The 71,427-nt window shown below is 45.1% G+C and overlaps 3 protein-coding genes across 5 annotated transcripts; 1 reads left to right on the forward strand and 2 right to left on the reverse strand.

Annotated features, from left to right (window-relative positions):
- The first annotated feature begins 29,581 nt into the window (after window positions 1–29,581).
- Window positions 29,582–35,062, forward strand: LOC109738972 (NADP-dependent malic enzyme, chloroplastic). The gene is made up of 20 exons (XM_020298061.4): window positions 29,582–29,907; window positions 30,035–30,309; window positions 31,253–31,373; window positions 31,457–31,531; window positions 31,718–31,869; window positions 31,957–32,062; window positions 32,132–32,197; window positions 32,308–32,403; window positions 32,498–32,569; window positions 32,658–32,741; window positions 32,865–32,963; window positions 33,056–33,103; window positions 33,198–33,251; window positions 33,342–33,440; window positions 33,564–33,653; window positions 33,750–33,827; window positions 34,062–34,136; window positions 34,246–34,336; window positions 34,452–34,580; window positions 34,659–35,062. Exons 1-20 carry the CDS (start codon window positions 29,860–29,862, stop codon window positions 34,745–34,747), a joined length of 1,947 nt encoding a protein of 648 aa, XP_020153650.1. The 5' UTR covers window positions 29,582–29,859; the 3' UTR covers window positions 34,748–35,062.
- Window positions 35,063–38,457: 3,395 nt separating this feature from the next.
- LOC109738971 (uncharacterized) lies at window positions 38,458–42,943 on the reverse strand. 2 transcript variants are annotated; one of them, XR_012204304.1, is made up of 4 exons: window positions 42,152–42,943; window positions 40,204–41,404; window positions 38,597–38,920; window positions 38,458–38,507 (listed from the first exon to the last, which is right to left on the reverse strand). XR_012204304.1 is itself a non-coding variant. In XM_020298060.4 (3 exons), exons 1-3 carry the CDS (start codon window positions 42,185–42,187, stop codon window positions 38,883–38,885), a joined length of 1,275 nt encoding a protein of 424 aa, XP_020153649.1. In that variant the 5' UTR covers window positions 42,188–42,499; the 3' UTR covers window positions 38,458–38,882. The 2 variants fall into 2 exon arrangements, 1 of the variants encoding a protein (XP_020153649.1); XM_020298060.4 differs by having other exon boundaries at window positions 38,458–38,920; window positions 42,152–42,499.
- Window positions 42,944–43,082: 139 nt separating this feature from the next.
- LOC109738970 (kihadalactone A synthase LFS) lies at window positions 43,083–47,482 on the reverse strand. 2 transcript variants are annotated; one of them, XM_020298058.4, is made up of 11 exons: window positions 47,057–47,482; window positions 45,430–45,625; window positions 45,200–45,298; window positions 44,927–44,978; window positions 44,516–44,652; window positions 44,335–44,435; window positions 44,195–44,253; window positions 44,022–44,078; window positions 43,806–43,851; window positions 43,521–43,600; window positions 43,083–43,411 (listed from the first exon to the last, which is right to left on the reverse strand). In XM_020298058.4, the coding sequence occupies exons 1-11, from the start codon at window positions 47,141–47,143 to the stop codon at window positions 43,321–43,323; spliced, it is 1,005 nt and encodes a 334-aa protein (XP_020153647.1). In that variant the 5' UTR covers window positions 47,144–47,482; the 3' UTR covers window positions 43,083–43,320. The 2 variants fall into 2 exon arrangements, with proteins under 2 accessions (XP_020153647.1, XP_020153648.1); XM_020298059.4 differs by having other exon boundaries at window positions 44,531–44,652; window positions 47,057–47,450.
- Window positions 47,483–71,427: the final 23,945 nt, after the last annotated feature.

Consider the following 71,427-nt stretch of genomic DNA (forward strand, 5'->3'; position numbering starts at 1 on the left):
AAAAAGGAGTATATGTTTTCTGCATACAAGGCTTGAAGACAGCATCCAAAAAAGACGAGAAAGAGACAAGAAAAAAGAAAGGAGCAAATAATTCAATTTCTGGCTTGAAGCTTTTTACCATCAGTGGCCAGGACCGCAAAATCGGTTTCATAAGCGGGCCACAACTATGATTCCTTGATGTGCATTGCCATTTTAAGCTACTCCACAAGGGAATGATTAAATGGATGATGGTGCACCTGTGTGAATTAACCCGCGGGTCAAGTCCAGCCAAGCTCATCGTGGACGTGAGCAATGGCATCATGGCAACCACAAACCTTGATCCAGCTCATAAATGTCGATGGGTTGTGGCTGGAGAGGCACACCTATAAAGATGGCCAACCATAGGATGTAGACATATCAGTTCAATGCAGTCTGCATTGGCAAGAGCTTTCAAGTTTATCCTTTGATCCTCTGGAAATTGTGATCTTGAATTCTCGCGTTTCACCTCGAAATAGTGCTATCCACTTGTCAACCTACGGGTTGTTTTCTTCAAGTGCTGAATCGTCAGAGTACATTCGAAAATTATGTTGTCCATTTCTTTATTCGTCGAGAAAGTCAAGTGGATCTGCAAAGGGATTAGCATAGACATTTTCCTCTGAAATTATACCTCGCACAAGGATTAGCATAGACTTGAGCAAGATGACTTGATCGTATGTCAAGACGTGTGGCCTTGTTTCTCATCGAGTATGGGTAGTTTTGTACTTCCTCCGTCAAACTTGTTTAATTTTAACTAACCCTAGAGAAAAAAATATTAGCATCCACTCCCGCAGTCTGAGTATAAGTGTACTTCTACCGTTTGTCGTAAGTCAAACTTTTAAAAGTTTGACCAATTTTATAGAAAAGAGTAGTAATATATATGGCATAAAATTAGTATATGATGAAAGTACATTTAAAAACAGATCTAGTGATACTAATTTAGTATCATAAATGCTGCTACTTTTACATATAAAGTTGGTCAAAATTTTAAAACTTTGACTTAGGACAAAACCTAGAAGTTCACTTATTCGCGGACGGAGGGAGTAGATACTAAATTAGTCTCACAAGATTCTTTATAACATGAGTTTATATTTTTACCCCCATGATTTACCAAAAAAAATGATCCACCCTTTTGACAAATTTTACCGAATTTAAGAAAATCATCAATTTATATCCCTATTGATTGATTTTGTGACATATTTAGGCATGCCACGTAGATGTTATTTTTGTTTTTTGTTTGATTTTCTTTACTGGATAAAGCGAACCAAATCAGTCTGCGCAAGTTTTTTTTTCTTTAGGTTATTGTCTGGGTTTTGTTACTACAGAAAACAGAACAGAAAACAGTTTTACCCGTCCGTTTGTCCACACATCCATCCCCATGGGCGCAGCGGAGCAGAATCCTCAGCATCAACCGACGGTGGGGGTAGGCGAAAAGGACGTTGGTGTTCACGTACAACATGCTGAAGCGGGGCTTCTCGAACCACGACCTACTGCAGGACCTAGCACGCACGTTGGTAGCAAGTAACAAAAGTGTGTGAAAACGGTGTCTCAATGCTTAGAAGCAAGGCCCATGGTTCGTACTTTCACTAGTGCAATCTCTCAACATCATTAACATAATTGAATCACATGATAATTTTTCAAAGTGCAGCAAAGGATCACTCCAAAGTCTCTATCCCTATCGGACATAGTAGGATGAAATCTCGTAGGCAGTAAACCACCTCAAAGTTGTGTTTTCCAGTCAATCTATTGAACAACCCTCAAAGTGTCATGAATAGTTCTAGAGATCGTACTACGACAATACCATATAATACATATCGTTCAATTCTTTTGTCACCTAGATTACCTCAGTGTCACCACGGGTATCCACGAATTAGACATGCATCAAGTGATCTCAAATCCAAAATATTCAATCCAACATAAATAAACCTCCAAGATCAAGACTCAATTGACCACGAAAATAGGAGAGGATGGTGAACATTGATACGTCTCCAACGTATCTATAATTTTTTATTGTTCCATGTTATTATATATTATGTTTTGGATGTTTAATGGGCTTTATTATACACTTTCATATTATTTTTGGGAATAACCTATTAACCGGAGGCCCAACCCAAATTGCTGTTTTTTTGCCTATTTCAGTGTTTCGAAGGAAAATGATCAAACGGAGTCCAAACGGAATGAAACCTTCGGGAACGTGATTTTCGGAACAAATGTGATCCAGAGGACTTGGAGTGGACGTCAAGCAATCAACGAGGAGGCCACGAGGCAGGGGGCGCGCCTACCCCCCTAGGCGCTCCTTCCACCCTCGTGGGCCCCTCGTAGCTCCACCGACCTACTTCTTCCTCCTATATATACCCACGTACCCTGGAAACATCAGATACTGAGCCAAAACCCTATTTCCACCGCCGCAACCTTCTGTACCCGTGAGATCCCATCTTGGGGCCTTTTCCGGCGCTCCGCCGGAGGGGGCATTGACCACGGAGGGCTTCTACATCAACACCATAGCCTCTCCGATGATGTGTGAGTAGTTTACCTCAGACCTTCGGGTCCATAGTTATTAGCTAGATGGCTTCTTCTCTCTTTTTGGATCTCAATACAAAGTTCTCCTCGATTCTCTTGGAGATCTATTCGATATAATCTTCTTTTGCGGTGTGTTTGTCGAGATCCGATGAATTGTGGGTTTATAATCAAGATTATCTATGAACAATATTTGAATCTCCTCTGAATTCTTTTATGTATGATTGGTTATCTTTGCAAGTCTCTTCGAATTATCAGTTTTGTTTGGCCTACTAGATTGATCTTTCTTGCAATGGGAGAAGTGCTTAGCTTTGGGTTCAATCTTGCGGTGCTCGATCCCAGTGACAGTAGGGGAAACGACGCGTATTGTATTGTTGCCATCGAGGATAAAAAGATGGGGTTTATATCATATTGCATGAGTTTATCCCTCTACATCATGTCATCTTGCTTAAAGCATTACTCTGTTCTTATGGACTTAATACTCTAGATGCATGCTGGATAGCGGTCAATGTGTGGAGTAATAGTAGTAGATGCAGGCAGGAGTCGGTCTACTTGTCACGGATGTGATGCCTATATACGTGATCATACCTAGATATTCTCATAACTATGCTTGATTCTATCAATTGCTCGACAGTAATTTGTTCACCCTCTGTAATACTTATGCTATCTTGAGAGAAGCCACTAGTGAAACCTATGGCCTCGGGTCTATTTTCCATCATATTAATCTCCTGCCAACAAGTTATTTCTAGCGCCGTTTATTTTGCTTTCTTTACTTTTAGTCTTTATCATAAAAATATCAAAAAATATTATCTTATCATCTCTATCAGATCTCACTTTTGCAAGTGGCCGTGAAGGGATTGACAACCCCTTTATCGCGTTGGTTGCAAGGTTCTTATTTGTTTGTGTAGGTGCGTGGGACTTGAGCGTGGTCTCCTACTGGATTGATACCTTGGTTCTCAAAAACTGAGGGAAATACTTACGCTACTTTACTGCATCACCCTTTCCTCTTCAAGGGAAAACCAACGCAGTGCTCAAGAGATAGTAAGAAGGATTTCTGGCGCCGTTGCCGGAGAGTCTACGCAGAAGTGAAGACATACCAAGTACCCATCACAAACTCTTATCCCTCGCATTACATTATTTGCCATTTGCCTCTCGTTTTCGTCTCCCCCACTTCACCCTCGTCGTTTTATTCGCCCTCTTCCCGTTTGCCTTCCTTTTGCCATGGCCGAATCAAAAAGGGCCAGGGGTTCACTCCCTGGTTTTAGTACCTTGGATAATCCCTCTGTCCTCTCTAAGCTCATAAAACAATGATGCTATAGAAAAACCTACCGGGGTCATCAATGAGATTCTGAATAATTTTGATGAAGATGATTCCGGAATATTTCGTTATTTACTTGATGAGTCTTTGAAATACGCTTGGGATAGGGTACTAAGAATCCGAGCTAGCTATGTACCCCAATCTCAAATTGAAATATACTTAAAAAGCTTTTATGTTGCCTTACCTTCGTCGTTTAAGCATGTCTTAGACTCTATTTTTGAAGAAGGTTTTCTTGAAGGGGATGCCATAGATACCTATGAAAAGATGAAAACCATATTTGGATACCCCATGAATGGGAAGGTCGATTCTACCTCTCTTTTTCTCTCTTATCAAAACGAAACTATCAAAGAGATGAAGTCTAGCTTAGATGCAAATTTTCGTAACGTGCTTAATCTTTATTCTACCACTAATGGCCATGTGCTTTATCAAAATAGAAAGATCAATGCTATAGATAATAAGTTTTCTCTTTTCTTTCCTGAAACCAAAGATGATAATACTTAGATCTATCTTCGCTTTTATGCCTAGCTAGGGGCGTTAAACGATAGCGCTTGTTGGGAGGCAACCCAATTTTATTTTAGTTTTTTGCTTTTTGCTCATGTTTAGGAATAAATCTTGGATCTAGCCTCTGGTTAGATTTTTTTTATGTTTTAATTAGTGTTTGTGCCAAGTTAAACCTATAGGATCTTCTTGGATGATAGTTATTTGATCTTGCTGAAAATTCCAGAAACTTTCTGTTCACGAAAACAATTGTTAAAAATCACCAGAACGTGATACAATATTGATTCCAATTGCAGTACATCAATAAACAAATTGTCTAGGTCGTCCTATTTTGGTAGATTTTTCTGAGTTCCAGAAGTTTGCGTTAGATACAGATTACTACAGACTGTTCTGTTTTTGACAGATTCTGTTTTTCGTGTGTTGTTTGCTTATTTTGATGAATCTATGGCTAGTAAAAGAGTTTATAAACCATAGAGAAGTTGGAATAAATTAGGTTTAACACCAATATAAATAAAGAATGAGTTCATTACAGTACCTTGAAGTGGTGTTTTGTTTTCTTTCGCTAACGGAGCTCACGAGATTTTCTGTTAAGTTTTGTGTTGTGAAGTTTTCAAGTTTTGGGTAAAGATTTGATGGATTATGGAACAAGGATTGGCAAGAGCCTAAGCTTGGGAATGCCCAAGGCACCCCAAGTTAAAATTCAAGGACAACCAAAAGCCTAAGCTTGGGGATGCCCCGGAAGGCATCCCCTCTTTCGTCTACGTCTATCGATAACTTTACTTGGGGCTATATTTTTATTCACCACATGATATGTGTTTTGCTTGGAGCGTCTTGTATGATTTGAGTCTTTGCTTTTTAGTTTACCACAATCATCCTTGCTGTACACACCTTTTGAGAGAGACACACATGATTCGGAATTTATTAGAATACTCTATGTGCTTCATATATATATTTTGAGCTATATAGTTTTTAGTCTAGTGCTTCATTTATATCTTTTAGAGCACAGTGGTGGTTTTTTTAATATAAATTATTGTTCTCTCATGCTTCACTTATATTATTTTGAGAGTCCTACAAAACAGCATGGTAATTTGCTTAAATTGTGAAATTAGTCCTAATCTGATAGGCATCCAATATTAGTAAAAACTTTCTTATAAGTGCGTAGAATACTAAGAGAAGTTTGATACTTGATGATTGTTTTGAGATATGGAGGTAGTAATATTAAAGTTGTGCTACTTGAGTAATTGTAAATTTGAGAAATTCTTGTGTTGAAGTTTGCAAGTCCCGTAGCATGCACGTATGGTAAACGTTGTGTAACAAATTTGAAACATGAGGTGTTCTTTGATTGTCCTCCTTATGATTGTCCCGTAGCATCTTACACGGTCATGATAGCAAGACATGTCAGAGGGTAGCCTGTCAGTTAGGTTGGCAACAACGTTGGTACCAAGGGCGAGGGACAAAGAGAACCATTTTCCTGCTCGTTGAACGAGGCGGACCAATAGGCAAAGTTCTCGTCCATCGGTGGTTACCGGAATATCATCGACAATAGTAACAGGGTCTTACTGACAGAATTGTACACCGAGGTGTTTACATAAGCAGGAGAATATTACTGCTTAGATCATATAGATCACCAGAAAGGTTAAACCAAACAATGGAAAGGAAAATATGATTATCAGATTAAACAGAAGAATGGAAAGGAAAATGTGTTTAAACACATATTTCAATGGTAAATCCTTCCCAAGGACAAGCAGAGCATGATATCTGTGACAATATATAATGTAGAGAACCCTTTAGGTAAGGGGAGAGAAACTTCATGACATTACCCATACAGCGGTGTTTGGATAATTGAGCAAGAAACATTTAGCATTGGGCTTCAAATGTTCTTGTTGAAAACCGGAGTACCACAGACATGCTTCGAGATAGCATTGACATGGTCTTCAAGCAAAGGTTGAACTTGGATATACAGAGGATTCATCAGGAACAACTTATAGAATAAGTCTTACAATTTCCTCATGGAAGAATGGTTAACCTTGCTAAGATGGAAACTATAACAATAGGTCCTCCGGCCAGGTGTGCTAGGCATGTCATCACCTTACCGGGCCATATAAAGACCAATGTTGTGACTCTTGGAAAATGTTCCAGCCATCATATCTGACCGAGATTCAGATCTGATTGGTGTCAGGATACCTCAGACTTAGGATGCCTGAGAAGAAAAGGTGCGGCACAATTTGACGAGATAACATTGTAAGATTCTCGGGAAATGAACTATGGAAGCGAGTTTCGAAACAAGAATCCCTCAGTAAACCAACGAGAGGATGAGGAGGTGGCTGATGAAATCAGCGACAATTCATCGAGATTAACAAAAGATGGATTTCCACAACTATGTGAACAAGGAGATAACATTTGTCAGATCAAATGGTATAATGATGTATGCTCGAGGAAAACATACACAATTAAACATTGGTTGAAAGGGGCACCCGAAATATGGGCTGGGTTGCACGACCAACGTCGGAATGGAAATTTAGCAACCAGCACACTACATTGGAATTATTGTCCATTAACTCTGAAGTAACAAGGTTGCTAGAGATATTAAATTCTCATAACAGAGTTCACTCAACACGGGGACCAAGAGAAGAATGATGATGGTGAGAAGCATCACTGTATCAAGGATTTCTTAAGAGGTGGTGAAACTCTCACGACATTCTTGACATAAAAGATGGTAATACTCCAGTGTAAAGAAGAACAATTGCTGGATTGCAAGGAACTCAAGGTATAACACAAAACAAGAACAAGTTTGTGTTGGAGGAAAGGTAGTAGAGTGGTTGATGATAATACTAATCATCGAGGGCAAGGATGGTCTTTCTCATCATGAATTCCATTGATATCCTGGAAGAGCTCGGAATGCTGATGATGATCACGACACATTTGTCGAGAGAATTCATGAAGATGTAATCGATTGGCGATGACATCAAGTCAAGGGAATGATGAAGCAAAAGGTTATTGGAACCAGGGGTACGACACAAACTCGAAATCAAGTTTGTTGTTCAAGGCTAAATGATATGGCAAGGAAAATCGACGTAAGATTAGCTCACTGTCGAAATTTGTGCGCTGGGAAGGACCAGGTAGCACAGTTAAAATCGGCACGATAATGACATAGCTGAGCAGGCTAGGGATGACGTGATCGAGTACGAACTCGTAAGCAAAGGATATTACTAAGAGTTGTTTAATCGTGATGCGGACTCGATTCAGTTATCGATGTCCTTGAGTGTTTAATAACTCGGAGCCCGTGAAAAATTGGAATCAATGAGAATGTAATACTTGATGGAGAACTCATAAGAAGTTATGCAGTTCCGTGATAATCTCGAGATACCAGGGGGGTAATACTCGACGACAGATTAAAATAGAGGTTGGATTGGGTATTGCTCTACAGAAGTCAAGTGCTTAAACTTGCACGAGAAATGGTGTTTAAAGGAGAACATGGTCGGAACCACGATTGCAAAAGGCCAGATCCCAGATATAAGTTGAACTTATACCAAGGTAATAATTGATTTAAGAGAAGCTTTTAATGATAAGATCTACATCGTGTCCATGGGCATGAACACAAAGTTCAAGGTCGACTCCCACTTCTGCAATGCATAACCTTTCATTCACTGCTCTATTAAAAATAATTTGAGTGCGAAGACCTACCTGGTGAATTACCAGAGGAGTATGAACCTTGGAAAACTTTCGGGTTCACACAGATTAAGGAAGGCATAGGTTCAACCCATCAGGGCATCTTAGGAACATATACCACAAACTTCGGAGTAAATATTACAAGCTCGAAAGAAGAGCATTGTTCAAAAGCAGATGATACAATTTACCAAAGGCATTATATACCCATGGAAAGGCTCACAAGGTTATTCAATAGGAAGGACACTGTCGGATAAAATCCAACAAAGGAACCGATGGTCCACAAGGGATCTGATGTGAGCATCGGTACTCAACCAGAGGAAGAAAAATGCAAGGAGATCTGATTATAGAAACAACTGACTAACTCAAAGTTCAAATGCAAAAGAATTATGATTTCCAAATCAGGGGGTCAGAAGCAACGCTCTGATCAAGGATGGATAAGTTGAGTAGGCTTAGGGGTACAATCGATGGCAATTTGATAGGTCGAGATCCAGCTCACGTTTAAAACGACGTCTGAGCCGGAAGGATGAATTCTAGGATATGATTGAGGATTGCGAGCATTCGCAACAAATTGAATCAACGGACTCAAAATGATAATGACAAGAGATGCCAATAAGATTACGAGACTTATGGGATTAACCATAATGCAAGCAAACAAGAATTTCAAGAGCAATAGGCTCCTGAGGATTTTTGGAAGATCGAATAGTATTTTGAAGACTATTGTGAAATACTTGAATCAACTGGGGATGAGCGGATACTCGGTAAGTGCGAGAATTATCCGTAGGGGCATTCAGGTGACAAAGAACAGTAAGGCAGTAAGCTCAAAGGATTCTTGTAACAACAGAGAGAATTACGGGGTATCTTGTAGTAACAGGATCAACCGGGAAACATTGTATGAATAGCGAGTATACGTGGTTATCCATAGGGGTTTACCGATGAAAGGCAATTGCAAAAGTGATGAACACAAGTTCTCGGGTTATCAGCGGAGAGTATCTTCAGGGTCTTCACGTGCAGCAGACGATCATCAGCAATAAGGGGCTCTCCGGGTGAAAGTGATAACGAGACCCTAATGTTAGATTTAGCAAAAATTCACTTACCCGAATAGAAGAGAGATCAGAGTCCCAGAGTATAGTCAAGGAGTAAAAGATCCTAATACCACCCAATGGCGACGTGGGCCCGTAAGCCACACAGCCATGTTAGTAAAAGTTTTTCAATGACTAGACTCGACTTCGGCCAAGGAGTTGGAAAGGGGATTCCTACAGGCAGCGGCTCTGGTACCAACTTGTGACGCCCCCGATTTGACCGTACACTAATCATGCACGCAAATGTGTACGATCAAGATCAGGGACTCACGGGAAGATATCACAACACAACTCTAAAACATAAATAAGTCATACCAGCATTATAATACAAGCCAGGGGCCTCGAGGGCTCGAATACAAGTGCTCGATCACAGACGAGTCAGCGGAAGCAACAATATCTGAGTACAGACATAAGTTAAACAAGTTTGCCTTAAGAAGGCTAGCACAAACTGGGATACAGATCGAACGAGGCGCAGGCCTCCTGCCTGGGATCCTCCTAACTACTCCTGGTCGTCGTCAGCGGCCTGCACGTAGTAGTAGGCACCTCCAGTGTCGTAGGAGTCGTCGTCGACGGTGGCGTCTGGCTCCTGGGCTCCAGCAACTGGTAGCGACAACCAGGTAGAAAGGAAAGGGGGAAAAGAGGGAGAAAGGCAACCGTGAGTACTCATCCAAAGTACTCGCAAGCAAGGAGCTACACTACATATGCATGGGTATATGTGTAAAGGGGCATATCAGTGGACTGAACTGCAGAATGCCAGAATAAGAGGGGGATAGCTAGTCCTGTCGAAGACTACGCTTCTGGCCATCTCCATCTTGCAGCATGTAGAAGAGAGTAGACTGAAGTCCTTCAAGTAGCATCGCATAGCATAATCCTACCCGGCGATCCCCTCCTCGTCGCCCTGTTAGAGAGCGATCACCGGGTTGTATCTGGCACTTGGAAGGGTGTATTTTATTCAGTATCCGGTTCTAGTTGTCATAAGGTCAAGGTACAACTCCGGGTCGTCCTTTTACCGAGGGACACGGCTATTCGAATAGATAAACTTCCCTGCAGGGGTGCACCACATAACCCAACACGCTCGATCCCATTTGGCCGGACACACTTTTCTGGGTCATGCCCGGCCTCGGAAGATCAACACGTCGCAGCCCCACCTAAGCACAACAGAGAGGTCAGCACGCCGGTCTAACTCCTATGCGCGCAGGGGTCTGGGCCCATCGCCCTATGCACACCTGCACGTTGCGAACGCGGCCGGAAGCAGACCTAGCCTAGTGGCGTTCCAGTCCAATCCGGCGCGCGCCACTCAGTCGCTGACGTCACGAAGGCTTCGGCTGATACCACGACGCCGGGATACCCATAACTACTCCCGCGTAGATGGTTAGTGCGTATAGACCAAATGGCCAGACTCAGATCAAATACCAAGAACTCGTTATGCGTGTTATGTCGAAGTAACCGCGGACGCCGTCCAGGGCCAGGCCCACCTCTCACCTAGGCGGTCTCAACCTGCCCTGTCGCTCCGCCACAAAGATCCACTTGCGGGTACTCCTACGAGCCGACCCGACTTTAGTCATCACATGTGTCATGTATATAGTATATAAGTATATACCCATGATCACCGCCCAAGTGATCACGGCTCGATAGTATAGCACAGCAGACGGACAAGGATGTAGGGCCACTGATGGAAAACTAGCATCCTATACTAAGCATGTAGGATTGTAGGTAAAGGTAACAACAGTAGAAGATAGGGCAGGCTATGCATCAATATAGGATTAACGAAAAGCAGTACATGCTACACTACTCTAATGCAAGCAGTATAGAGAAGAATAGGCGATATCTGGTGATCAAGGGGGACTTGCCTGGTTGCTCTGGCAAGTAGGAGGGGTCGTCAACTCCATAGTCGAACTGGGCAGCAGCAGTGTCGGTCTCGTAGTCTACCGGAGGGAAGAGGGGGAAGAAACAGTAAATACAATGCAAACATAAGCATGACGATGCGTGACATGACAATGAGCAGTGCGAGGTGTGTCCTAACGCGACAGTAGGTGGTACCGGCGAAGGGGGGGAACATCCGGGAAAGTATTCCCGATGTTTTGCTTTTTTCGGACAGACGGACCGGAGGGGGAAAGTTGCGAGTTCGATAGGTTAGGGATGTGTGGTGGACGAACGGGTTGCGTATCCGGATTCATCTCGTCGTTCTGAGCAATTTTCATGTACAAAGTATTTCCATCCGAGTTACGGATTAAAAGATATGATTTTCAAAAGAATTTATTAATTTCTGGAATTTAATTAATTATTTAATTTAATTCGAAATTTGGATTTATGACATCAGCATGATGTCATGCTGACGTCAGCAGTCAACGTTGACCGTTGACCTGGTCAACCTGACAGGTGGGTCCCATCTGTCAGGGGCTGTTAGCTAATTAACTACTGTTTAATTAAATTAACTAACTAATTAGATTAATTTAAACAGGATTAATTAACTTAATTAACTTATTTTTATTATTTGTTTTATTATTATTTTTCTTTTATTTATTTATTTATATATTATTATTTTAATTTTATTTTTTTAAATCATTTTTTTATATCGTTCTGGGCGTGGGGCCCCAAGGTCAGTGGCTCAGGGGGAGCCCTAGCGGGCGAACGGGCGCGGTTCTCGGGCGCGGTTGCAGGCGCCCATCGAGGGCGAGGCCGTGGCCTCGGCTGGGCATGCCCGCGTAGCAGGGGGGCCTCGGCCAAGGCCGCCGATGGAGCAGGGCGGTCGCCGGGAGCGGCCGCGGCCGGGTCCGCTGGGGGTGCCGGCGGGACTCTGTCGGCGAGGTGTCCTCGGCGACGAGGTGTCCTCGGCGAGGGGGCAGTGTGGTGGCGGAAACGGGAGGCGGCAGGAGCACGGCCACGGGCAGCCGCGGGCGCAGCCAGGGCATGCCCTGGGTGCGGCGAGCGTAGACGGGGCGCACGGGGAAGGTCGCGGTGAGCGAAACGCGGGGGCGGGGTGAGCACGGGCGTACGCAGACGGCGGCAGTCAGATCCGGCGACGGGGGCAGAGGGGAGAGGAGGAGCGGGAGGTGCTCACGGCTGCCGTAGGGGAGTGGCAGCGGGCGCGGGGAGGAGCACGGAGACGAGGCGACGCAGGGGAGGAGGCGACGCAGGGGAGGAGGCGACGCAGGGGAGGAGGCGACGAAGGCGTCCGGCGAGGTGGTCGTCGGTGACGAAGGCGGCGGGGCGCTGAGCAGCTTCGGGCGGCGGCTCGTTGTGCTGCGTCGGGGGCGAGGCGGGGCGGTCGAGGACGAGGCGGCGATGTCCAGGGCGACGGCGTCGGAGCAGGGCCGGCGTGGTGGCTCCAGCTTCGAGCGGTGGGGCGGCGGCGGGCGTCGAGGGCGCGGTCGCGGTCTGCGCGGCGAGGGGAGTCGTCGAGGGAGAGGGGACGGGGGCGCGAGGACGAGGGTGGGGGCCGGCGAGGCGGCACCGGGCGATGGCCACGGGGGCAGCCCCGACCCGATCTGGATCAGGTCGCGGGGGAGGGAGAGACGAGGGAGTGAGGGGGGAGCGGGTTGGTTCGGTTAGGGTTTCAGGGTGGAGTGGGGGTGGGCCGGCCCGTTCGGGCGGCTGGGGCCAGCTGGGCCACTTGGCCCAGCGCGGGGGGGGTGTTCTTTTCCTTTTTTTTATTGTCTTCTGTTTCTTTTTTGTTTTCTTTTCTTTTTTTATTTTCCTTTACTGTTTTATTTTATTTCTTTAATAGTTATAGTTTTATAACAAGTTAACGCCCACACCTAAATTGGAGTTGTAAAAAGTTTTTAGTGACTAAATAAACTAGTTTACTATTTGTTTATATTTAACAACACTTATATAATTGTCTTTGCTACTGTTTTATTCATCTCATAGTATTTAAACATTTTATAAAGGTGTGGTTTCTCCACCATAATTATCTGTGCAATATTTGGTTCACTCCGAACATTTATGTTTCAATGTTTGAAAACTTTTGTTGTTTGTCATATTTGGTATTGATTTTTGAATCGGTTTTGTACTAACGAAGGATTAGAAATAGTAACGGAGGTGACGTGGCATCATTAGTAGAGTTTTACTGTAGCTTGATTATCCGGGCGTCACAGGCATTTCCATAGCCATTCCGAGATATATTGCCATGCAACTTACCACCATTCCGTTTATCATGACACGCTTCATCATTGTCATATTGCTTTGCATGATCATGTAGTTGACATCGTATTTGTGGCAAAACCACCATGCATATTATTTCATACATGTCACTCTTGATTCATTGCCCATCCCGGTACACCGCCGGAGGCATTCATATAGAGTCATACTTTGTTCTAGTATCGAGTTGTAATCATTGAGTTGTAAATAAATAGAAGTGTGATGATCATCATTCATAGAGCATTGTCATAAAAAAAGAGAAATGCCAAAAAAAGAAAGGCCCAAAAAAAGAAAAGGAAAAAAAAGAAAAAGAAAATAAAAAGGGACAATGCTACTATCCTTTTTCCACACTTGTGCTTCAAAGTAGCACCATGATCTTTATGATAGAGAGTCTTTTGTTTTGTCACTTTCATATACTAGTGGGAATGTTTCGTTATAGAACTTGGCTTGTATATTCCAACAATGGGCTTCCTCAAATGCCCTAGGTCTTCGTGAGCAAGTAAGTTGGATGCACACCCACTTAGTTTCTTTTGTTGAGCTTTCATACATTTATAGCTCTAGTGCATCTGTTGCATGCCAATCCCTATTCCTTGCATTGACATCAATTGATGGGCATCTCCCTAGCTCGTTAATTAGCCGCGTCAATGTGAGACTTTCTCCTTTTTTTGTCTTCTCCACATAACCCCCATCATCATATTCTATTCCACCCATAGTGCTATATCCATGGCTCACGCTCATATATTGCGCGAAAATTAATTTTTTTTGAGATTACTAAAGTATGAAACAATTGCTTGGCTTGTCATCGGGGCTGTGCAAAATGAGAGCATTCTTGTGTGACGAAAATGGAGCATGACCAAACTATATGATTTTGTAGGGATGAACTTTCTTTGGCCATGTTATTTTGAGAAGACATAATTGCTTAGTTAGTATGCTTGAAATATTATTATTTTTACGTCAATATTAAACTTTTATCTTGAATCTTTCGGATATGAATATTCATGCCACAATTAAGAGAATTACATTGAAAATTATGCTAAGTAGCATTCCACATCAAAAATTCTGTTTTTATCATTTACCTACTCAAGGACGAGAAGGAATTAAGCTTGGGGATGCTTGATACGTCTCCAACGTATCTATAATTTTTGATTGTTCCACGCTATTATATATTCTGTTTTGGATGTTTAATGGGCTTTATTATACACTTTCATATTATTTTTGAGACTAACCTATTAACCGGAGGCCCAGCCCAAATTGCTGTTTTTTGCCTATTTCAGTGTTTCGAAGGAAAAGGATATCAAACGGAGTCCAAACGGAATGAAACCTTCGGGAACATGATTTTCGGAACAAACGTGATTTAGAGGACTTGGACTGGACGTCAAGCAATCAACGAGGAGGCCACGATGCAGGGGGACGCGCCTACCCCCCTGGGCGCGCCCTCCACCCTCATGGGCCCCTCGTAGCTCCACCGACCTACTTCTTCCTCCTATATATACCCACGTACCCTAGAAACATCAGATATGGAGCCAAAACCCTATTTCCACCGCTGCAACCTTTTGTACCCGTGAGTGAAGGAAATATGCCCTAGAGGCAATAATAAAGTCATTATTTATTTCCTTATTTCATGATAAATGTTTATTATTCATGCTAGAATTGTATTAACCGGAAACTTAGTACATGTGTGGATACATAGACAAACAGAGTGTCACTAGTATGCCTCTACTTGACTAGCTCGTTGAATCAAAGATGGTTAAGTTTCCTAGCCATAGACATGAGTTGTCATTTGATTAACGGGATCACATCATTAGAGAATGATGTGATTGACTTGACCCATTCCGTTAGCTTAGCACTTGATCGTTTAGTATGTTGCTATTGCTTTCTTCATGACTTATACATGTTCCTATGACTATGAGATTATGCAACTCCCGTTTACCGGAGGAACACTTTGTGTGCTACCAAACGTCACAACGTAACTGGGTGATTATAAAGGTGCTCTACAGGTGTCTCCGAAGGTACTTGTTGAGTTGGCGTATTTCGAGATTAGGATTTATCACTCCGATTGTCGGAGAGGTATCTCTGGGCCCTCTCGGTAATGCACATCACTATAGGCCTTGCAAGCAATGTGACTAATGAGTTAGTTGCGGGATGATGCATTACATAACGAGTAAAGAGACTTGCCGGTAACGAGATTGAACTAGGTATTGAGATACCAACGATCGAATCTCGGGCAAGTAACATACCGATGACAAAGGGAACAATGTATGTTGTTATGCAGTTTGACTGATAAAGATCTTCGTAGAATATGTGGGAGCCAATATGAGCATTTGATACGTCTCCAACGTATCTATAATTTTTTATTGATTCATGCTATATTATATTCTGTTTTGGATGATTATTGGGCTTTGTTATACACTTTTATATTATTTTTGGGACTAACTTATTAACCGGAGGCCCAACCCAAATTGTTGTTTTTTGCCTATTTCAGAGTTTCGCAGAAAAAGAATATCAAACGGAGTCCAAACGGAATGAAACCTTCGGGAACATGATTTTTGGAACAAACGTGATCCAGAGGACTTGGAGTCCACGTCAAGACATCAACCAGGAGAGCACGAGGCAGGGGGCACGCCCTCCACCCTCGTGGGGCCCATGTTGCTCCACCGACGTACTTCTTCCTCTTATATATACCTACGTACCCCCAAACCAACAGAAGCATCCACGAAAACCTAATTCCACTGCCGCAACCTTCTGTACCCGTGAGAGCCCATCTTGGGGCCTTTTCCGGCGTCCTGTCGAAGGGGGCATTGATCACGGAGGGCTTCTACATCAACACCATAGCCTCTCCGATGATGTGTGAGTAGTTTACCTCAGACCTTCGGGTCCATAGTTATTAGCTAGATGGCTTCTTCTCTCTTTTTGGATCTCAATACAAAGTTCTCCATGATTCTCTTGGAGATCTATTCGATGTAATCATCTTTTGCGGTGTGTTTGTTGAGACCGATGAATTGTGGGTTTATGATCAAGTTTATCTATGAACAATATTTGAATCTCCTCTGAATTCTTTTATGTATGATTGGTTATCTTTGCAAGTCCCTTCGAATTATCAGTTTGGTTTGGCCTACTAGATTGATCTTTCTTGCAATAGGAGAAGTGCTAAGCTTTGGGTTCAATCTTGCGGTGTCCTTTCCCAGTGACAGCAGGGGCAGCAAGGCACGTATTGTATTGTTGCCATCGAGGATAAAAAGATGGGGTTTATATCACATTGCATGAGTTTATCCCTCTACATCATGTCATCTTACTTAAAGCGTTTCTCTGTTCTTTTGAACTTAATACTCTAGATGCATGCTGGATAGCGATCGATGTGTGGAGTAATAGTAGTAGATGTAGGCAGGAGTCGGTCTAGTTGTCACGGATGTGATGCCTATATACATGATCATACCTAGATATCCTCATAACTATGCTCAATTCTATCAATTGCTCAACAGTAATTTGTTCACCCACCTTAATACTTATGCTCTCGAGAGAAGCCACTAGTGAAACCCATGGCCCCCGGGTCTATTTTCCATCTTATTAATCTTCCAACACTTAGCTATTTTTATTGCCTTTTATTTTACTTTGCATCTTTATTATAAAAATACCAAAAATATCATCTTATCATATCTATCAGGTCTCACTTTCGTAAGTGACCGTGAAGGGATTGACAACCCCTTTATTGCGTTGCTTGCGAGGTTTTTATTTGTTTGTGTAGGTACGAGGGACTTGAGCGTGGCCTCCTACTGGATTGATACCTTGGTTTTCAAAAAGTGAGGGAAATACTTACGCTACTTTACTGCATCACCCTTTCCTCTTCAAGGGAAAACCAACGCAGGGCTCAAGAGGTAGCAGCATCCAGGTTCCGCTATTGGTTATTGACCGGAGACGTGTCTCGGTCATGTCTACATAGTTCTCAAACCCGTAGGGTCCGCACGCTTAAAGTTTGGTGACGATCGGTATTATGAGTTTTTGTGTTTTGATGTACCAAAGGTAGTTCGGAGTCCCAGATATGATCACGGACATGACGAGGAGTCTCGAAATGGTCGAGACGTAAGGATCGATATATTGGATGACTATGTTCGGACACCGGAAGTGTTTCGGGAGGTTTCAGACATTTACCGGAGTACCGGGGGGGTTACCGGAACCCCCCGGGGAGTATATTGGGCCTAATGGGCCTTAGTGGGAGAAGAGGAGGGGCGGCCAGGGCAGCCGCGCACCCCCTCCCCCTCTAGTCCGAATTGGACAAGGAGGGGGGCGGCGCCCCCCTTTTTCCTTCTCCTCCTCTCTCCCTTCCTTCCCTTCTCCTACTCCAACAAGGAAAGGAGGAGTCCTACTCCCGGTGGGAGTAGGAATCCCCCCTTGGCACGCCCTCCTTGGCCGGCCACCTCTCCCCCCTTGCTCCTTTATATACGGGGGCAGGGGGGCACCTCTAGACACATAAGTTGATCTGTTGATCTCTCCCAGCCGTGTGCGGTGCCCCCCTCTACCATATTCCACCTCGGTCATATCGTAGTGGTGCTTAGGCGAAGCCCTGCGTCGGTAGCAACATCATCACCGTCATCACGCTGTCGTGCTGACAGAACTCTCCCGTGAAGCTCTACTGGATCGGAGTTCGCGGGACGTCATCGAGCTGAACGTGTGTTGAACTCGGAGGTGCCGTACGTTCGGTACTTGGATCGGTCGGATCGTGAAGACGTACGACTACATCAACCGCGTTGTCATGACGCTTCCACTTACGGTCTACGAGGGTACGTGGACAACACTCTCCCCTCTCGTTGCTATGCATCACCATGATCTTGCGTGTGCGTAGGATTTTTTTTGAAATTACCGCGTTCCCCAACAGTGGTATCCAAGCCAGGTTTATGCGTAGATGTTATATGCACGAGTATAACACAAGTGAGTTGTGGGCGATACAAGTCATACTGCTTACCAGCATGTCATACTTTGGTTCAGCAGTATTGTTGGATGAAGCGGCCCGGACCGACATTACGCGTACGCTTACGCGAGACTGGTTCTACCGACGTGCTTTGCACACAGGTGGCTGGCGGGTGTCAGTTTCTCCAACTTTAGTTGAACCGAGTGTGACTACGCCCGGTCCTTGAGAAGGTTAAAACAACACTAACTTGACGAACTATCGTTGTGGTTTTAATGCGTAGGTAAGAACGGTTCTTGCTCAGCCCGTAGCAGCCACGTAAAACTTGCAACAACAAAGTAGAGGACGTCTAACTTGTTTTTGCAGGGCATGTTGTGATGTGATATGGTCAAGGCATGATGCTATATTTTATTGTATGAGATGATCATGTTTTGTAACCGAGTTATCGGCAACTGACAGGAGCCATATGGTTGTCATTTTATTGTATGCAATGCAATACCCTGTAATTGCTTTACTTATCACTAAGCGGTAGCGATAGTCGTAGAAGCAATAGTTGGCGAGACGACAACGATGCTACGATGGAGATCAAGGTGTCGCGCCGGTGACGATGGTGATCATGACGGTGCTTCGGAGATGGAGATCACAAGCACAAGATGATGATGGCCATATCATATCACTTATATTGATTGCATGTGATGTTTATCCTTTATGCATCTTATTTTGCTTTGATTGACGGTAGCATTATAAGATGATCTCTCACTAAATTTCAAGATAAAAGTGTTCTCCCTGAGTATGCACCGTTGCCAAAGTTCGTCGTGCCGAGACACCACGTGATGATCGGGTGTGATAAGCTCTACGTTCATCTACAACGGGTGCAAGCCAGTTTTGCACACGCAGAATACTCGGGTTAAACTTGACGAGCCTAGCATATGCAGATATGGCCTCGAAACACTGAGATCGAAAGGTCGAGCGTGAATCATATAGTAGATATGATCAACATAGTGATGTTCACCATTGAAAACTTCTCCATCTCACGTGATGATCAGACATGGTTTAGTTGATTTGGATCACGTGATCACTTAGATGATTAGAGGGATGTCTATCTAAGTGGGAGTTCTTAAGTATTATGATTAATTAAACTTTAATTTATCATGAACTTAGTCCTGGTAGTATTAGCATATCTATGTTGTAGATCAATAGCTCGCGTTTAGCTCCCTTGTTTTATTTCTGATATGTTCCTAGAGAAAACTAAGTTGAAAGATGTTAGTAGCAATGATGCGGATTGGATCCCTGATCTGAGGATTATCCTCATTGCTGCACAGAAGAATTTTGTCCTTGATGCACCGCTAGGTGACAGAACTATTGCAGGAGCAGATGCAGACGTTATGAATGTTTTGACAAAAGCTCGGTATGATGACTACTTGATAGTTTAGTGCACCATGCTTTACGGCTTAGAACCGGGACTTCTAAAGTGTTTTGAATGACACGGAGCATATAAGATGTTCTAAGAGTTGAAATTGGTATTTCATACTCATGCCCGTGTTGAAAGGTATGAGACCTTTGACAAGCACTTTGCCTACAAGATGGAGGAGAATTGCTCAGCTAGTGAGCATGTGCTCAGAATGTCTGAGTACTACAATCACTTGAATCAAGTGGGAGTTAATCTTCAAGATAAGATAGTGATTGACAGAGTTCTCTAGTCACTATCACCAAGTTACTAGAACTTCGTGATGAACTATAATATGCATGGGATAACGGAAACTATTCCCATGCTCTTCGTGATGCTGAAATCGACGAAGGTAGAAATCAAGAAAAGCATCAAGTGTTGATGGTTGACAAGACCACTAGTTTCAAGAAAAGGGAAGAAGGGGAACTTCGAAAAGAACGGCAAGCAAGTTGCTTCTCCCGTGAAGAAGCCCAAAGCTAGACCCAAGCCTGAAACTGAGTGCTTCTACTGCAAAGGAAATGGCCACTGTAAGCGGAACTGCCCCAAGTATTTGGCGGATAAGAAGGATGGCAAAGTGAACAAAGTTATATTTGATATACATGTTATTGATGTGTACTTTACTAGTGTTTATAGCAACCCCTCAGTATTTGATACTAGTTCAGTTGCTAAGAGTAGTAACTCGAAACGGGAATTGTAGAATGAACAGAAACTAGTTAAGGGCGAGGTGAAGATGTGTGTTGGAAGTAGTTCCAAGATTGATATGATCATCATCGCACACTCCCTATACTTTCGGGATTAGTGTTGAACCCAAATAAGTGTTATTTGGTGTTTGCGTTGAGCATGAATATGATTTGATCATGTTTATTACAATACGGTTATTCATTTAAGTTAGAGAATAGTTGTTGTTCTGTTTACATGAATAAAACCTTCTATGGTCATACACCCAATGAAAATGGTTTGTTGGATCTCGATCGTAGTGATACACATATTCATAATATTGAAGCTAAAAGATGCAAAGTTAATAATGATAGTGCAACTTATTTGTGGCACTGCCGTTTAGGTCATATTGGTGTAAAGCGCATGAAGAAACTCCATGCTGATGGACTTTTGGAATCACTTGATTATGAATCAGTTGATGCTTGCGAACCATGCCTCATGGGCAAGATGACTAAGACTCTGGAACAATGGAGCGAGCAACAGACTTGTTGGAAATAATGCATACCGATGTATGCAGTCCGATGAGTGTTGAGGCTCGCGGCAGGTATCGTTATTTTCTGATCTTCACAGATGATTTGAGCAGATATGGGTATATCTACTTGATGAAACATAAATCTGAAACATTTGAAAAGTTCAAATAATTTTAGAATGAAGTGGAAAATCATCGTAACAAGAAGGTAAAATATTTGAGTTACGAGTTTGACCTTCAGTTAAAACAATGTGAAATAGTTTCACTACTCACGCCACCTGGAACACCATAGTGTAATGGTGTGTCCAAACGTCGTAACCGTACTTTATTAGATATGGTGCGATCTATGATGTCTCTTACCGATTTACCACTATCGTTTTGGGGTTATGCATTAGAGACAGCTGCATTCACGTTAAATAGGGCACCATCTAAATCCGTTGAGATGACACCATATGAGCTGTGGTTTGGCAAGAAACCAAAGTTGTCGTTTCTTAAAGTTTGGGGTTGCGATGCTTATGTGAAAAAGTTTCATCCTGATAAGCTCAAACCCAAATCGGAGAAATGTATCTTCATAGGATACCCAAAGAAGTCAGTTGGGTACACCTTCTATCACAGATCCGAAGGAAAGACATTCATTGCTAAGAATGGATCCTTTCTAGAGAAGGAGTTTTTCTCGAAAGAAGTGAGTGGGAGGAAAGTAGAACTTGATGAGGTAACTGTACCTGCTCCCTTATTGGAAAGTAGTTCATCACAGAAATCTGTTCCTGTGACTCCTACACCAATTAGTGAGGAAGCTAATGATGATGATCATGTAACTTCAGATCAAGTTACTACCAAACCTCATAGGTCAACCAGAGTGAGATCCGCACCAGAGTGGTACGGTAATCCTGTTCTGGAAGTCATGTTACTAGACCATGATGAACCTGCAAACTATGAGGAAGCGATGATGAGCCCACATTCCGCAAAATGGCTTGAAGCCATGAAATCTGAGATGGGATCCATGTATGAGAACAAAGTGTGGACTTTGGTTGACTTGCCCGATGATCGGCAAGCCATAGAAAATAAATGGATCTTCAAGAGGAAGACGGACGCTGATAGTAGTGTTACTATCTACAAAGCTAGACTTGTCGAAAAAAGGTTTTTGACAAAGTTCAAGGTGTTGACTACGATGAGATTTTCTCACTCGTAGCGATGCTTAAAGTCTGTCAGAATCATGTTAGCAAATTGCCACATTTTATGAAATCTGGCAAATGGATGTCAAAACTACATTCCTTAGTGGAGTTCTTAAAGAAGAGTTGTATATGATGCAACCAGAAGGTTTTGTCGATCCTAAAGGTGCTAACAAAATGTGCAAGCTCCAGCGATCCATCTATGGACTGGTGCAAGCATCTCGGAGTTGGAATATACGCTTTGATGAGTTGATCAAAGCATATAGTTTTATACAGACTTGCGGTGAAGCCTGTATTTACAAGAAAGTGAGTGGGAGCACTACAACATTTCTGATAAGTATATGTGAATGACATATTGTTGATCGGAAATAATGTAGAATTTTCTGGAAAGCATAAAGGACTATTTGAAAGGAGTTTTTCAAAGAAAGACCTTGGTGAAGCTGCTTACATATTGAGCATCAAGATCTATAGAGATAGATCAAGACGCTTGATAAGTTTTTTCAATGAGTACATACCTTTACAAAATTTTGAAGTAGTTCGAAATGGAACAGTCAAAGAAGGAGTTCTTGCCTGTGCTGCAAGGTGTGAAGTTGAGTAAGACTCAAAGTCCGACCACGGCAGAAGATAGAGAGAGAATGAAAGTCATTCCCTATGCCTCAGCCATAGGTTCTATAAAGTATGCCATGCTATGTACCAGACCTATTGTATACCCTACACTGAGTTTGGCAAGGGAGTACAATAGTGATCTAGGAGTAGATCACTGGACAACGGTCAAAACTATCCTTAGTGGAATAAGGATATATTTCTCGATTATGGAGGTGAAAAAAGGTTCGTCGTAAAGGGTTACGTCGATGCAAGTTTTGACACTGATCCAAATGACTCTAAGTCTCAATCTGGATACATATTGAAAGTGGGAGCAATTAGCTAGAGTAGCTTCGTGCAGAGCATTGTAGACATAGAAATTTGCAAAATACATACGGATCTGAATGTGGCAGACCCGTTGACTAAACTTCTCTCACAAGCAAAACATGATCACACCTTAGTACTCTATGGGTGTTAATCACATAGCGATGTGAACTAGATTATTGACTCTAGTAAACCCTTTGGGTATTGGTCACATGGTGATGTGAACTATTGGTGTTAAATCACATGGCGATGTGAACTAGATTATTGACTCTAGTGCAAGTGGGAGACTGAAGGAAATATGCCCTAGAGGCAATAATAAAGTTATTATTTATTTCCTTATTTCATGATAAATGTTTATTATTCATGCTAGAATTGTATTAACCGCAAACTTAGTACATGTGTGAATACATAGACAAACAGAGTGTCACTAGTATGACTCTACTTGACTAGCTCGTTGAATCAAAGATGGTTAAGTTTCCTAGCCATAGACATGAGTTGTCATTTGGTTAACGGGATCACATCATTAGAGAATGATGTGATTGACTTGACCCATTCCGTTAGCTTAACTTGATCATTTAGTATGTTGCTATTGCTTTCTTCATGACTTATACATGTTCCTATGACTATGAGATTATGCAACTCCCGTTTACCGGAGGAACACTTTGTGTGCTACCAAACGTCACAACGTAACTGGGTGATTATAAAGGTGCTCTACAGGTGTCTCCTAAGGTACTTGTTGAGTTGGCGTATTTTGAGATTAGGATTTTTCACTCCGACTGTCGGAGAGATATCTCTGGGCCCTCTCGGTAATGCACATCACTATAGGCCTTGCAAGCAATGTGACTAATGAGTTAGTTGCGGGATGATGCATTACATAACGAGTAAAGAGACTTGCCGGTAATGAGATTGAACTAGGTATTGAGATACCGACGATCGAATCTCGGGCAAGTAATATACCGATGACAAAGGGAACAACGTATGTTGTTATGCGGTTTGACCGATAAAAATCTGCGTAGAATATGTGGGAGCCAATATGAGCATCCAGGTTCCGCTATTGGTTATTGACCGGAGATGTGTCTCGGTCATGTCTACATAGTTCTCGAACCCATAGGGTCCGCACGCTTAAAGTTTGGTGACGATCGGTATTATGAGTTTTTGTGTTTTGATGTACCAAAGGTAGTTCGGAGTCCCAGATATGATCACGGACATGACGAGGAGTCTCGAAATGGTCGAGAAAGAAAGATCAATATATTGGATGACTATGTTCGGACACCGGAAGTGTTTCGGGAGGTTTTGGACATTTACCGGAGTACCGGGGGTTACCGGAACCCCCGGGGAGTATATTGGGCCTAATGGGCCTTAGTGGGAGAAGAGGAGGGGCGGCCAGGGCTGCCCGCGCGCCCCCTTCCCCTCTAGTCCGAATTGGACAAGGAGGGGGGGCGGCGCCCCCCTTTTTCCTTCTCCTCCTCTCTCCCTTCCTTCCCTTCTCCTACTCCAACAAGGAAAGGGGGAGTCCTACCCCCGGTGGGAGTAGGACTCCCCCCTTGGCGCGCCCTCCTTGGCCGGCCGCCTCTCCCCCCTTGCTCATTTATATACGGGGGCATGGGGGCACCTCTAGACACATAAGTTGATCTGTTGATCTCTCCCAGCCGTGTGCGGTGCCCCCCTCTACCATATTCCACCTCGGTCATATCGTAGCGGTGCTTAGGCAAAGCCCTGCGTCGGTAGAAACATCATCACCGTCATCACGCCGTCGTGCTGACAGAACTCTTCCGTGAAGCTCTGCTGGATCGGAGTTCGCGGGACGTCATCGAGCTGAACGTGTGCTGAACTCGGAGGTGCCGTACGTTCGGTACTTGGATCGGTCGGATCGTGAAGACGTATGACTACATCAACCGCGTTGTCATAACGCTTCCGCTTACGGTCTACGAGGGTACGTGGACAACACTCTCCCCTCTCGTTGCTATGCATCACCATGATCTTGCGTGTGCGTAGGATTTTTTTTGAAATTACAGCGTTCCCCAACAGTGAGATCCCATCTTGGGGCCTTTTTCGGTGCTCCGCCGGAGGGGGCATTGATCACGGAGGGCTTCTACATCAACACCATAGCCTCTCCGATGATGTGTGAGTAGTTTACCTCAGACCTTTGGGTCCATAGTTATTACCTGGATGGCTTCTTCTCTCTTTTTGGATCTCAATACAAAGTTCTCCTCGATTCTCTTGGAGATCTATTCGATGTAATCTTCTTTTGCGGTGTGTTTGTCGAGATCCGATGAATTGTGGGTTTATGATCAAGATTATCTATGAACAATATTTGAATCTCCTATGAATTCTTTTATGTATGATTGGTTATCTGTGCAAGTCTCTTCGAATTATCAGTTTGGTTTGGCCTACTAGATTGATCTTTCTTGCAATGGGAGAAGTGCTTAGCTTTGGGTTCAATCTTGCGGTGCTCGATCCCAGTGACAGTAGGGGAAACGACACGTATTGTATTGTTGCCATCGAGGATAAAAAGATGGGGTTTATATCATATTGCATGAGTTTACCCCTCTACATCATGTCATCTTGCTTAAAGCGTTACTCTGTTCTTATGGACTTAATACTCTAGATGCATGCTGGATAGTGGTCGATGTGTGGAGTAATAGTAGTAGATGCAGGCAGGAGTCGGTCTACTTGTCACGGACGTGATGCCTATATACATGATCATACCTAGATATTCTCATAATGATGCTCAATTCTATCAATTGCTCGACAGTAATTTGTTCACCCACCGTAATACTTATGCTATCTTGAGAGAAGCCACTAGTGAAACCTATGGCCCCCGGGTCTATTTTCCATCATATTAATCTCCCGCCAACAAGTTATTTCTAGCGCCGTTTTTTTGCTTTCTTTACTTTTAGTCTTTATCATAAAAATACCAAAAATATTATCTTATCATCTCTATCAGATCTCACTTTTGCAAGTGGCTGTGAAGGGATTGACAACCCCTTTATCGCATTGGTTGCAAGGTTCTTATTTGTTTGTGTAGGTGCGTGGGACTTGAGCGTGGTCTCCTACTGGATTGATACCTTGATTCTCAAAAACTGAGGGAAATACTTACGCTACTTTACTGCATCACCCTTTCCTCTTCAAGGAAAAACCAACGCAGTGCTCAAGAGGTAGCAAACATCATGTGATCCAAATTTATTAACAAAGCTCATGATACATCAAGATCGTGTCAAATCAAGAACATAAGAGGAAGAGATCAAACACATAGCTACTGGTACAAATCTTCAGTCCCGATGATGAACTACTCACACATCACCATGGAGGCAACAAGGACGATGAAGAGGCCTCCCCCTCCGGCAGGGCGCCGGAAAAGGGCTCCAGATGAGATCGCTTTGAAACAAAGACTTGCAGCGACAGAAGAGAAGTTCTATGTTACTTTTGAAGAGATTATCAATATATAGGATTTTTCAGCGTTGGATTCCCGTCAAACGGAGTCTCGAGGGTCCCACAAGCCTGATTTTCGCGCCCCTAGGGGGCACCCCCTGGGCTTGTGGGCCCCTCGGGCACCTTCCGGCTGCCTTCAAAAGCTTCTTGGGTCTCTTCTTTTCTATAAAAAATTGTCGTAGATTTTTAGCGCAATTGGACCTTCCTAGATATTGATCTTCTACGAAACCAAAGACACGCAAAAAAGCAGGAACTGACACTGGCATTAGATTAATAGATTAGTCCATAAAATAATATAAAAGTTAATGTGATTTCAAGATTAACTACCATTAATGCAATTAATGTTGTTTCGAGACAATTGCAATTAACGTTTCTAGATTGACAGCGATGAACTGGATAAATTGTTGGGGCAATATGTGTCGTTGGATATGTCGGAGATATGCCTTCGAGGCAATCTTGTATGATAATATTTCCCAATGTGTTTATGGATTAAGGATACTCCTTGGACATTATCAATGATGTATACAGCAAGTACGTGATTTGTTTGTGAGACCATACATTGTATGATGATTGTCCTAAATGGTCCCTAGTCAAAAGGACTGTGTGAACTCGCCGCCGACTAGACTAACATATGACTTGATGGATGGCTTGGTCTTACTAGCCATGTAGAATTGGATTCAAGAGTTGGATCCGGGTCCAGATAAAGTCCGAGTCGTACAAACCCAATTAGAGATGCAACGAGATGTGGTCATGTGTTAGTCTCTAGTACGACATGCGTTCTGTGTCATAGACCTGAGGTCGGCGCATTCAGGATGGTGACCGACCTACTTTGGGCTGACCAAAGGCTAGTCCGTGACCAAGTAGTTATAAAGGTTGATTTTAGGCTTGCCTAGATACATGTCGTGAGACATGGTCGAGCAAGGTGGGATTTGCCCCTCTGACTAGAGATATATACGCTGGTCCCTCGTGTGATTTGATCTGGATAAGTATAACCTTGTGATGAGGATTCTGGGATAATCCAGTTTTGTGGTCGGCATCACTGGAACGAGAAAAAGGTCGTGCTGACACAAGAATGACCTACTCACCTTGAGCCTGGCAACATATATCGCGAGGCAAAAAGAACGAAAGCAATACATGTTGTACAAGTTTGTCCAGCCGACTTCATCAGACACTTGGAATCGGCATGCTTTGCTAGAAGCCATCACTGACTGGCCGAGCCGGATGTGATTCGACTGGCGAGTGGATGAGAAACTAAGGGGACACATGCTTAAGGGAAAGATACCTGTGAGGCCGGATCCGACTTCGCTTGCCAGATGAGATCCGACCAGGACTGGATACGAGCCGAGCAGACTCTGGGCTTGGATCCACGCGGGGCCCATGTGATGAGCCTGCGGTGGATGCCTATATATAGTAGAGGTGCGGCAAACCTTTTCGATTGATCGCTTCAGTGCCGTCATTAGGGATTTGCATGTGTTGCAACTAGTCACCTCTACTCGGAACCCCAACTAAGCAATCAAACCTAGGAGTCACGGTGTTCCTCTTGTACCCGTGGATACCAATAGAGGCAGCGTGCTAGTGATGCTCCGACGAGCCTCTTTGAGGATCTGACATTCGGCTGCTCGAGGGAGATCGACGACGAGGAGGAGACGACCTTGGTCACGCGCTGCTGCGACTCTTCTTCCGCTGCGAGGGACTGCGCGTCTAGTGGTAATCTCGTAATCTATCTCCTAAGCATGCTCCTGGGTTGTATGTGCGGCAGGATTAAATTTTCATTGGCAATACTTGCACGCCGTGTAGCCCAAGAGGACAAAGGTGGTTGAATGAGTGAGTTTTTTTGGATTCACCAAACGCGTACGCTTATGATTATAGTCAAATAGTACATTAGTTGCTAAATAATTAAATATGAAGTTAGCAACAACAAGCTAAGCACATATGTATTGGAGACTTTAGTTGCTAAACTCTTTAATGCACTTAAACGCCTGTCTAAGCACCTGTGCATTGAGGCCTCAATGCAACAACTAGTGCTATTTTCAATATTGATTACCATTAATACAATTAATATTTTCCCCCCTAAAAAATACAATTCATATTTTTTCTAAATAATTGAAAATAATGCGATTTCAAGATTAACTACCATTAATGCAATTAATTTTGTTTCCATACAATTGCAATTAACATTCTCAATTTCTTCTAAATAATTGAAAATAATGCGATTTCAAGATTAACTACCATTAATGCAATTAATTTTGTTTCCATACAATTGCAATTAACATTCTCAATTTCTTCTAAATAATTGAAAATAATGCGATTTCAAGATTAACTACCATTAATGCAATTAATTTTGTTTCCATACAATTGCAATTAACATTCTCAGATTGGCGGTGACGAACTCGATACATCATTGGAGTAACATGGGTCGTTGGATATAGGTGGTTGAATGAGTGAGATCATTTGGATTCATTAAACTTGTGCTTTTATAAGTATATATAGTTGATCAGGCTTGTTAACAAAAATATGTATTTCAAATATACAATTTATCACTTTATGCTAGCTAATAGTAGTAAAATAAACATAACACAATTTTTGTAAATAAATAAAAATAATAGTATTGTTGCTTATGCTCAATTTATATCCTTTTACATGTACTAGTGAGGTATAATCAAGTAAAAAATTGGACAAAACGACACACTTCGCTCACACTTTATGTCATTGGCACAAGGACCATGGCCATATATGTAAGTGACACAAATGGTGTATCGTTTTCATGAAGCCAAACGAATACGGAGTATGTTTCAATTTTATCAAATTTCTGATCACATTTTTGCTAGAACTTTTTTATTATAGTCAATGTAAATATTTTTTGTAAACAAATAAAATAATACATTTGTTGCATGCTCAGTTTGTATACTTTTACATGTACTACCACTATCTGGGTTTACTAGCCTTCATCGTATTTGAGGTCAAAGATTAATCATACATCTGCCTAACAAACTGTTTATGCAGGTCACAAACAACTATACTCCGTCATAAAAAAACAGGACAGAGGCATTAGAGTGTACTCATGTGAAAAATTGGACAAAATGACACATCTGTGTTTGCTCTAATTTGACATGAATGTGACAGTTTCCGCCACTGGCACGTACTAGCGTATCATTTTCGGAAAGCCAACCAAATATACATCATTTTAATGAAATTTCTCGTTACATTTCTGGCTGGAAAAAGGTCGAATGACCCCCGTACGTCGCCGGCTGGTCACCATCCATCGACCCCTGTAAAACGGGGAGCTGATCGAAGCGGCGTGCGAAAATCACCGCGGCGAATTAAAGTATTTCCGCCGCCGCAGGTGCGTGCCACCCGCCCACCGGCCCCAAATACAAAGCGCCCTCGGCCGTCGCCCCCTTTTATAGCCCCCCGCCTCCTCCACCTCCCTCTCGTCCCCGTCTCGTCCCATCCCACCTCCCCCAGCCTCCCTCCACGCTCCCTCGCGCGCAGGGGCTCCGGGCCGAGGACGCAAGCGCGCAACCGACTCAACTCACCCACCCACCCCGACCGCGCGTTGGAGCTCCCCGCGGAACTCGCAGCCATGCTGTCCGCGCGCACCGCCGCCGCCTCGTCCCCCGCCGCCTCCCTGGTACGGCCGTCTCCGCGCTCTCGCTTCGAGTCGCGTGATTGCACTGTGTTTACGGTGCTCTGGATGTTGTATACGAGGAAGTAAGCTTCGTTTGTTTGTTTTGTTTGTGTTTCGTCTGACGCTGCAGTGGAAGCGCGGAGGTGGCGCGGGGAGCCGCGGCGACGGATGCACGAGCTGCTTGGAGGTGCGGAGGAGGGCCGCGGCGGTGACGGTCCGCGCGGCGCAGCCCAAGAGGGTCGAGGCGGTGGCGATGGAGTCGGCCGCCGAGACCGCGGAGGCCGAGAAGGAGGTGGCCGCCGAGAAGGAGGTGGCCGCGGCGGGCGGCGGCGTGGAGGACAAGTACGGCGAGGACAGGGCCACGGAGGAGCTGCCCGTCACGCCATGGGCCTTCTCCGTCGCGAGGTGAGCGGCGCGGATCGGATCGGATCGCTGGATCTGGTTGAGGCGGACGTTTCGATGGGTCGATCTGGGCGGGGATCCATCCATTTGGGTTCCGCTAGTTCACGGTTTCCTCCGCGTGTTGCTTCGCCTAAGCTATTTGGAGTACTACTTAATATTTTAGTTCATTTCAGAACTTTGACGTGCCTAGAAGTCAGTATGCGTGTCTCGTTTGCTTGCATCACCCGAAACAAATCTGAAATGGGCAGTAGATTTCCGTGTGTGGGGCGCTCGGCAGCGGAAAGTAACTGTCCCTTTCTCCTGCTGGTGCAGCCCAGTTCAGCTGACTTTTGTTGTTTCCTCGCACCCAGTATGGGTCACCCGGTATTGTTGGAATCGCCCAGCTCGTCGCGTTAAAATTTCAAGTAATATTACTTTTACAATTCCAGTTTCACTCTAGTGAGAGAAATTTGTTATACTTTAAAGCGGATCTGGGTTACCGCTGGGCGGATTTGGGTAGGTTGTTAGTTGTTGAGCAAAACAACGAATTGGCTGTTTTGTTTTGGTTTGGTTTCTTCTATTTTTTGCTTTCTTGTGGGTGGAGTATATTCTAATCTGGCAAAAAAGATAATCTGGCCCACAACAATATTTGTGTGTCTTGTTTTCTCCACTGCCCCTGACAGCAAAATTTGACTGCAAATTGATACTGAATCGACAGCCGTATGGTAAACTTTACTCCGTAGCATATAATTTTGTTATAGTTAACTAAAAGCAATCAGAGAACGGTAACTTCAGCAAGGAAAGTCAAGTACCCAATTGAGCACGGTGATTTTAGAAAAACTTTACTGCCGTAATTTTTTGATTTGGTTTGGAAGATTCTTTCATGTTAATGAACGACCATGCAGTAGACCAAATAAGTTTTGGTCATTATGTTAACACGAATGCTAATAGACCTTTTGTGCCACAGTGGTTACACCCTTCTGAGAGATCCACATCACAACAAGGGACTGGCCTTTACCGAGAGGGAGCGGGACGCGCACTACTTGCGTGGCCTTCTTCCTCCAGGAGTTGTCTCCCAGGATCTCCAAGTATGTGGAACCATCACTAGCGAAAATAAGCTGTAAATCATTCTGGTCTTCTTTTTCCTAAGGTTTTCTTAATGTGTATGCAGGTGAAGAAGATCATGCACAACCTTCGCCAGTACAAGGTCCCGTTGCAGCGCTATGTGGCCATGATGGACCTTCAGGTAGCACAATTAGTCATGTTGATTCTGTGAACTATAGATTCGTTCTTGTAAGAAGATTAGCTATGTAATGCAGCGATTTCCTTGTTGAAGATCTGATAAAACCCACACCGCACCTATGTAGTCAATTTGTTGCAGTTAAAATGATTTATTGATTGCAAAAATTTGCACAATGTTGTGTGATTTCAGGAGAGAAATGAGAGGCTTTTCTACAAGCTTCTAATTGATAACGTGGAGGAGCTGCTCCCTGTGGTTTATACACCAACTGTAGGTGAGGCCTGCCAGAAGTATGGGAGCATATTTAGGCGCCCACAGGGTCTGTATGTCAGCTTGAGAGACAAGTATGTTTGCCCAGCTTTCTTTTTTATCAAACTTGCAAGAATGATGTATTGTGTTTATCATTGGGACTGATTGGAGGTGTATTGTAGGGGGAAGGTCATTGATGTGCTAAGGAACTGGCCTGAGAGGAACATTCAAGTGATTGTAGTCACTGATGGTGAGCGCATTTTGGGGCTTGGAGATTTGGGTTGTCAGGTATGCTTGTCTAATTAGCTTCTTACTTCAGGAACTGTGCTTATATATTGTTGAAATGATGTCCTATAGGGAATGGGAATTCCTGTTGGCAAACTTTCTCTGTACACTGCCCTTGGAGGAGTTCGCCCGTCAGCTGTAAGCATTTGCATATGTTGTAGTCTTCTTTAATGATCCCAGTATATTTGTTATCAACAAGCTGCAAAAACAACCAAATAATGTCAATCTTTTTAATGTTTACTTTGCAGTGCTTGCCTATTACAATTGATGTTGGTACTAACAATGAGCAATTGCTTAACGACGAGTTCTACATCGGGCTTCGGCAAAGACGTGCTACTGGAGAGGTATGCACATGTACAAACTTTGCTTGGAGGAACTAAGGCGTTATCAAAATAGCAAGCACTTAAAATCTGATATGTGCATTGTCCTTGATGGCAGGAGTATCATGAGCTCATGGAAGAGTTCATGGATGCTGTTAAACAAATATATGGTGAAAAAGTTCTCATCCAGGTCAGTTCAGACACCTAGTAAATTGCATGTTTATATGGTGATCATTTTGACTTATTATCACAATAATACTGGATTTCCTTTGTGCCAGTTTGAAGACTTTGCCAATCACAATGCGTTTGATTTGCTTGCGAAATATAGCAAGAGCCATCTTGTTTTCAATGATGATATCCAGGTTGGTGAACTACTTGTTTCAGTTTTATCACGTGCTACCCTTGTTCTGTTCTTCAGTATCTCTAATTCGCTATATATTTCAGTTTGTTGCCTTCTGTGCTGATATAAAACGTGTTGATTGCAGGGAACAGCATCTGTGGTCCTTGCAGGTCTGTTATCTTCGCTGAAGGTTGTCGGTGGAACCCTAGCAGAGCACACCTATTTGTTCCTTGGTGCTGGCGAGGTTAGTCAATACTCCCCACGGTGTAATTTTTGCTGAACTGTTAAATTGTAATGCATTATCTGGAACACATCTGACGGTGCATTTTACTGCAGGCTGGAACTGGTATTGCAGAACTCATTGCTCTTGAGATTTCAAAACAGGTAACTGGCTCAGGCTTTCAAAATGTCAATGTGGCGTATATAGTTTTAATATCAATGCTACAGGTAAGTCATGCTGGTTTTGATTAATTTATAGACAAATGCTCCAATTGAAGAGTGCCGCAAGAAGGTTTTTCTGGTGGATTCGAAGGTATGGAGGCAAAGAAAGTTATATGTACGATATTGATTTTGAACACTGCAGCTGACAGACTGACACAATTTTATTCTATTATATATGTAGGGTTTGATTGTTAGTTCCAGAAAAAACTCCCTTCAGCCATTCAAGACATCTTGGGCACATGAGCGCGAACCTGTGACAACCTTGTTAGATGCCATCAAGGTAGTCATTCTTTATGTGCATTTAAGAATTCAATTCAATTAGTACTGATGCTTTCACTGGAAATTGTTCTGTTAAGGTTATATTTTATTGTATCTCCTAAAGTTCTTTTATTTATCTCTGTAGTCCATCAGACCTACGGTGCTGATCGGAACATCTGGAGTAGGCAGGGCTTTCACTAAGGAAGTTATTGAAGCTATGGCTTCTTTCAACGAGGTAATTTGAATTTTGAACATTGTTGTTGTTCAAGTTGTAACTTTCTGGGATCAGTGAGACAGTTGAATAACTTCTGATCTAAAATTGTAAATGCAGAGACCTGTCATCTTCTCATTGTCAAATCCAACATCGCACTCTGAATGTACTGCTGAAGAAGCATACAAATGGACCCAGGTTAGTTTTCCAACATACACACAGAGCTGGCTGCAAATTTGTCGAAGTCAAAACATTTGATGTTAACTCATTTAATTATTGTGCTATCCTGTACCATATGAAATGCAACAGAGCTTAATGAAAGACATTCCATGTTTGCTTTCTTCTTATACTTGTATATCTTCATAGCTAGTTCATCATAATTGGCACAAAAAGGGTTCACTAAAACATGCAAATGCATCTGCATATTTGCAGGGTCGTGCAGTGTTTGCCAGCGGAAGTCCGTTTGACCCTGTGGAGTATGATGGAAAGATTCGTGTGCCTGGCCAGGTATTTTTCTTCTAATCTTTTCCAGTGGGGGGCAATCTTGCTGATATGAAGTCCTGCTTAGTCAAAATAAATGTTCTTCATACCTGATTGTCTGGGCTATGCACGACAGGCAAACAATGCTTATATTTTCCCTGGATTTGGCCTTGGTGTTGTGATTTCTGGAGCAATCCGCGTACATGAGGACATGCTTCTTGCTGCCTGTAAGTGCCTCTCATGAACATGTTCTCCATGATTGCCTGCCAGTATGCCAAGCATTTCCTCAAAAATATTAGCAATATTATGGAATGCTTATCAATGTTTCATGTGTTCAAACAGCGGAAACACTAGCTGCACAGGCCACTCAGGAGAACTTCGACAAGGGATCCATCTTTCCGCCCTTCACCAACATCAGAAAGATATCTGCCCTCATCGCTGCTAGCGTGGCTGCAAAAGCCTACGAACTCGGTATGTTCTCCGACACCCTTGCCCCCCTTCAGGCCTCATGGAATACCTGTGCTTGACATTGCAAACTTTTTTCTGCAGGCTTGGCAACTCGCCTGCCGCGGCCAAGAGATCTGGAGAAATATGCGGAGAGCTGCATGTACACCCCTGTCTACCGCAGCTATCGTTAATGCAGTGGAGATCAATTTTGCAGTAATAAAACGCAAGGTCGCAGGATGCTGCGACGCTGTTGTTGTCTGTCGCTGTTCTCGCTGCTGCTGGAACTCGTATCTGTCTATACATATATGCCGTGTCTGTTGTAACGCTGTGGAAGAAGTTAAGCAAACTGTCTTGTGTACCAACGTTTGTTATTCGTGTAGGTTGAGTGTAACGAGTGTAATAAGCACAGAGAGCTCTAGTTCTCAAGGTAATATGGCTAGTGCTTCTCGCCTTTTATCTCAACTGGGATACTTGACCATATATGAAAATAAATGCAAATTAGCTAATGGAGGGTGTCAAAAGTTTTAGTCAAATGGGAAAACATTTATAATATACTCCCTCCGTTCCTAAATATAACACCTTTTAGAGATCCCAATATGAACAAAATATAACGCCTTTTAGAGATTTCAATATGAACTACATACAGAGTAAAATGAGTGAATATACATTCTAAAATATGTCTATATACGTTCTTATGTAGTTTCTATTAAAATCTCTAAAAGGATTTATATTTAGAAAATATATTTGCGTCTGTACCGTGTTAAAAAAATGTCTATATACGTTTGTATGTAGTCTGTATCTATATTTAGAAATGGAGAAATTCATATGTAGTCTGTATCGTAATCTCTAAAAAGACTTGTATTTAAAAATGAAGGAAAGACTACCATTTGGTTTTGCATCAAAAGCATTTTATCACCGTGTAATTTCAGTGACACATACATGTTTTATTGGTTAAATTGATGGTCAATTTTAAACCTTAAAATGTGTTTGTGCCTAAAGACCTAGGGAGCTTTTTGCCAAACCCTTCACGACATATGTGACTGTGTGGGTCGCTAGGGCTCCTTGCCTTTCTGGCTTAGGGCATGTCCAACAGTAGCCCTATATTGGACACACAAAAGTAGTTATAGGGCACCAAAAAATTGGTTTGGCATCATTTGGAATTATTTTCTTCAACAACTGCCTATAATAGGTACCATTTTGCTCCAACGGCTGCCTAATATAGGACACCAACCACATCATTTGCACGACAATTGCATAGATATTGAAACAGAAATATGAATTTACATATAAATTCAAGCTTTGCAACACACAAATGCACATATCAAATTTAACATGAAATGCACATAGCAAATTTAACTTCAAATCCACATATCAAATTCAAAGGCAAACCATCCATCATAGTGCATCACCAACACAACTAAAAGTGCATACAACGTAGAAGTGCATAGAACATAAATCTCTGAACTTCCATTACCTTCATTGTCATTTGTGTTTGCATTATCAGCATCATTGTCTTTGTTGCCATCACCATCCATAGCACCACCTCCTCCTCTGTCACCACCCATAGCACCAGCTACACCCATGAAACCACCTCCTTCCATGCCACCACCCATGAAACCACCTCCTCCCACGGCTCCTCTCAACTTTCATGGCATGAAACCACCCATGCCACTACCCATGAAACCACCCATGTAAGGGTGAAACTGGATCAGCTAATTTTCATTCAATCTAGTTCCGAATCTGGAAAAATAGGAAAAATGGAAGAGAAGTGTATATCCGTCCGGATATGAAAATAGATATCGAATAATTAAAGTGAATTTGGATTAGACGCGTCCTCCACGACCGCTGCGCATACAAACGCTTCCTCCTCCGCCCCTGACTACGGCACCACCTCCACCGCCCGCATCTACATCTCGTCCTCCTCCGACGAAGAGGAGGCGGTTTAGGGTTAGGGTTAGTATAGGTTTGAATTTCATTCGAAATCTTATAAAATATCAACAAATTTGGATGAAAAAATAAACCTGAAATCTAAACTTGAACAATATTCAGTCTCCTTAAGTATACAGACTTTGTGTCTTTGTCCTAAAATACTTTTTTTCATTGAAAGAAGAAACATTTTTCATTGTCGATATTCAAAGGTTCATATTGCTGCAAAACATGAATTTTTGAATGTCAAAAAAATTCTTACAAAATATTAATGTCTGAGACTTTTGTGCCCTAGTAAAATTTGCGAAGGAAAAAAAGTTTCTTCTATGTGGAAAAACAAATGGAGTACTTCAGAGCATTGGAATACTATTTTCTCTCGGGGTGTATAAGGGCATCTCCAACGACGACCCCCAGTCCGTGGACACGGATGCGAGAGACCGCCATCCAACGCTAGCCGCATACATTGTAAACTCTTTTTGAACAAACCGGACGAAATTCATGCAAACTTTGGCAGGTTTTATATAAACATGACGGATTTGTACAAACCAGACGAAAACGGGTACATTCTGGACATATTTTCAACTAAAAACAAAAGCGGACTAGTCTACGGCCGGCGCCGGCGAATATGCATTCTGACGACATGACACTCTCGACTAGTCTACTGCCGGCCATGGCGGGTCTCCAACTCGTCCCCATGATGACCGACATCGGTGAATGCTTCAGCGCAAAGGACAGCTTGCTTCCTCACCGCTCATCGGAGTGGAACCGTCGCCTGATGCTTCAGCCGGATGGGAAGGGTCCCTACACTGCACGGACCAAAGTTGGTTCTTGGGTAAGGGGACGACGGTGGCTGGCGAGAGGGCAAGACACCGGCTGTGTAAGCCGGCGGTGCCTTGGCGGTGGCCTTCATGGGACCCAAGCGGCGGCGGCCTCCTGTGTTCTACTTCTCCTTGATGATGGCGGCGGGCGCAGACGTGTTTCCCGCCACCTCGTCGACATCCGCGCAGCCGACTTCTTTCTCTGCTTGCATGGCGCGGGTACGCGCGCGTCGACGGCGGATGCGGTCGCATGCACTGGAGGCGCGGTACGACGCGTCGTCGTCGCTGATAGCGACGATGCCCATGCCGCCATGCTCCCCCTCCTCCCCCCCTGCCGGCCTGGAGCAACTCGCCACTCCGCTGCGAGCTGGCTTGGAGCGGTGAGTTGCTAAACCACGTGCCGGCTTGGGGCGGCAACTTGCTCCGTCGGGCTAGGCGAGTACCTCGCTCGTATCCGGCAGGCTCGGCGGGCCACCCAGCCGGCTTTTATGCCGGAGAACCGCTCTTCCTGCTCGGTCGGATGCCATCGAAAGAGTGGAGAAAATAGTGAAAGGAGGAGACGGGGAGCGGCGGAGTGGTGAGATTCTTGCCCGGCGTCTGACCTCGTTTAAATAGAGGGCAGATGGGAGGAGCTTGCCCGATGTTGCGTTTAATGCTAGCCCGCTCATGAACAGACGTGTGGCCAGAGTAGGTTTCTCAGCTTCCACGCGGATTTAATGAAGCCGTTTAAATGCGGCGATGAGGCATGTTCAGCCGGACGCGCAGCGGGCGGCGCCGTGATCGGCGCGCTGCTTCAATGGCGGAGGCAGTGAGAGGTCGTGTCCGCCCTGAGCTGCCTTCAATGTGGAGCGGCACGCTCTACAGCGGCATAAATGCAAGCAGTTGACGACGGGCGGAAAGCGCGCGAAGGAGGGGGAAGGTTTTTGGTGGGTCAGGGTGGTTAGAAGCGGGCGTGACAACGGACTCCCGGAAACCTCCCCCACGTTTGGTGGCCAGAAGCGGGCGTGACAACGGTCCAGACTCCCGCAAACCTCCCCCACGTTCGTCTCCGGTTTGCTGGAGAAAACACGTCCTGACCGCGGTTTACGGGTCAACATTGAAGACGCCCTAATATGTTATAAATTATGAGGGCATAAAATACATGAACATTCAAGGCGTTTCTAAATGTCTTGTTCTTTTCATCCTGGGGGGCATGCATTTGGATTTTCTTACATCGCGAGGCGTTTCTAAATGTCTCTTCCTTTTCATCCCGGAGGGATATGTACCTGGAGCCATTTCACCTATTATATATCACACCTACACAAAACCTGTATTTCACAATGACTGACAAACTTTTCCAAAGACAAAATGCCAGAATACTACAGTCTACGCAGCACAAGGAGCGGGTGAAATATTCACAGCTTTGCACCCCTCTAGATATGCTTGGTATCGTGGGAAATATGTAACCAGCAAAATGAACCCATATTCCCAATGTGGCCATATCCTTGAATCATCGTGGCAGAAGGGTGCCTCCAGGGTTTGGGCGCCAGAATCTACGACGCCCACAGATAAAATTTCTTTTGTTATAACCTTATGGTCCTTGTCACTGAGCTGGATGATATTGCTCTTCAGATGGCGATTCTGTTTCAAGCAAAACCGAGCAAGGATCAGGATGGGAAACAAAATTAAGTATCAGAACATCAAATGGAGACCAAAACAAGTGGCCAGTACACCGATGGATAGTCAACTATTATGTGCGCTCGAAAGTTGAAGCGATGCATTTGTTCCAGTAACATGTTTTTTATTTTATTTTTCTCCGGAAAAGCTTCAGGGATCAAGGTTAACTTAAATGCCTTCATACCATATGGGTATAATAATTTACATTACACAGTTCAGAGTCCAATAAAAACAAGCACAGATTTACCAATGGTTAGTTCGAATTAGTCACTTCTGTCATATAAGAGGAAAATTCGTTGTGACATATCAGAATCAGAACTCATGCATAGGTTCAACCATACCGACGTAACATATAGTATCTTCTATATATTTGATCAACCAACCGCATGCTTCAACATAGTAAAATCAGAATTTAGATAAACCCAAGTACTAACAATCTCATACATAACAGATTGAGGGTAAGCTTCAGACGTAAGAAGCTAAGCCACGACCACAGCAGATTATTACACATTGATTAATTTTGAGAAATGGGAAGCTCAATTGCACGCATAAAGGGTTGTGATAATAGTTCAGCACCAGAAAATACAATGGACAACATGATAACTAGGCTAGGAAGCTACCAGACCTTATATATGACTTTCCTGTACTTCCACACATGTCCCATTTGTAGTTCAGAAAACAGTGATACAACAAAATGAAAGGTCCATGCCAATACACCAGATAAGTTGTTCTCATCACCACAAAAAATTGCTGCTATCTAGCTAATATGGAGATGGTATAAAAACTGCTAGCTCCACCAAACGTAAAACAAATGAAGCGATGGTATTAAGGATGGCAATATATAGGGAAATGCAAAGTTACAGGGTATAATTGGCACAGCATGCAGCCATGCACGACATTGCTTTTCAGATTGTGGGGCAAGTAAGAGCACTTAGAGCAACAGAATGTCAAATGATGCTGAACTAGTATTCGTAGAATGGCCTAACGAATCAATCACACACCTAACACCACTCCGCAGTTATAGCAAACAGTGTGATGGTTGATGAACTATTAATAAGAGTGCGAAGCATCACAAATGCAGCAAAGCCAATTCATACAACATTTACTCGATTACGATGGTGTATTAGCAATGCTACAAATTTGGACTTCAAAACACATGGCAAAAAACCTAGCAAAATAGAGAAGAAATTAACACACACGATGCACGTTAGAAATCTTTGTAACCTCAGCAGAAGCAAAAGGAATACCTTGAAGGTTCGGCTTCAGTGCAGGAAATATCGGAGGCCAAACCATCTTAAAAGGAAAAATATAATAAACCGAATACCAATCCTTATCTTTCATCTCATACACTTTACGCAATGTCTTGCCCTTGATATCTAGATACAGTATGCATCGACCCATCTGGAAGAACACAAACTCGGCGTTGTCCCCAACCTGCAGTATCCGAAGAACATCAATATGCTCATCCTCAACAGTGTAATCTTGCATCCTCAAATTAGCAACCATCTCACTCATAAAGATGGTGTCCACCAGCAGCCAGTTGTTCCCCTTGTGGAGCCAGATGTGAAGCTGAAGCTCCTTCACTTGAATAAGATATACACTAGATGCATCATCTGCCCGTGACAACATGGCGTCTCTATCTCCATACTCCACCCCTTGTGGGAGACAAATAGTAGAGCAACTTGAGACCGACAAATCCAAGACCATTATATTTCTCGGGGCGACCGTGATATAAATTTTACTGTCGACCAGCACAAGTTTTGGGTCCCATAGCGGAAGAGATGGCTGGTCAGTGGCCAAGGTATGATGTGTGCACCAGATACCATGTTGCAACATATATACTCGCACCGTAACCTTACTGGTCTCCTCGGAAGACTCGATCAGAACATAAAAGTAGGACAAGTCATCGCCTTGTTCTTTGGAGATGAGACACGGCCAGATGCAGAACCTGCCCTCCGGCCGGTTATACCTTGGAAATGGTGGGAAGGTCGTCATGCCTCTCTCAGTCAGTGTGCACAGAGCGGTATGCACTCCAAGTTCGAATCTAGGGCCGTCTTGGAGCATAGTTAAGACGCGGCCATTCCGGCAGTCGAGGACGTGAGCCCGTCTGCACTGCCAGGTGTCCGGGCAGAAGCATGCACGGTCGATGACGACAGCGAGCTCTGGTGGCTGAGGCAGCATCGGCGTGAAACAGGGCCCCATCCCGGTGTCGATGTAGAAGCCGAGCAGGCGAGGGGGGTGCAGTTTACGGAACCGGCCAAGGAAGGCCTTGTCAGAGACGTGGCATAGCCAGCGTCTGCAGACCAGGGCGGCACGGATGAGGGTGTTGGGGAAGCTAACACGGAGAAGGATCTCAACGAGGAGGTTGTCATCGTCGAGCACCTTGGATACGGTGGCGGAGGAGTCTGCCACTGCCGGTTGCGGCTGCTTCTCACCTTCCATGGCGACCTAAACAATAATGTAAAAACAAAATGGGTTAGTATTGTGAGCCGGGTTTTGGCAGTATACTAATCAACAATTTACATTAAATAATTGGTGGCTAGTGATCTGGCTCGAGTCTAAAATACTAGTACTTCCTCCATTCTTTATACAAGGCCACTTCGTTTTTTGTCAAACTTTGATCTATAATTTTGGTCAACAAAATATGGTTATATGTCATTGAAAATATATCATCGGAAAGTTCTTTGAAATGTGCATTCAATGAAATACTTTTTGTAGCATATAAGTCACTTTTTGTTGTTAAAATTACTGGTCAAAGTTAAGACATAAAAAATATGAAGTAGCCTTGTATAAGGGAATGGAGGGAGTACATGGCTAGTGAATCTGATTTGGGACTAAAAGTCTAAAATGGATCCGGTCTGTGACAAAGATACTCATTTGCTAGTGAATCTGCAGTGGGGGCTAAGGCAAATACTTAATCCAAGACATGATCGGCATCGATCTCATCCCATCTATAAAAGATCCATGGTAAAATACTCACTTCATGGCTACTGAATCTGGTTTGAGTCTAAAATACTCCACATGGCCTGTGAATCTGAGATGGTACCAAAATATTTCTTGGCCATTGAATAGTAAAATACTTCATGGCTACTGAATCGTTGGTGGGACTAGAATACCCGAAGGCTAGTAAATCTGAAGCCATCATCGACCAAATGAGCGCCCGTCGGGAGGCCTAGCTGGGATGGGAAGGATTACCTTGGTCAAAATCGACCCGTCGGGAGGCCCTAGCATCACTGCGCCTCTTGCGACGGACGGCGGGAGGTGACGCGGTCCAGCAGGATGGGGCGGCGGCGAAGCGATGGCGCCGGTGGAGAGGAGAGCCGGCCGAGCGGGATGGGGAAACCACTGGGTTGACCGCGTAGTAACTTCACTAGCAGGTGCAGGTTGGTGGGGAGGAGAGAACCAGTTGTACGAGTACTTCAGCAGCAGATTAAAAAAAAATTGTAGCTCCTACACGGTGAAAACAACTGGGTTGACCGTGTCCACGTGAAAAACGTCAGCGCGTGCGTGGGGGTGGGTGCTGGGTACCCTCTAGTCTCCTCTTCTTCCTTCCTCTCGGCGTTGATTTCTTTTGTGTGAATCTTAAATTCAGCGCACCCGATGTTGAAAGCAAGATGTATGCTATCGTGCCTGTGATGACTTTATCAATTTAAGATATTGTGTTGGCTCGGTATCTCAAAGGTACTAGTAGAAATAGGGTGTTCATCCGTGCGCTTATACAATTGAATGTTATGTGTATACGTGAACATCCGTGTTTGTAACTGTGTTATAAAAACAACAACTGAGATTTGCCACCGAGCCCCCAGATATTCTTAGGACTTCATCGATTTAGAAAAGTGCAATTTCAGTTTGCTAAAAGGTACAACTTGCACCACAGACTGTTCCTTTCGTTCCCCCGCTTCTGTATGGGCTTGTCATCTGGAAGGAATTATAATTCTGCAGATCAGGTTTCGCCACGCACAGCAACGTAGCACCACATACGATATCTTCACAAAAATGGTATGGTACAATGCTGATGTAGACGCCAAGATTATCATCCCAAAAACTCGGAAAGAAAACATATAGTATAATGCTGATGTAGACGCCAAGATTATCATCCCAAAAACTCAGAAAGACAAGGCCACGGTGAGCAATCAACTTCGGAACTTGTACACATTCAGAAAGAAGGCAACCAGTGTTCATCTCCACAGGAACAATGATGACATCTCCACAGCTATGGTTACACTGATATTAGCACATTAGCAGTACAACATTGCCATCCTCCGTCCTAAGGGCATTCTTATTGCCACTTGCAACATTACACGTCATACTATAGATGTGAAGGCAAAAAAAGGGGAACAGAGCAAAAACCAGAGGTGCTTCTTTCAGGCTTTGCCGTCGCTGTAAGTGCTCAGATCTGCGTGCGTGTCCTTGTAGCGCTGGGATAGGTACGCCGAGCAAGTGATTGGGGGGAACCTGATCAGACAGCGGAGGTCGCAAACGTTTAGGCTTGGTGTGTATGCCTTGGCTGATGAGATGGATAAGTGATCAACTTTAGTCATTGTTGGTAGGATTTAGAACTTACTTTGGCGGATTCGTCTCGGATTTGCAGGTTGGCAGGCACTCGACTACACAGTCATGGCTTGGTTCCACGAAAAAGGCAATCTGTTTCAATAAAGGAATAAACAGCACGATTAAAATCAACCTTTTTTTATGGCACAATGCTGATTGCCTTAAATCACATACAGCTGAGAAAGAAGAGCTTTGTGTTATCTTGGAAAATTAACTAAGAATGCTTTCACTGGTTCAGCGTTTGTCACGCATGGAAAAAATAGATGGTTTTCACATATTTACACAAGAAGAAACTTACGGAGTAACGCTCCTGCCCATCAAGGACCACTCGATGTAAAGTTGACCTACAATTGTGGAAATGATTATTGTATCGTAAGTAAATATAAAAATAATAACCAAACCACAAAATCCATTTATGTCATCCAAGTTACCCTGAATACAGTTTGGTCTGCAAGCACAATATCGAAATGCCAATTAGAACTAAGAACATACTTTAAGAGATAGATTCACAAACCTGAAAATGGAGTTACTCCAGCGTTCGAGCATATCACCAAGATTGACAATAAAGCCGCTGCGAAACAAAGACCAAAAGAGTGAGGGTTTTTAACTTATGTTAACAGGTAAAATTTGACGCCGTTACCATCAATCAAGAACGAGACATAAATCTAATCAGATTAACAGGCTAACCCTTTCACAGGAGCTACATATTCCCATACTTGAGGCTGAGCATTCCTGTCCTTGCAAATCTGCAGAATTCAGATGGCAAATCCCAGTTACGAAAATGTAAAAACAAATACATGAAAAGGCCATGTTTCAAGATGCTTTACTTGGAGACCAACTACGTCATCAGTTGCTAAGAGAGTGATCAGGCCATAATCCGAATGTGCACCAGCTCCATAAACTCCCTTAGAAGGATTTGACACTTGACCTGATGACAAAAAGAACATCAAATGGAAGAATTCATCATGATTCATGCTGGATAAATATCATTTGACACGAAAGCATGACCTGTTTTTTGTCCACCTTCATAGTGCAAGAGCCTTAATGTGGCTATCGAATCGCCAAGCATTTCAGGTCTATCAAAGAAGTCCTCGTCTAGGTTCAAAGCAAGAGCAATGATCCTTGCAACTGATTTGGCCACTCTCCTGAAACCAATAGAAAGCAGGCCAACTAAGAATAGAGTTCACCTCTGATCCAATAAATAAAACCTCATTCACCAGAGGCTACAACAAAATTCCAAAAAGGGCATTTGCATGAATACTTGGAAGCTATTTTCTTTGACTGCAAACACAGGTTTACATGACTCATGCATGCTACTTACTCATTCACATTCAGTCAGTTCCAACTTTATGGATAATCATTTACCACTTTGAAATGTTAAATTTAAAACCAAGCAATATAAATTACGTTTCTACTTACAATGCTTCCCTGTGATATTGCTCCATCACCTCCCTCCATTTGGGCAATATTTCTGTGAGAGCAATAAGAGGATTACATGTGAAGTAAGTAAAAAGGACCATGTAAGAGTTACTTTTAGGTGCCAAACACCAACGTCCAACAGTACAATGTTAATAGAATCTATAGTCCATTACCAGCTACAAGCATATTGCAGATGTCTTGCTATTGATTGATTACTCAGTTTCCGGAAGAGGTGCTTTAGTAAAAAATAACTTGAAAACAGAGATAAAATACCTTCGGAAGGCCACTGGTTTGGACCATAAAATGGCCTATTTGACTGTGGGTCATCTGCAGGTACCTCAACACCAATATAATACCCTTCCTTGTAGTCACCTAAAGAGGACATAAGTGTCAATTGTAAGAAACCACTCTTGCAGTGATGTTTGCTTGTATGATGCTGGTGACTCAAGAAAGGTGAACTTAAGTGTAGCAAGTAGCAACACATGTGGAAGTCGATAGAGTACCATTCACTTGGTTTTCTGGATCAAGAATCTCATCTAGCATAGGTGTATACCCTCGATTCTTCTCATTTCGGAGAAGCTTCATTTTCTCACTGTTCGGAAGTTCAAAGAACTTCTTGCTTTCGGCGAAAACCTCGTCCATGAATTCCTGGCTTATCCCATGATCCAGCACATAGAAGAAGCCTGAATCCAAGCATGCCTAAGAAAAAAATACGGAGCATTTGTTTACGGAACAATATGGTCCAAAACTATTAGAAGAAACAGAGCTACCAGCACATTAACCATGTTCTCAGTACTTAAATATAAAAGAAGGTTGCATCATCGCATTCTTAGTGGTCCATTTCTTGCACTGCCTGATATGTAATGCAATAATAGAGCAAGATCATAGTTTGCGATGACTGAAATTTTAGGATGGTGAGTAAACTATAGCTATTTAAGGGAATAAGCGGCAAGAAAACATGGCACATATATAATGGTATTGGAAATTAATTCACAGCACAAGTAGAAAATTATTATTCCCAAAATGAAATCCTTACTGAATGGGTTACTATGGCTATCTACTTCTAGAACTGGGACGATGATAGTAGAAGTTCAGTAATACTGACTGATGTGTTACTGTTGACATCTTCTTCTTTTTTTGAAACAAGACTGTTGACATCTTCTCAAAATAACAAGCACACATGTCCCTTTTCAGAATATATGCATTTTTATATGCAAGAGTTCAAGCCTGGCATAATCAGGGTTCTGTTTGAAAGTGTACGCTGCTGCAAATAGTTTGCATATGTATTTCTAAGACTCCACCTAAAAGGACAGATTCAATGCTAGAAGCTCCCACACTAGGTGGGGTCTGGGGAAGGATTATACGAGGTAAGCCTTGCCCCTGCACATTTCTAAGACTCCACCAAATAAATAGAAATTTAAATGCCGTCCACGTCCTTGGGGACAAAATTGCACTTTTCTTGAAACACAATAAACCTTAAACAAGTTGTAAAGAGCTGGCAGGTCACTCTCGGTCACTTCCCCTTAACAAGCCTTGGTTTCCGAAAGCAGAATGCTCAAACATAGATCATGTACGAGGTCAAAGCAACAAACTGACATATGACAAGTATTCCCTCCATCCCAAAGTAAGTGTCGCTGATTTAGTACAACTTTGTACTAAATCAGCGACACTTATTTTGGGACGAAGGGAGTACAATTCAATACTACTGGTGTGTTCAATAACTAATAACCACTACTACCGCAAAAGGCAGAGGCCTTGTTCATTGCTTTTGAAGAACTTTTATGCACCAACTGTAAGTGTGTAACCAATTCTGTCTTCCTCTTCTACAATGACTGCAACCCAAACATCGTTAACCTGCCTTGTGAACCAGCAGGTTCCCACCATCTTATACAGGTTTTCTCTTTACAAAATTGACGAGCATGCTTTTTTTGTTGTTGCGGGAACATGCTTTCTTTCGAGGACGAGCATGCTTGTAAGAAATAAACTCTGCATACAGCTAATAGCGCCAAAAAGGTGGCACATAATTGAGCGGTGGCCGACTTTTTCTGGGGAAAGAAAGTTGCTCTAACAAGCTTTCCGCTGTTCATGCGCCCATGGACCAAGATTCTTTTCAATTATCAAGAAACGAACCTGCTTGAGGAGCGCGACCGATCTCTGGATGTCGGGGTCCACCAGGCTGATGCAATTCAGGCTCGTCCTCGAGGTCGAGCTCTCCATGCCGCCGCTACGCTTTCCCCACCACCAGCCTGATCCTCTCCGCTCTCTCTCTCTCGCAGCGCGCCGCCGCCCCGATTCGTGGCCGCTAGCGTAGACTGTGACGCGACTCCTTTGTTGGATGCGCTCAGAGTCAGAGGTGGCTGGTGGATCGCCGAATTGGCGCCGGGGGCGATATATAGGGGCGGAGGCTCGAGGTTGGTGGAATTTGGAAGAAGGTTTGCGAGGGGCACGAAAGCGGAGGCGATCTCTTGGTGGCTGCGGACGGCCTGGGTCTCTGGACCAGGAAAAAACAATGCGCGATTCCTCTCTGTATGGACTTCTATTTATTTTTCCTTGTGTGTGTATATTATTTGGTGTGGTCTGCCTTTGAGCACTTTATATGCTTTTGTTGGTGTTGATTGATGTCCTCCGAATCTAATCACATGTGGAGTGGATGGATGGATGGGTCGCGTTTGATGGCAGCGAATTTTCCTTGGTCTTTCGGTCACTCGAAGAGGACGGGTCAAAGGGAATCCCAAAAGCGTCAGCAATAATCTTCGGCTTGTTTGGTTTGTGACTAAGATTGTCAAAAGTTGCCACACATGAGGTTTTTTTCCTGAGAAAACATTGGCTTTATTGATCACTTAACAAAGTTACAAAGAGTCTCCCAGTCCGAAGCAGAATGAAAAACAACAACACTAGATAAATTCTTACAAGATTTAGCTAACAAATGAGACGCTACATTAACTTGCCGATGAACATGTTTGAACACCACAGAAACAAAGCTTCGAGAAGCAAACTTGATGTCTTCAACAACAGTATCAATGCTAGAGCGATCCCAAGATCTCGAATTCAGTTTTTTGCACCAGCGAAAGGCAATCCGACGCAAAGATAACACCCGATAGAGATGGCAATGGATAGGGTATGGGCGGGTACAACTTTCTTCTACCCATATCCACACCCATAAAAAAATTCTATACCCACCCACTTCAATACCCATGGGCATAAAGTGACACCCATGCCCATACCCATCGGGTATCCTATACCCAATGGGTATCCGGTGGGTACGCCATATAACATCTAAAATTTTAAAAGGTGGATAAATGAGTTTAAAATTCAATCGATGATGGCGAGCAGTATAGCATTGACGCGGCCTTCTCCCGTGGGTGTCATGTTGGAGACATCAAGGGAGTATGATCAGCGGTTCGTGAAAGCCCTGCCTAGTGGGAGGCGGTGGTGGGAATGAGGGATCATTGGATCGAGAGTTGGACAAGAGTCCTGTAGCGAAGATTTGAGATTTCATATTTTTGAGGAGTCGCACGGGACGTAGGACTATAGGAGGAGTGGCGAGAAGGTGATTACATGCCTATGAGCTGTGTCCGGTTTAAGGAATACAAGATTTAAGGTGGGCCATAGGAGTTGGATGTTGACCCCACATGTCATAGGAGTTATTTTCATTACTTCAATTTTTCTGGGTATCCATTGGGTTACCCATGGGCACAATTTCATACCCATATCCTACCCATATATTTTGTGGATATGGATACCCATTACCCCTGGGTACAAAATCTCTCCAACGCTTGCCCATGCCCATTATTTTCGGGTAGGGTACCCATGGGCAAAACTCTGAAAAGCCTTCATCTGTTGCTAACTGAATAGCTGTACGTAAAGCTAAAGCTTCAGCTAGTTCAGGATCAGAAACACCATGTAGTGGTTCAGAAACAGCAGCAACGCATCCACCATCGTGGTTTAAAGCAATAACACTAGCTCCAGACTTGTTCAAGTTAGAGAAAACTGTAGCATCCGAGTAAACCAAGATCATACCTGCCGGCGGCGGAGTCCAGGAAGGATTGGATGAAGCCGACTCACGCCTGTTGACAGGTTTAGAGATGAAAAGATGTTGCATGATCAAATCTGAATATGCACGGATCTTCTCTACTGTACTGCGAATTGGTGGTGCTTCAGGAACATGTCTAGCATCATTACGAGCTTCCCACAAATGCCACATAGTGACGATCAGAATAGTAGCATCTCTATCCGAAGCCCTTGACAGAAAATAAAAAAGCCACCACTTTGTGTTTCTGAAATCAGAACGCCGTAGCACAATGCCGGTCCAGTTTTCTATTGCATCCCACACAGCTGCAGCACGCGGGCAAAAAAGCATGGCATGCTCCACCGTTTCGAGCCGGCCACAGAAGCAGCATGACTCAGCGTCCGGCACATGACGCTGTTGTAACTGAGCACCTGAGGGGAGGCAGTCCTGAGCAAAATGCCAGAGCATGACCTTCATCTTGTTCGGAGCTTTGATAGCCCAAATGGCCTTCCAGCTTTTTTCTTCGATCGCCATGTTTGAACACAAACCATGCCTAGCCTTGCTGTGAGCAATCTGAAACTGCTCCAATCGAGCCATGTTGTAAGCTAAGCGGACCGAAAAATCCCCAGATTTTGTAAATGGCCAGCTAGCAAAATCTTCACCTCCCCGCCTGCTAATAGGAATCCGTAGAATGTCCTCCGCAACATTAGTTCTGAAAAAAGCTCTGACGGACTCTTCATTCCAGGAGCCAGACTCCTCATCAATCAGACATTTGACCTTGACATTTGCAGGGATAGGCAAAAGAGGATGCAGACAACGCGGAGACGTCGATGGGATCCAATGATCAGAGAGGATACAAACATTTTCACCATTACCTATACCCCACTGTATTCCTTTTTTTAACAGTCCCCGACCGGCCAGAATTGCTTGCCACGCAGCCGATGCTGATCTTGGAGCCTCTGCATTCCAGAAATCTGAATTTGGAAAGTATCGTCCCTTAAGGACATGAGCACAGAGGGACGAAGGGTCCGTTAAAAGCCTCCAACCTTGCTTTGCAAGCATTGCCAAGTTGAATAAAGCCATGTCCAGAAAACCCATTCCTCCGAGTGACTTTGGAGTAGTAAGCCACTCCCACGAACGCCAATGTATTTTCCGCTTGCCATCTTCACGACCCCACCACTCATCGGAAATAATTTGACAAAACTTCTCACAAGTGGCTACAGGAAGTTGAAAGCAACTCATAATATACGTCGGAATCGCCTGGATTATCGCTTTCAACAAGGTCTCCTTGCCAGCCCGGGAAATAGGCCGTTCGGACCATCCAAAAATGCTAGCCCAAGCCCGGTCAAGCAGAAACTTGAAGGTCTTTGTTGGGGAGCTACCTATTTCTGTTGGCATACCAAGATAGGAATCATTGAAGGCCTCATTATTAATACCAAGTTGTGATTTAACCCTCTGTTTGACATGTTCTGGGCAACCCTTTCCAAAGAACAAAGCAGATTTGTCTTTATTAATTAACTATCCAGATCCTTGATAGTAGAGGTCCAAGGTAGATCTCAATGCCTCCACACTGCGGGTATCGCTTCTAGCAAAGAAGGTACTGTCATCGGCAAAGAGGAGATGTGAGGTTAGGCAAATTTGACCAACTTAGATGAGTGTTTTGTTCAAGCCACACTAGGGCCTCACATGACATGCATACAAAAAGTGTGGCAATATTCTCTTAGGCTTGCCAACTTGTGACTCTCATTTTATTGAACTAACATTAGGCAAGCTTGGCAAAAATGTGTGGCAAAGTGTAGCAATGCAGGGCCTAGAACCAAACAGCCCCGCGTGTTCGCCCTGGCTTCATGATTCGGGATGCAAGCCATATCGCCCCCATCTCCAACGTGTTCTTCCGGCTCTTTGTGAGCGCCGGCCGTTTCTCTGTCCCGCCACCCTAGTCTCTACCCACATGGAGCGTTCCGCTTCCTCCCTACTCCGTCATGTCAGCGCCAACATGGCCCTGACACGAGAAATCGCCAAGACAGACTAAACATGCTGCCATGACAGAGAAAGAGAAAAGAGCTGCCATGGTAGCGAAACTGGGACAAGTGCCATGGCAGCATATCGGCGAGTCCTAGTGAGAATATTGAAGAAGATGGCTAAGAGTGGGCCAGGAGGGCGAAGAAGAGCCAACGCTCTGCTGGTGGGCCTGATGTGGTTGGATAGGTGTGCATGTGGTGTAGAGTGTGTGAGATTAAGCTGTAGCTGTGGGGTATAAACCGTGGGCATCACTCTGTAAGAGGCACTGAAGAAGCGAATTAAGATTTTGTTTTCCTTATTTCCTTCCCCAAGCTTACCTCTGCCTCACCTACCCCTCCTCTACCAGATCCGATCGATCCATGACCATCGCAGTTGGTATCAGAGCCTCGTCCGGTCAGTGCGCGCTTCCATACTCTCTTGATCGTGCGGTAAAATCCTATGGAAGGTTGCGGATCGCCCTTGGGCTCGATCTGCCTAATTCCCATAGTGGTTTCGCTGGTTCGGACAAGGCAAGTGATCTCTGCCATGGAGGAATTTGATGAGCGACTGATGAAGGAGCTCGAGTCACTGGGGACAAGATTGAGGGGATCTATGCTTGGCTAGACACATTGGACAAGCGGATGAAGGAGCAAACAGTGCACATCAATGTGGTGCAGGCAAAGGTAAACCTCACCACGAACTCTATCGCGAATGTCAGGCAAGAGCTGCTGGTAGAAAAAATAGTACCTAAGTCCACCACAGTTCCAGTATCACCAGGGCGACTGGACAAGAGGGAATTATTCATTCACCACCACCTCGTCGCCCTCCTCCTCCCTTACAGATTCCTTGGCTGACCACTTTCTAGTATCAACTAGATACGGCTCGGGGAGGAGAACCTCAATCGTCTGCTAGAAGAAGTTGGATGCCGAAGAGGAACTTTCCCAAATTTGATGGTTCAGAGGTGAGGATCTGACTAGATGGGTGTGATGACTACTTTGCTCTGTATGACATTCTAGAAAACTTCAAGGTTACTCCGGCCACACTGCATTTGAAGGGTGATGCAGCTCACTAGTATCACACATACAAGCTCTCTGCCGGCTAGGTGACTGGGAGAGTTTCAGAGAGGCTGTGATGGCAGAGTTTGATGTGGATGTGCATAGGGAAACCATGAGGGCCCTGCTGCTTCTGAAACAAGAGGGAACTATACAAGAGTACAAGAGAGAATTTCTTCAATTGGTGTACCAGATTAAACTCTACGAGCCAGCTGACAGTGACATTTTTTTAGTAACAAGGTTTATGTTGGGACTCAACAAAGAACTCAAGGGGCAGTAGAGATTCAGTTTCCAATTACCACAACAGCTGCAACAGCTTTTGCAATAGTGCAAGAAGCAACCTTGACCAGACAAAAGTCAAGTAAGTTTCAGTCTAAAACTTCTTTCAACAAACTAGATAACAGATTCAACACAGGGTCTGGAGATTTGTGGAAAGCCAAACAGCTAAAGGAGTACAGAAGAGCCAATGAATTATGTTTTAGTTGTGGAGAAAAGCTTGCCCCAGGACATATTTGTGCTAAAAAAAGCAGTTGGTGCCGAGCACATGCCATCACAGCAGAGAGGAGGACAATACAAGAATTCCTAATAATATACTTGACGCACTTGCGGTTCAAGAAGCAATTGAAGATGATCTACTATTGTGTGTTAACGCTTTGTCAGGAGGAGCTGAACACACAAAAACTATCAGATCCAGAGCTCTCATCAGGTGTTGCTAATCCTACTAGACTATGGCAACACATAGTTTCATAGACTCAGTTGTGGTTCCCAGAATTACAGTAGAGACCAAACAGATACAAAAGCCTTTAACTGTTCAAGTGGCCAATGAAGAAACAATGGCTTGTAATTCTGAAGTTTCTGCTCTGACTTGGTGGTTTCAAGGTAATACTTTCACTTATCCTGCTAAGGTGGTGGAGCTGGGAGGTTATGGCATTATATTAGTCATGGATTGGCTGGAACAGTGGGGTGCTATGACCTGTCATTGGAAAGAGAAATGGGTGAATTTCAAGTACCAGGACAAACTGATAAATGTACAAGGCATTCAGACTTACCAACAATCTGAATTAAAAGTAATGTCTGTGGATCAAGTGGTCAAGTATTACAAAGGAAATTATATATGGGCCTATTTTATTTCCACAAGACCCTGCCAAATTAGATGATCCTCCTGTGGAAGTACAACAACTATTGCAAACATTTTTAGATGTGTTTCAAGAACCAACAATTTTGCCTCCGGTCATAGCTCTAGATCATGCCTTACACCTCATTCTTGGGGCCACACCAGTAAATTGTAGACCCTAAAAATATTCCCCACTACAAAAGATGAAATTGAGAAACAAGTTAGCAAGATGTTAGCTGAGGGTTTAACTACACCAAGTATGAGCCGTTTTGCTTCACCAGTGTTGTTGGTCAAAAAGAAGGATGGCTCATGGAGGTTTTGTGCAAATTATAGGAACCTCAGTGACATCACAGTCAAAAACAAATTTCCAATGCCTATTGTTGATGAATTACTAGATGAGTTGGCTAGAACTGCTTATTTCTCAAAAGTGGATTTGAGGTCCAGGTACCATCAAATTAGGATGATGGAACAAGATGAATACATGACAACTTTTAAAACTCATAATGGTCATTATCAATTCAAGGTCATTCCATTTGGGCTAGCTACAACTCCAGGTACTTTCCAATGTGTCATGAACTTTATCTTTGCTCCTCAGAATAGAAAATTTGTATTGGTTTTCATGGATGACATATTATGTTTAGAAGAGTTTGGAGCAGTATCTAGAGCATTTTCCCATTGTGTTATCTGATGTCTACTATGCAACCTTCTTCTTGTAGACTCGTGTTGGGCCTCCAAGCGCAGAGTTTTGTAGGACAGTAGCAAATTTCCCTCAAGTGGATGACCTAAGGTTTATCAATCCGTGGGAGGCATAGGATGAAGATGGTCTATCTCAAACAACCCTACAATGAAATAACAAAGAGTCTCTTGTGTCCCCAGCACACCCAATACAATGGTAAATTGTATAGGTGCACTAGTTCGGCGAAGAGATGGTGATACAAGCATAATATGGATGGTAGATATGGGTTTTTGTAATCTGAAAATATAAAAAAAGCAAGGTAGCAAGTGGTAAAAGTGAGCGAAAAGGGTATTGCAATGCTTGGAGACAAGGCCTAGTGTTCATACTTTCACTAGTGCAAGTTATCTCAACAATGATAACATAACTGGATCATATAACAATCCCTCAACGTGCAACGAAGAATCACTCCAAAGTTCCTATCGCGAAGAACATAAGATGAAATTGCTTGTAGGGTACGAAACCACCTCAAAGTTATTCTTTCCGATCAATCCATTGAGCTATTCCTATAAGTGTCACAAACAGCACTAGAGTTCATAGTAAAATAACACCATATGACACATCAATCAACCCTAATGTCACCTAGATACTCTAATGTCACCACAAGTATCCATGGGTCAATTATACGATATGCATCAAACAACTTCAGATTCATAATATTCAATCCAGCACAAAGAACCTCAAAGAGTGCCCTAAGATTCCTACCGGAGAAACAAGGACGAAAACGTGCATCAACCCCTATGCATAGATTACCCCAATGTCACCTCGGGAATCCGCGAGTTGAGTGCCAAAACACACATCAAGTGAATCAATAGAATACCGCATTGTCACCACGGGTATCCCACGCAAGACATATATCAAGTGTTCTCAAATCCATAATAGTATTCAATCCGACATAACGAAACCTCAAAGAGCAAGACTCAATTCATCATAACAAGAGATAGAGAGGGAAGAAACACCATAAGATAAAACTATAATAACAAAGCTCGCGGTACATCAAGATCGTGCCAAATCAAGAACACGAGAGAGAGAGAGAGAGAGAGATCAAACACATAGCTACTGGTACATACCCTCAGCCCCGAGGGTGAACTACTCCCTCCTCGTCATGGAGACTGATGACACACAAGTATAGGGGATCAATTGTAGCTCTTTTCGATAAGTAAGAGTGTCAAACCCAACGAGGAGCAGAAGGAAATGACAAGTAGTTTTCAGTAAGGTAATGTCTGCAAGTGCTGAAATTGTAAGTAGCAGAATAGTTTGATAGCAAGATAATTTGTAACGAGCAAGTAACGATAATAGTAACAAGTATGCAGCAAGGTAGCCCAATCCTTTTGAGGCAAAGGACAGGCCAAAATAGTCTCTTATGATAAGCAAAGCGTTCTTGAGGGTACACGGGAATTTCATCTAGTCACTTTCATCATGTTAGTTTGATTTGCGTTCGCTACTTTGATAATTTGATATGTGGGTGGACCGGTGCTTAGGTGCTGTCCTTACTTGAACAAACCCCCTACTTATTATTAACCCTCCCGCAAGCATCCGCAACTACAAGAAAAGTATTAAGAATAAATTCTAACCATAGCATTAAACTCTAGGATCCAATCGATCCCTTACGGAGTAGTGCATAAACTGGGGTTTAAGTTTCTATCACTCTCGCAACCCACCATCTATTTACTACTCCACAATGCATTCCCTTAGGCCAAAATATGGTAAAGTGTCATGTAGTCGACGTTCACATGACACCACTAAGGGAATGACACATACATACCATCAAAATATCGAACACTTATCAAATTCACATGATTACTTGCAACATGATTTATCCCGTGACCTCAAGAACGAAAGTAACTACTCACAAACAACATGCTCATGATCAGAGGGGTATTAATATGCATAATGGATCTGAACATATAATCTTCCACCAAATAAACCATATAGTAATCAACTACAAGATGTAATCAACACTACTAGTCACCCCCTAGCAACAATCTATAGTTTCGGTAACAAGATTGAATACAAGAGATGAACTAGGGTTTGAGATGAGATGGTGCTGGTGAAGATGTTGATGGAGATTGCCCTCCCCAGGATGGGAGAGTTATTGGTGATGATGAAGATGATGATTTCCCCCTCCGGGAGGGAAGTTCCCCTGGCAGAATCGCTCCACCGGAGGGCAAAAGTGCTCTTGCCCAAATTCTGCCTCAAGACGGCGGCGCTCCGTCCCGAAAGTCTTCCCCTTATTTTTTATAGGTCAAAATCACTTATATACCAGAAGATGGGCACCGAAGGTGGGCCGAGGAGGCCACAACCCACCAGGGCGCGCCAGGGGGGCCTGGCGCGCCCAGGTGGGTTGTGCCCACCTAGTGGCCCCCCTCTGGTGTTTATTGGCTCCAGTATTTCTTAAATATTCCATAAAAAATCCTCGTGGAGTTTCAGCTCATTTGGAGTTGTGCAGAATAGGTGGCCTGACATAGCTTTTTCAGGTCCAGATTTCCAGCTACCGGAATTCTCCCTCTTGGTGTGTACCTTGCAAATTATGAGAGAAAAGACATTAGAATTACTCGAAAAAGCATTATTATGGATAAAAACATTATAAATAACAGTAAGAAAACATGATGCAAAATGGACGTATCAACTCCCCAAGCTTAGACCTCGCTTGTCCTCAAGCAAAAACCGAAATCGAAAAACATGTCCACATGCTTTGAGAGAGAGGTGTCGATAAAAACAAAATACAGACATAGAAGCATCATGTTGATTATTATAACAGCAACAAAATTAAACATAGGACTTTTATCATAGAACTTTTATCATACACTTCTCATGAATAAGTAATAGTTCATCACACAATCGAAGTATAAAGCAAAAACTCTATTAGAAACCAACAAACTATGTTCTCAGTCAACTTTGCAACTACAATTCATCATCTTTTCAGGAAGGGTCACGTGTCGGAGCCTTTTAAGCAAGTCCACATACTCAACCATCATATAGTCTTCTATGATTGCTAACACTCACCTCATACCCATGAGCAAAACGTTTCAACCGGACACATAGAAAGATAGGGGCTTATAGTTTTGCCTCCCAACATACTCACCTCAAGGGTGATGTCAACAATAATAACTCATGCTATCTATATTCAACTGGACATATGTGCCTAGATCTTTCCCCACCACATGATGCTTGCCAAAAGAGAAAATAAAAAGGAATAGAAGGAAAAATTTGACTATTTGCATAAAAGTAAAAGATAGGCCCTTCACAGAGGGAAGCGGAGGTTAACATGCGCTTATTTGTTTGCATGCTCAATCCCTTAGTGCAAGAGAACATCATGTTGTATTGCCCCTTAAGATGGCAACCTTTATTATGCAGTCTGTCGCTTTTATTCTTTGTCATCCAAGTTCGTACAACGCTCAATTTTCTCTTACACTAAATGATCTCACATATTTAGAAGCAATTTTTGTTGCCTTTTTGCACCGATAACAACTTACTTGAGGGATCTTGTTCAATCCCTAGGTAGGTATGGTGGACATTCGAAAAAGATTTGGGTTTAAGGGTTTTTGGATGCACAAGTAGTATCTCTACTTAGTGCGGAATTTTTGGCTAGCAAAGATAGGGGCAAGCACCACATGTTAAAGGATCTATGACAATATGACTTCTATGTGAATATAAACAAACATAAACCATTACGTTGTCTTCCTTGTCCAACGTCAACAATTTTGGCATATAATATTTTGATGAGGGCTCACAATCACAAAAGATTTCTAGGATAGTATATTTATATGTGAATCTTCCCTTCCCTTATTAAATCTTTCATGAGTTGCATCACTGACCAATGCTATGTTTGTCAATCTCTAATAAAAGTTTCTTACTTATACTTTTCCTTATGTGGTGCTATCACCTACCATAGGATTAGTATATGATCTTATTGATTTATTTCCTTTCTTTCGTTTGCTTTCTTTCTCTTTTTCTTTTCTTTATTTGCAACATGGAAGTAAATAAAGTAAAAACTCGAACTAACTTTATTATATAACTTGCACATGATAACAATGATAGATCACTGATACGTTTCCAACGTATCTACTTTTCCAAACACTTATGCCCTTATTTTGGACTCTAGCTTGCATGATTCGAATGGAACTAACCCGGACTGACGCTGTTTTCAGCAGAACTACCATGGTGTTATTTTTGTGCAGAAATAAAAGTTCTCGGAATGACCTGAAAATCCACGGAGACACGTTTTGGAATTGATAAAAGATATTGGCGAAAGAATCAGCATCAGGGGGCCCACACCCTGTCCACGAGGGTGCAGGGCGCCCCCCCGGGGCGCGCCCCCTGCCTCGTGGCCCCCCTGGGACTCCACCGACCTCAACCCCAACTCCATATATTCACATCCGGGGAGAAAAAAATCAGAGAGAAGGATTCATCGCATTTTATGATACGGAGCCGCCGCCAAGCCCTAATCTTCCTCGGGAGGGCTGATCTGGAGTCCGTTCGGGGCTCCAGAGAGGGGAATCCGTCGTCGTCGTCATCATCAACCATCCTCCATCACCAATTTCATGATGCTCACCGTCGTGCGTGAGTAATCTCATCGTAGGCTTGCTGGACAGTGATGGGTTGGATGAGATTTACCATGTAATCGAGTTAGTTTTGTTAGGTTTGATCCCTGGTATCCATTATGTTCTAAGATTGAAGTTGCTACGACTTTGCTATGCTTAATGCTTGTCACTAGGGCCCGAGTGCCATGATTTCAGATCTGAACCTATTATGTTTTCATGAATATATGTGAGTTCTTGATCCTATCTTGCAAGTCAATAGTCACCTACTATGTGTTATGATCCGGCAACCCCGAAGTGACAATAATTGGGACCACTCCTGGTGATGACCGTAGTTTGAGGAGTTCATGTATTCACTAAGTGTTAATGCTTTGGTCCGGTACTCTATTAAAAGGAGGCCTTAATATCCCTTAGTTTCCAATAGGACCCCGCTACCACGGGAGGGTAGGACAAAAGATTTCATGCAAGTTCTTTTCCATAAGCACGTATGACTATATTCGGAATACATGCCTACATTACATTGATGAACTGGAGCTAGTTCTGTGTCACCCTATGTTATAACTGTTGCATGAGGAATCGCATCCGACATAATTATCCATCATTGATCCATTGCCTACGAGCTTTTAACATATTGATCTTTGCTTAGTTACTTTTCCGTTGCCGCTGTTATGATTGCTACAAAACTGCCACTGTTACTTTTGCCACCGTTACTGTTACTTCCATACTACTTTGCTACTAAATACTTTGCTGCAGATATTAAGTCTTTGAGGTGTGGTTGAATTGACAACTCAACTGCTAATACTTGAGAATATTCTTTGGCTCCCCTTGTGTCGAATCGATAAATTTGGGTTGAATACTCTACCCTCGAAAACTGTTGTGATCCCCTATACTTGTGGGTTATCAAGACTATTTTATGGCGCCGTTGTCGGGGAGCATAGCTCTATTCTTTGAGTCACTTGGGATTTATATCTGTTGATCACTATGAGGAACTTGAAAGATGAAAGAACCAAGATTTTTCCCTCAACTACGAGGGGAGGTAAGGAACTGCCATCTAGCTCTGCACTTGATTCACCTTCTGTTATGAGTAAATTTGCGACACCTACACCTGTTATTGATTATGATATGTCGCATGTTATTGATGATGCCACTTCTACTATGCATGATGCTTATGATGAAACTACTTCTATGCTTGATAATACTGTGCCATTAGGTGAATTTCTTGATGAACAACTTGCTAGGGTTAAAGAGAATGAAATTATTGAAACAGATAATATTGATGAAAGTGATGATGAAGATTCTCTCCCTAGATATGAATTGCCTGATGTGCCTGAGGGTTATGTTATGGATGAAGAAACTGCTAGAGACCTTTTTGCTTGCAAAGATAGATATGATCTTAAGAAACTGTTAGCTTAGCTGAAAGAAAATTCTTTGAATGCTAGAATGAAATATGACCCTGCTTTTTCTACTTCACCTATCTATATTTTTGATAAGGATTATGATTTCTCCATCGATCCTGAGTTAATTAGTTTGGTTGAATCTGATCCTTTTTATGGCTATGAATCTGAAACTGTTGTGGCACATCTTACTAAATTGAATGATATAGCCACCCTATTCACTCACGAGGAAAAAATTCGTTATTACTATATCCTTAAGTTATTTCCGTTCTCAAGGGTGATGCTAAAACATGGTTTAATTCTCTTGCTCCTGGTTGTGTGCGTAGTCCCCAGGATATGATTTATTACTTCTCTGCTAAATATTTCCCCGCTCATAAGAAACAAGCTGCCTTAAGGGAAATATATAATTTTGTGAAAATTGAAGAAGAGAGTCTCCCACAAGCTTGGGGGAGGCTTCTCTGATTACTTAATGCGTTGCCTGATCATTCTCTCAAGAAAAATGAAATACTTGATATCTTTTATAATGGACTAACCGATGCTTCCAGAGACCACCTGGATAGTTATGCTGATTGTGTTTTCAGGGAAAGAACTGTTGAGCAATCTGAATTGCTATTGAATAATATACTGAGTAATGATAATGATTGGACACTTCCTGAACCAACTCCTAAGCCAACTCCAAAGAAAAGGGGTATTCTATTTCTCAGTCCTAAAAATATGCAAGGGGCAAAGAAATCTATGAAAGAAAAGGGTATTAAAGCTGAAGATGTTAAGAATTTACCACCTATTGAAGAAATACATGGTCTTAATAACCCGACACAGGTAGTAAAGGTAAATTCTCTCTATAGATTTGATGAAGGTGATATTCCTCATAATAAGTCTGCTAGCCAATGCTTGGATGAGTTCGATAATTTTATTGTTAAACAAGAAAACTTTAATGCTTATGTTGGTAGACAATTGAAACGTAATGCTTATATGGTTGAACACTTGAGTGATTATATGTCTAGAGTTAAAGGTGACCTTAAACTTATTAGTAAACATGCTTCTATGGTTACCACTCAGGTAGAACAAGTGCTTAAAGCACAAGATGATTTACTCAATGAATTAAATAATAAGAAAAATGATAATGTTGTTAGAGTTATGACTAAAGGGGGTAGAATGACTCAGGAACCTTTGTATCCTGAGGGCCACCCTGAGAGAGTTGAGCAAGATTCTCAGAGAACTAATGTTGATACACCTAGTCCTTCTAAGAAGAAGAAAAAGAAAAATGATAGGACTTTGCATGCTTCTAGTGAACCTGTTGTTGACACATCTGAGAATCCCAATGATATTTCTATTTCTGATGATGAAACACAATCTGGTAATGAGCATGAACCTAGTGATAATGTTAATGATGATGTTCATATTGATGCTCAACCTAGCAATAACAATGATGTAGAGATTGAACCTGCTGTTGATCTTGATAACCCACAATCAAACAATCAACCTTATGATAAGAGAGGCTTCATTGCTAGGAAGCACGGTAAAGAAAGAGAACCATGGGTTCAGAAACCCATGCCTTTTCCTCCTAAACCATCCAAGAAAAAGGATGATGAGGATTTTGAGCGCTTTATTGAAATGATTAGACCTATCTTTTTGCGTATGTGTTTGACCGATATGCTTAAAATGAATCCTTATGCTAAGTATATGAAATATATTGTTACAAATAAAAGAAAGATATCGGAAGCTGAAATTTCCACCATGCTTGCCAATTATACTTTTAAAGGTGGAATACCAAAGAAACCAGGAGATCCAGGAGTACCAACTATACCATGCTCTATTAAAAGAAACTATGTTAAAACTGCTTTATGTGATCTTGGAGCCGGTGTTAGTGTTATGCCTCTCTCTTTATATCGTAGACTTGATTTGAATAAGTTGATGCCTACTGAAATATCTTTGCAAATGGCCGATAAATCAACTGCTATACCTGTCGGTATTTGTGAGGATGTGCCTGTTGTGGTTGCAAACGTTACTATTTTAACAGACTTTATTATTCTTGATATTCCCGAGGACGATAGTATGTCGATTATCCTTGGAAGACCCTTTTTGAATACTGCAGGGGCTGTTATTGATTGCAACAAAGGCAATGTCACTTTTCATGTTAATGGTAATGAGCATACGATACACTTTCCGAGGAAACAACCTTAAGTCCACAGTATCAATTCTATTGGAAAATTTTCAATGATTACAATTGGAGGTTTTGAATTCCCTCTTCCTACTGTCAAGAAGAAATATGATATTCTTATTGTTGGGGACATGCATATCCCCATTGAGGTAACCTAGTGTTATTCAAAAATTCTCTGGTTTCATGCGATTCGGAAAGTGTTTGTTAACAAGACTTGATCAACCTTGTTGGTGGATTCCTTTTGATGAGCACGAGATGGATGAAGTTAGAAAGCACAACTCTCTGTACCCTCCTTTTACTTTCTGTTATTTAGATTAAATAAAGCAAAAATAGTATTTTCTGTCTGCTTTCTGAATTATCCTTACAATAAAAATACCCCGAAAATAAAAGTTCTCCAAATGTCTTGAAAATGAAATATGATTTTTTGTAGAATATTTAAGAATTTCTGCCACTGAGAACACACCAGGGGGCCCACCATTTGGCCACGAGGGCACAGGGCGCGCCGACCCCCTGGGGCGCGCCCCTGCCTCGTGGGCCCCACGTGGACCCCCTCCACTTATTCCAGCACCTAGTCACTTCGTGTTCCTCCAGAAAAAATCCTCCCATAGCTCAAACCCGTGTTCTAGCTCATCTTGCTGCCATTTTCGATCTCTTTGCTCAAATCTCCATTCACGAAACTGTTTGGGGAGATTGTTCTTCGGTATGTGACTCCTCCAATGGTCCAATTAGTTTTTGTTCTAGTGCTTTATTTGTTGCAAATTTTTGCTGCTAAGGTGACCCTGTTCTTGAGCTTGCATGTCAAATTTATATGGTCCAAAGTAGTTTTAATGCATGATATAGCCTCTAGGCACTTATGGGAGTAGTTGCTATCAATCTTGTTGAGTTTGGTTCACTTTTATTTTGAGTCACTAAAATTTTAGAAATTTTTCAGAGAAAGAAAAATGCATAGGAAAATGTACCAAGGTGGTTCCTCAAGGAAGCAAGGGCCAAGGCTCGCGATATGTGAGCCGGACGATGAACCACCGAGGGAAGCTCAAGTGCGGCCTTGTGAATGGCCATCAGAGGAGTTTATGGTCCAGGCAGGCATCAAGGATGAATTTGACGCTATCGACGTTCTGGGAACGGGGGTCCCCAGACTTGCCTGCCTGCGGCCCACGGCGTGGCTCCAGCAGCGGCCTGGTACGACCCATCTTCACCAGCCAACACTCAAGACCCTCGCGAGGGGCCAAGCCTCGCGAGGCGGACGACACAAGACCTCTTCAGGGGCGACCTCACTAGGCTGGCTCGCGAGGAGTGGAGAGATCAAGGCGAGGGACACCTCGTGAGGTTCCCGTGACGTGAGCCGTGACAACAAAGGCCAGGCGGGCGCCAGGCAGGTGCCAGCGGGCGTAGAGTACTCGTTGCCTCTTTGGTGCTAAAGGGGCAAGCGCAGGCGAGGAGTCCCGAGGCATCAGGCAAAGGTTTCCATATCGATGCAACGAGACCAAGACCAGCATGACGGTAGGACGGAAGTCATCGCGGAGCCCATGACGGTGTCACCACCAGAGCCTTTGGCAGGCGAAGACCACCTTTTGTCAGGATAGCTTGGACTAGTTGTCCCCCTTCAAATTGGCAATTGTGGGATTCCTTCCCGCCTAATATTTGGGGAGAGGACCCGGGCCTCTATAAATAGGACTAGCCACCACCTTAGCAAGGGACGGATCATTCAGATCATCCTCAACCACACAAGCTCACTGATCCCGAGAACACCTCTCCTCAGGAGGCTGTTCTTCCCTTGTACTTGTTCATCCTCAGCCTACAAGGCAATCCACCACACCACACTGGAGTAGGGTATTACACCACATCGGTGGCCCGAACCAGTATAAACTCTTGTGTCCCCTGTTCTTCGAGTTCGACGTGCTGAGCTTTGAGATCGTGGTGAGTGAGCGAGCTAGGGGGAGAGATCTTCGTGCGCACCCTAGTGTTCGAACCTTAAGGGTTTTGCCGGAAGCCGAAATCCGACATTTGGTGCGCCAGGTAGGGGAGCGCCAAAGCTTTCCTTTCGTCGATCAACGCTCCACCGCTCCACCACGCCCATGACAGACGCTCGCCGAGCTCGAACCGAGCGCCGGGCCGCCCTGGCCACCCGCGTCGCCCAGACGGCCCCTGTCGGCGGACCTCCCCGTCGTTCTCCATCACCCGCCGCCAACGCCGCCACCGGCCCGGCGGGAAACAAGCAGCAAGCATCTTCGCTGCACCCCTCGGTGCGGCGGGACGGCCGCACCGCTACCCCGTCGCTGACTCCGGTCGGCTCATCGTCCCACGCTCACGGATGCGCAGGCCGCGCTGCTCATGGCACGCGAGCTTCTGCGCTACCGCCCAGTCGACGCCTCTACGAGGATTGGTTGGACCGCATCGCCGAGCTCGTCAGCGCCGCTGGGGGCTCACCTGTCCCATCCCTCTCGCTACCTCGCCCTCCTCCAGCCGCGGGTGACGTAGCCCACGGAGTGCCTCCGCCACCTCCACACCAAGATAGCGCCCTGGCACCAAGGCGCGCGGCCCCTCGGCGCGACCCGCCGCACCGGGCGCCCGCGCGGGAAGAAGGAAGCTTCCAAGAAGTCCCCCGGCCGCAAGAAGACGCTCCTGCGCTCCCGGCACCACCACAACAAGACCGCGTGCCGCCTGCGGGGGCGGTGCGCGGGCATCAAGGCAGACTCCACCTCTGCAAAGGGCCCCGGTGGCCACAGCAGGCTGCCGCGCCTTCACTCCAGAGCTGCGTAGCATCGTCTGGCCAGGCAAGTTCAAGCCAGACCTGCCTCCTCGCTACGACGGCACCCCCGACCCTGCGGAGTTCCTGCAGCTTTATGAGCTGAGCATCGAGGCTGCCAACGGCGACGAGAAAGTCATGGCGAACTGGTTTCCCATGGCTCTCAAAGATGGTGCTCGCTCGTGGCTCCTGAACCTGCCCCCAGGTTCGATCTCTTCCTGGGGTGAGATGCGCGACCGCTTCGTCGCCAACTTCCAGGGCACTCGTGACTGCCCCCCGGCCGCGGGTGACCTGCGCTGCATCAAGCAGCTGCCAGGGGAGACCCTGCAGAAGTACATCCAGCGCTTCAATAGCGTTCGCCTCAAGATCCCCAAGGTGATGGACGAGGCCATCATTTCAGCGTGTTCCGATGGCATCCAACGTCAAGATGAAGGAGGAGCTCGCCATCCACGAGGAGCTATGCACGGCTCTGGAGCTGTTCAACATGGCGACCAAGTGTGCAAGAGCTGAGGAAGGGCGCCTTTCCCTCCTCGAGCTCCCTGCTACTGACCCAGAGGAAAAGAAAGCCAAGGCCAAGGACGTGAAGCGCAAGGGGGTGGCCGTGCTCGCGGCGAAACTAGACACGAAGCGCGGCCGGGACCACCCCGAGTCGTCCAAGAGCAGCCGTCCGTTCTGCGCCTTCCACAACGTACACAGCCACAACACCAACGATTGTCAGGAGCTCAGGGCCATCCGAGATGGACGCTTCGGTCGACGCCCCGAGTGCAATGACCGGGGCTACGACCGAGGAGGAGGACGAGGTGGGGGACGCTGGGACGACCACGACCCCCGCCAGGAGTGGCGCGACAGGCCTCGTGAGGACCACTGGAAGGACCAGCCTCATGAGGGCGCCTGGAGGGACCAGCCACACTAGGACCGCCCTCAGGGCAATGCCGGTCTTCCTCCACTGCCGCCACCACCAAGAAGGAACGACGACCACCATCAGGACGAGGGGGTTGGGGGCTTCCAGGAACCACGCGCTATCGCCTGCATCTTGGGAGGAGCTCATGCCCCAGCATCCCAGCGCGTCTTCAAGAAGTTCGCTCACGAGGTGAACGCAGATCTTCCCAGGCTCGAGGCCACGCGCCCGCTCAGGTGGTCCAAATGCGCCATCACCTTCAGCTCTTCGGACCAGCTCAAGTGCGCGGCGACCGCCGGTGCCCTCCCGATGCTCTGCTCGCCCGTCATCAGCAACGTCCAAGTCACCAAGACCTTCATCAACGGCGGCGCGGGGCTCAATGTCTTATCCGTCGAGACATTCGATAGCCTCCAAGTGCCATATGATCAGCTGCAGCCTACCAAGCCCTCCTCAGGAGTGACCGACGACTCCACCACCCCGATAGGGCAGGTCCGTCTCCCTGTCACCTTCAGCCAGCGCGACAACTACCGCACCGAGCTCATCGACTTCGACGTCGCCCACATCCGTCTGCCATACAACGCCATCCTTGGGTATCCAGCATAGTCAAGTTCATGGCAGTGACCCACCACGGCTACAACGTCATCAAGATGCCAGAAAGTGGCGGAATCATCACAGTTCCCTGCGAAGAAAGGAATGTGGTGTTCTCCCTCGAGCGCGCCTTCCAAGCCGCAGCAATTGAAGACCCCAACAACGAGGGCGTCCAGTACCCTCCTGAGGCCATCCCTAAGAAGAAGAAGCAACTACTCCGCACAGGGCCTCAAGAGAGCGGCATCTCCAGCGGCGCCGCCTCAGGATCAGCGCCTGCATCTGGGCGCCTCCCTCCCTCGCATAGGAAGGCGCGCCCGGCGCCCTCCTCGGACGAGGCTCGGGGGCTCTCTTTTGGAGGGCCTCAGACCTAGCCAGCATCACGAGGGAGGCGCTCGGTCACCATGTGGAGGTGTGCTTTGCCGCACGTTTCCCTCGAGAGGACACTGGGCGAGGAGTGCCCGGTGCTCAGGAATTCATCGTCAAGGCCACCCAGGAGCTTCAAGAAGCAAGGATCATGCGCGGCGGTCGCCGCCCACCTGGCGCAGCTCCCCATCCTGGCGAGGACGGTAGGCTACGCGTCTGCATCGACATTCTAGGGCTCAACAGAGCCGCGTCTCAGGAGCGCTTCCGGCCTTCGCACGTTGGGCGTTGCGAAGGTCCACCTCACAGCTATGTCTGCATGCCATTTGGCTTACCGAACGTGGCGGCCGCCTACCAGCGTCATCTACGGAGCATCTTGGCGGCTTAGGAGGCCAGGCATCACGCAGTCCTGGCAGAGATGGAGACGGTCCTCAAGGAACCGCACGAGCCCCCAGAGCCTCCAGAGGCTCGGGGCCCTGGCGGCTCATGAGGAGCGGCTCCTTCGTCACGCGTCTTCAGCTACCCCAACACTCTTTCGACAATGGAACCAGGTGACATTTTCCGAGTTTATTTAGCTGGGAGCGCCCCTCGGGCTGCATTGTTCCCAGGTTGCACGGGCCTACCCCTGCGGCATGTATCCTTTTGCATCTTTAGCTTACTCTACTGGGGGCGCCCCTCGGGCTGCATCATCCCCAGGCTGCTCGGGTCAGTCCCAGTGGCATGTATCGTTCTTGCATCTATCTAAGCTAGCTGGTTCCCCTTGCATGAGTTATTTATAGTCATCACTTGCTTGATTGTCACTGACCGCGGCCGCCCGCGTCGCCGATCGGCCCCTTGCTCATCCCGCAACGGGGGCTACTCATGCTGGCACGGCGCTTGTGCTCGGGTCCGTCCCTGCAACGCTGACAAATCTGAGCGGTCGAGCTCTGGTCGTGGCACACCCCGCGCACGTCACCTCACCAGGCCCTCAGTGCCTTCATCTTCTTGCGGAACGACCAGTGGCAGACCGGCAAGCGTGGTTGCAATTTGTATCCCTCCTCGCACTAACCTGCAGGAACCCCCCGAGGGCGATAGCAGGCGGTACCGTGAACTCCCTTTTTTCACATGCAATTCGCTTGCACGTTAAAAGGGGGGCTCCTGAGCACCGCGACTCAGGAGCTCTTACTGGCTCTCCAGCCCTCACCCCCTGGCCTTGACCACGGCATCGCGACCTGGCATACCAGCAGCGACTGAGCTCGCTCAAGGGCCGGGTCCTGAGGACGTAGAGCACACAGAAGAGCGTGAAAAAGAGGGGGAGGCTCGCACGGGCCTAACCTGGCTACACTGCGGCCGTCAACGCATGAGTCTGGCGCTGCGCAAGGAATCGACTCTGGACTGCTAAGATAAGTTTCGCACTCGGGTTGGTCAAGTGCTACGGCATAGGATTCCCATCTCTTGCAGCCTTGTTGCGGCGATGTCGCCTCCCTTTCCTACCTTCAGGTAGCTGCTTGCACGCTAAAGGGGATCTCTTGAGCATCGCGCCTCAGGAGCTCTTACTGGACCTCGGGCCGCTCACCTCCTGGCCTTGATCATGACATCGCGACCTGGCATACCAGCGAGGCTGCAGCCTGCCTGGGGACTGGGACCTGTCGGCGTAGAGCACCAAGCTACCGCAAGGGTGGAAAGGGGGGACGGAGCCGAAACAAGACATGCAGGCTTAAATCTTCATAATAAGCAAGATATTAACAAAAGGCATTACAGATCCTTTACACGCCCCCACGGGGTTCGTCTCAACTCCTCGCAGGGAACAGAAGAAGAAGGTTTCTAGGAGCCCTATCTACACGCGCCAACGCCGCCGACGCCATCATCAACAGTGGGCCACGGGAGGCCGGCGCCAACCCCATCCAGATCAACGGCGACGGCGGGCTGACGCCGCTGCTGTGCTCCGGGCACGGCGAGAGCTCGGGGGCACGTAGCTGTCGTCGCTCGTCTCCAGAGTCTCGTAGGCTCGGGAGAGTCGCTGGACTCCCAAGCGCCGTCGCTGCTGCTGGAGGAACCGTTGGCGAGGCCGGCGACCGGCCGGGCTCCTACTGCTGTGTTGTCCCGGAATCCCCCTCCAGAGCAGCACTCCAGGCGACGGCCTTCCTCGTCGAAGACCTTGAAGAACATCATGGAGGCGTCATCGTATTCGAAGTGGATGGCGACGGCGCCCTCCGTACGACAAACTCGGGCGACCTCACCCCAGCCGCAGGTCATGAAGATCTTGCCCGGGGAGACGACCTCAACCTCCGCCCCTGTCGGCGGGGCATCGCACTCGGTGTGCTGCAGCCATAGCTCGAGGGGACCCCTTGGCGGCATCTCAGCAGAGAAGAACTGCGTGAAGCGAATCCAAGAGCGCGGAGGCATTGCCCCACATCACCAGCTCGCGCGAGCCCTCGGCGTGGGTTCCTGGGGAGACGGCGCGCGCCACCGCGGCGCGGCGACCAAGGACGCGGCGCGGACGGCGTTGGTGGCCGCCTCCTCCTCCTCAGCCCTCGGCCTGGGTGTACAAAGGCAGCGGATACCCGGGGGGGAGGCCGCTCATACCAAGGCCTCGACACCTCCGGCCTCACGACTACGTCGCGGCGGCGGGCCAGCCTCTTCTTTGGCGGAAGCGGCCCCGGCTCGTCACGAGGGGTTTTTCCCTTCTTTGCGGCCGAGAATCTCCATATCGGCGCCATGGGTGTCGCTGCTAGCAATGAAGCAAGGAAGAAGAAGCGAGCGGAACAGGAAGAGATGGGCGACGGGGGCTCCGCCCCCCTCCTCATTTATAGCAGGAGAAGGCCAACCGGCGACCCCCACGATCATAGGTAATGATGGTTTTCTCTGCATACACCAGGGACTTGTCAAATCGGGCAGTTGCCGAGGCAGCGTGGGGAAGAGGAGACGCCCACGTCCCGTCAGTCGCCACGCGTCAGTCAAGGCCGCAGGCGGTTGGGGCCCGCGGCGCTCCGCACTTGCCCTTTGGCTTCGCCTCGAAGCCAAGTTCGAGCGCGCCTTGGGCCCGGGGGCTACTGTCGGCGTTCTGGAAACGGGGGTCCCCAGACTTGCCTGCCTACGGCCCACGGCGTGGCTCCAGCAGTGGCCTGGTACGGCCCATCTTCACCAGCCAACACTCAAGACCCTCGCGAGGGGCCAAGCCTCACAAGGCGGACGACACAAGACCTCTTCAGGGGCGGCCTCACTAGGCTGGCTCGCAAGGAGCGGAGAGATCAAGGGGAGGGACACCTCGTGAGGTTCCCGTGACGTGAGCCGTGACGACCAAGGCCAGGCGGGTGCCAGCGGGCGCAGAGTACCCGTTGCCTCTTTGGTGCTAAAGGGGCAAGCGCAGGTGAGGAGTCTCGAGGCATCAGGCAAAGGTTTCCATATCGGTGCAACAGGACCAAGACCAGCAGGACGGCAGGACGGAGGTCATCGCGGAGCCCACGACGGCGTCACCACCAGAGCCTTTGGCAGGCGAAGACAACCTTTTGTCAGGATAGCTTGTACTAGCTGTCCCCCTTCAAATTGGCCGTTGTGGGATTCCTTCCCGCCTAATATTTGGGGAGAGGACCCGGGCCTCTATAAATAGGACTAGCCACCACCTTAGCAAGGGATGGATCATTCAGATCATCCTCAACCACACGAGCTCACCGAGCCCAAGAACACCTCTCCTCGGGAGGCTGTTCTTCCCTTGTACTTGTTCATCCTCAGCCTACACGGCAATCCACCACACCACACTGGAGTAGGGTATTACACCACATCGGTGGCCCGAACCAGTATAAACTCTTGTGTCCCCTGTCCTTCGAGTTCGACGTGCTGAGATTTGAGATCGTGGTGAGTGAGCGAGCTAGGGGGAGGGAGAGATCTTCGTGCGCACCCCAGTGTTCGAACCTTAAGGGTTTTGTCGGAACCCAAAATCCAACAGACGCGTATGTGCATACACTACAAAAAAATACACTTTCGTGATGATACGTGTTTGTCACAGTAGGTCACGTTTTCTGTCATGCATGTACATCCATGACAATTTTATGACAGAATCAAGATAGTCATACCTGTGCTGTCGTAGAAGTGTTCCATGACATTGCCAAAATTATCATCAGGGACGTGTCCACTTCCATGATGATAAATCGCGCGTCACAGAAGTGCTTTCGTCAAGGGTGACCGACACGTGGCATCCACCGTAACGGAATGCCGTTAAGCTATCGGGTTCGGTTTTGGATCTGATAACCCGTTAATAGCCCCGACCAATGGGGATTTTCCACGTGTAAAATCATCATTGGTTGGAGGAAACACGTGTCGGCTCATAGTTGGGACAGATGTCATCCACTCATTGGACCCAAAGCGCCTATGATACGTCGACACGTGGCACGGCCCAACAGAGGCCCATTCCTGTGAAAAGGCCGGCCCGTTTGACTTGGTCAAAAGGTGGCGGGCCGGCCCACGGCAAGCCTGTTAACGGCCTATTCGCATATAGCCCATTTATAGCCTGCTAACCCAGGGCCCGTTTATGGCCTATCCGAATTAGGCCCAGTAGCGTCATCTGGGCCGTCCAATATAATTCCAGCCTGTTTTAACTCCGGCCCATGTATGGCCCATGCCGTCTTTTGGCCCATATGAGGCCCTTAGTAACCCTCAGCCCATTAACGGCCCATGGTAAAACTGGCCCGTAATGAACAGTGTATCACTTTATACCCATTAACGGCCCATTATTCCGTTGGGCCGTTTCCAGCCCATGTTATCTTTCGGCCTTCTCAGGGCCCATTTATTCTTGGGCTCATTTCCAGCATTCGTTTACTTTCGGCCCGTTACTGTCATTTTCTTCTTGTGGGCCAAATACAACCCGTGGTTACACTCGGCCCGTTAATACGTTGGGCCGTTTTCATAGCGTCATCAAATATGGCCTA

This window comes from Aegilops tauschii, chromosome 3 (genome assembly GCF_002575655.3).
Source record: "Aegilops tauschii subsp. strangulata cultivar AL8/78 chromosome 3, Aet v6.0, whole genome shotgun sequence".
Lineage (NCBI taxonomy): Eukaryota > Viridiplantae > Streptophyta > Magnoliopsida > Poales > Poaceae > Aegilops > Aegilops tauschii.

What these genes read in the sequence shown, in the direction of transcription:
- LOC109738972 (XM_020298061.4), top strand. Translation starts at nt 29,860, where the DNA reads ATGCTGTCCGCGCGCACCGCCGCCGCCTCGTCCCCCGCCGCCTCCCTG. An exon ending in TTGGAGATTTGGGTTGTCAG is followed by an intron (nt 32,063 to 32,131) that starts GTATGCTTGTCT and finishes GATGTCCTATAG; the next exon opens with GGAATGGGAATTCCTGTTGG. An exon ending in TTTTTCTGGTGGATTCGAAG is followed by an intron (nt 33,252 to 33,341) that starts GTATGGAGGCAA and finishes TTATATATGTAG; the next exon opens with GGTTTGATTGTTAGTTCCAG.
- LOC109738971 (XM_020298060.4), bottom strand. Translation starts at nt 42,187, where the DNA reads ATGCTAGGGCCTCCCGACGGGTCGATTTTGACCAAG. An exon ending in ACGGGTCGATTTTGACCAAG is followed by an intron (nt 41,405 to 42,151) that starts GTAATCCTTCCC and finishes ATTATTGTTTAG; the next exon opens with GTCGCCATGGAAGGTGAGAA. An exon ending in ACTGAAGCCGAACCTTCAAG is followed by an intron (nt 38,921 to 40,203) that starts GTATTCCTTTTG and finishes TGCTTGAAACAG; the next exon opens with AATCGCCATCTGAAGAGCAA.
- LOC109738970 (XM_020298058.4), bottom strand. Translation starts at nt 47,143, where the DNA reads ATGGAGAGCTCGACCTCGAGGACGAGCCTGAATTGCATCAGCCTGGTG. An exon ending in TATGTAGCTCCTGTGAAAGG is followed by an intron (nt 44,079 to 44,194) that starts GTTAGCCTGTTA and finishes TTTGTTTCGCAG; the next exon opens with CGGCTTTATTGTCAATCTTG. An exon ending in ATGGGCAGGAGCGTTACTCC is followed by an intron (nt 43,601 to 43,805) that starts GTAAGTTTCTTC and finishes TTATTGAAACAG; the next exon opens with ATTGCCTTTTTCGTGGAACC.